This window comes from Lipophrys pholis (assembly GCF_963383615.2).
Source record: "Lipophrys pholis genome assembly, chromosome: 5".
Taxonomy (NCBI): domain Eukaryota; kingdom Metazoa; phylum Chordata; class Actinopteri; order Blenniiformes; family Blenniidae; genus Lipophrys; species Lipophrys pholis.
In genome coordinates, this window is record NC_137628.1 from 18385354 (window position 1) to 18454197 (window position 68844).

General features: G+C 40.1%; 9 protein-coding genes across 12 annotated transcripts in view; 4 read left to right on the top strand and 5 right to left on the bottom strand.

Moving 5' to 3' along the window:
* The window catches only part of erp27 (endoplasmic reticulum protein 27), a 6675-nt gene extending 5128 nt beyond the window's left edge, over positions 1-1547 (top strand). Inside the window, exons 6-7 of the mRNA XM_080463067.1 lie at positions 1-20; positions 1453-1547. The exon at positions 1-20 is cut by the window's left edge and continues 178 nt beyond it. Of these exons, the coding sequence (XP_080319193.1) occupies positions 1-20; positions 1453-1494 (62 nt within the window). The 3' untranslated portion in view covers positions 1495-1547. The remainder of the gene's footprint in view (positions 21-1452) is intronic.
* A 5211-nt stretch (positions 1548-6758) lies between these two features.
* bglapl (bone gamma-carboxyglutamate (gla) protein, like) lies at positions 6759-8632 on the top strand. The gene is made up of 4 exons (XM_080462779.1): positions 6759-6915; positions 7026-7487; positions 7594-7690; positions 7971-8632. The coding sequence occupies exons 1-4, from the start codon at positions 6855-6857 to the stop codon at positions 8071-8073; spliced, it is 723 nt and encodes a 240-aa protein (XP_080318905.1). The 5' UTR covers positions 6759-6854; the 3' UTR covers positions 8074-8632.
* Positions 8633-12602: 3970 nt separating this feature from the next.
* Positions 12603-23632, bottom strand: slc34a2a (solute carrier family 34 member 2a). Its single transcript, XM_080463462.1, has 13 exons — positions 23606-23632; positions 22620-22650; positions 22427-22537; positions 20362-20490; positions 19987-20130; positions 19776-19887; positions 17541-17733; positions 17034-17129; positions 16812-16932; positions 16404-16571; positions 16177-16293; positions 14745-14869; positions 12603-14376 (listed from the first exon to the last, which is right to left on the bottom strand). The coding sequence occupies exons 1-13, from the start codon at positions 23627-23629 to the stop codon at positions 13810-13812; spliced, it is 1938 nt and encodes a 645-aa protein (XP_080319588.1). The 5' UTR covers positions 23630-23632; the 3' UTR covers positions 12603-13809.
* A 4467-nt stretch (positions 23633-28099) lies between these two features.
* Positions 28100-31712, top strand: LOC308110420 (OCIA domain-containing protein 1-like). The gene is made up of 8 exons (XM_080464683.1): positions 28100-28307; positions 28473-28557; positions 28665-28718; positions 28844-28891; positions 30038-30167; positions 30332-30504; positions 30709-30870; positions 30968-31712. Exons 1-8 carry the CDS (start codon positions 28254-28256, stop codon positions 31003-31005), a joined length of 744 nt encoding a protein of 247 aa, XP_080320809.1. The 5' UTR covers positions 28100-28253; the 3' UTR covers positions 31006-31712.
* Positions 31294-33065, bottom strand: rhbdd2 (rhomboid domain containing 2). The gene has a single exon (XM_080464682.1). It carries the CDS (start codon positions 32852-32854, stop codon positions 31853-31855), a length of 1002 nt encoding a protein of 333 aa, XP_080320808.1. The 5' UTR covers positions 32855-33065; the 3' UTR covers positions 31294-31852.
* Positions 33066-34014: 949 nt separating this feature from the next.
* On the top strand, positions 34015-40584 carry chic2 (cysteine-rich hydrophobic domain 2). Its single transcript, XM_080462941.1, has 6 exons — positions 34015-34342; positions 36821-36875; positions 37239-37394; positions 37564-37620; positions 37710-37769; positions 38660-40584. Exons 1-6 carry the CDS (start codon positions 34209-34211, stop codon positions 38708-38710), a joined length of 513 nt encoding a protein of 170 aa, XP_080319067.1. The 5' UTR covers positions 34015-34208; the 3' UTR covers positions 38711-40584.
* Positions 40585-41042: 458 nt separating this feature from the next.
* Positions 41043-45404, bottom strand: LOC308109403 (uncharacterized protein). Its single transcript, XM_080462940.1, has 6 exons — positions 45272-45404; positions 44975-45120; positions 44780-44841; positions 44485-44598; positions 43778-43876; positions 41043-43591 (listed from the first exon to the last, which is right to left on the bottom strand). Exons 1-6 carry the CDS (start codon positions 45398-45400, stop codon positions 43422-43424), a joined length of 720 nt encoding a protein of 239 aa, XP_080319066.1. The 5' UTR covers positions 45401-45404; the 3' UTR covers positions 41043-43421.
* An 894-nt stretch (positions 45405-46298) lies between these two features.
* On the bottom strand, positions 46299-49694 carry LOC308110486 (uncharacterized protein). Its single transcript, XM_080464794.1, has 6 exons — positions 49435-49694; positions 48358-48503; positions 47835-47896; positions 47629-47742; positions 47324-47422; positions 46299-47202 (listed from the first exon to the last, which is right to left on the bottom strand). The coding sequence occupies exons 1-6, from the start codon at positions 49537-49539 to the stop codon at positions 47078-47080; spliced, it is 651 nt and encodes a 216-aa protein (XP_080320920.1). The 5' UTR covers positions 49540-49694; the 3' UTR covers positions 46299-47077.
* Positions 49695-51629: 1935 nt separating this feature from the next.
* On the bottom strand, positions 51630-60698 carry fip1l1b (FIP1 like 1b). 4 transcript variants are annotated; one of them, XM_080464112.1, is made up of 15 exons: positions 60407-60698; positions 60064-60118; positions 58796-58862; positions 58530-58642; positions 58053-58117; positions 57812-57919; positions 57177-57307; positions 56004-56122; positions 55127-55226; positions 54874-55039; positions 54700-54781; positions 53802-53857; positions 53416-53605; positions 53021-53167; positions 51630-52171 (listed from the first exon to the last, which is right to left on the bottom strand). In XM_080464112.1, exons 1-15 carry the CDS (start codon positions 60483-60485, stop codon positions 52033-52035), a joined length of 1617 nt encoding a protein of 538 aa, XP_080320238.1. In that variant the 5' UTR covers positions 60486-60698; the 3' UTR covers positions 51630-52032. The 4 variants fall into 4 exon arrangements, with proteins under 4 accessions (XP_080320238.1, XP_080320235.1, XP_080320237.1 ...); XM_080464109.1 differs by having other exon boundaries at positions 51634-52174; positions 57812-57922; positions 60407-60687; XM_080464111.1 differs by having other exon boundaries at positions 51637-52174; positions 60407-60687.
* Between the last annotated feature and the right edge of the window lie 8146 nt (positions 60699-68844).

Here is a 68844-nt window from a genome sequence, read left to right on the forward strand (position 1 = left end):
TCCTGCGAGGGGAGCTGAAGGTGAGAAAGTGAACTCTCACCACTGCAACAATACAGAAAGGGAAAATGTCTGCCTGGGACAGAACAGATATATGCAGTAAGGCTACGAGCAGCCCTCGTCACTGCGAAATATGTGAGCCACGCAATAGACCGGAAGCTCTGTGCACCAATTTGCTCTCTTACATTAAACAGAGGTGTCGCTGGATGTGACAGGGAGTCTGAGGCCCTTCAGCAAGAAAGAAAGATCACAATTAAAGCCTCCGCAACACTGAGACACCGAATAATGTGGTTCAAGATCACATATGATGAAGTAAAAATATGGCACCGAATAAAGCATTTAGGCAGAAATAGTGGCCCACATGCAAAATTCCATAATTAAACAGGGTCTAACAATTAAGAAAACAAACAAACAAAAGCAATTTTTTTTTTTTTTTTTTAAAGTAAGAAATTATGGAATTTAATACTAAACATTAGCTGAAGGGCAGATTATATCCAGGCCATTACAGGGCTGATACAAAGAGGAAGAAAACACACACACACACACACACGCACGCACGCACGCACGCACGCACGCACGCACGCGCGCGCGCACGCACACACACACACACACACACACACACACACACACACCCACACACACACACACACACACACACACACACACACACAATGCCAGACTTCAGGCACCTTGCTGATAAAAACACTGCACGACTGTCACAATAACTAAAATCACCATCAACTCAATCGGTTTAATGATTCGGTGCTGCAGTTTGTTTGGTTTTGTTTCTTTAGCTCCAGCTAAGTCACCGCTTGTGTTCAGGCTTTTAACAGAATTACTTGAATCATGAGCAACTTCTTTTCTGGCTTTCTGAAATAAGCATGCTTAGTTTTTAAATACGCTCTATAAATCCCTCCTGTGAGTGAAAAAAAAAAAAGGAATTACTGATTTATTTATTTCAATGGAAACTAACAAAAATAAACTTGAAATGACTGGAATAAAAGTAACAGACAATAATCGGTTTTAACATTAATATTTAAGTCAGATATCACTTTGAACTTTCTGGTGAAGGACAGTTTACATCAGTGGAGCAAAGGGCTTAAAAATGTAATCCTCATTAATAAAAGGTCAAATTGTGACCAAGCACATCTACCTCAAGGATTTATGAGAATTATGAAAGGATATTTTTTTTATTTAAATAACAGATTTAACGTCTATAATGATGCATGCATGTGATACTTTTACCTTGAAATAAGCACACCATAATTAGCATTATTATTTATTATTAATTGATGCAAATTCAGAATCTGCCTGAAATGACCATCATTTAAAATATACAGAATTTTCGGAAAAACAAAAATACTATTGGCTCACAGGCCAACGACTGACCTTGACAAGACGTGTTGAACTGTAAACTGACACTGGGCTACATTTTGATTGACTGCTCTTTTTCAGGAGGTGAAGCAGGCAGGACATGAGGCCAAAACTGAGCTGTAGGACCACAAAAGCCAGTGTAAATGAATTATTGAATGTTAAATAAAAACTAAATGTAAAAGAAATAGCAGACATGAGATTTTCTTTGCTCTGCTGTGAAAACACAAAGTGTCTTTCTCTGTAAGTTCACTCTTTCATCACAAAGAAAACGATGTAAAGTTCATATTTGCATTTGTGCATGTGTGTATATCCCATGCCCTGATGCATTTACCCGTGTATGTTATGTTTGTTGTCTGTGTGTCTGTTTACGCCTGTGTGAGCCTGTCTGCGGTTTGCGTCACAGACCACAGGTCGCTGGCCACAGGTCCGAGGGATCTGGCGGAGTTTGTGAGCCCGTCCACTAATGTTTTTGTTGGAACCACAACACACCAGCCTCAGCAAGACTGACAGAAAGCAGACAGGAAAGATGTGGAAGAGGATCGTCACGACGAAGTCCGTGATTCATTCTCAGCAAAAAAGTTCTCATAGAAAGACACGATGCAGACGAGCAGGGAAGTCCTCGGTGAAAAATGTTGGCTGTTCAAAGTAGCAAAAATCACACATCATTTGAAAAGTAGAACATCTATTTCAAATTGAACTGAAGGCATATCCTGCTCTGTAAATATGGGATAAAAGGGACAAAATTTTGCTATGAAGGCCCATAAAAGTTCTATAAAAGAACAACAGATGGCTGTAGACTTCAAGAGTAAAGCGAAAAAAAGATTTGCGCTCGTCCCAAAAATATTCTCCCAAGCAAGAGGGGAATTTCAAGGCCCAGACTGGGATCGGTATAATTAGTGGGGCTGCGCTGCCAAGTGAAAGCATCCGGCAGAGCTGGGAAAGCCTGGCAGGTGAAGGATTCGCACAGTCCAGACGGAAACATACAGTTTGTGTTGCCCGCCATCTGAGATTGTTTATGACAGCAATGGAGACAGTTGACAGATGAGACGGCGTGACCGAAAGAGTCTCTGGAGGTTGAGAGGTGATGGACGTGACAACATGTCCTAGTTTAATATCATTAAGAAGCGAATGATAGGTTATTCCCTCGAAATAGCTGTTTTCTCCATTTGTGTGATTTAATGAGGGATCGATTCAACATATTGAAGTAAAATGCAAGAAGTCATTTTTGAAAAAAAAGTTTCTCGATCAAAGTGGGATTTTGTTAAATAATCACACAAACTCACAGAATTACTTTCAGAAATGAGGTTTTATTTGTAGAAATGTTTGACAACACATGAAACTGATGAAACACTCCTAATTGGCGACAGTTCAGCTTCCATTACAGAAAGTGCTGGAGCTTGACGTCAGTCATCGGTCAAGAAAAGAAGCGTTGTCGGTCTCAGATGATGGAGTTATGTGCGCTGCCGGGCCTGACGGTGAGAAAATAAAGTGTTGGTGCTGTCTCTCATGAACATGTGACATGTGAGGTAACTCTCCTCCTCCATCTCCTGCTCCGACTCCACATAAAGCTCCTTGTCCTGCTCGTGTCACGGTCCCGTTGGTTCAAACTGAGCAGTGACTTGGCTCCTACAGTCCCTCGTAAATCTCCATCTAAAAGTGTCTCGAGCGAGTGAGCAATAGGTTATGTAATAAACCTAGTCTAGCCGAGTGTTATTTCCAGGTTTTCAAATTTCCTGTGAAGTAATGTTATTTGTTTGTTCATTTCATTGGGTTATTGTAATGTATTCGACAGAAACTGAACAGACCGGAGAGCAAAGGTTTCCAAAGTGGGGGAGGATTAACTCTCCACCCCCAACTCCCGTGTTATGTCTCCTTAAGTCCTCATTTTTGGTTGAATGACGGACGTTGTGATCTTTTATGAGCTATTTTTGTTGCCATTTGGAAGGCAATGAAAAGCTCAACACGTCTAGTGCTAGGTAGATGTTTTCCTTTGCAAAGGTCATGACTGTTAGACGTATTGTTTTTTGATTGACGCACGGCATCATTTCAATTCATCCCCATAATACATTCAGTGGGTTTGATCAAATGTTTTAGTAAAATCAAGTAACAGTTTTTCCCTCTACATTAGATTTATTGAGTTTGAGAAAAAAAAAAACAATACTATGAGACAATGCTGATGATTTTCCATGCAAAATCTGTTAAAATACTTAAATATGATGGAGTTGGGGTTTTTTTGAGAGTCTTCACTCAATCACATGATTTGATCTCAATTTTACGGTAACCTGTGATAGTGCTGATCGCATTAGTCATTGTGTAATTTATTGTTCTTACTGTTCTGTCTTGTCCTGAATTTATTTAATCAAATGACTTATTTTATTACTTAAATGAAATTGTCTCTATGTGGTTTGTTGGATTGAAAAAAAAACATCACATGGATCATAAAATGAAGATTAAAAGCGACAAAATCGTTTTTTTAACATGTAATTTATTCAAGCTTTGCTGATAAATTACAGTTTACCCGAATAATAATATTTCAAAAGCACTTTAAGTTCTTAAAAGTTTTTCAATCCTCAAAGGCAATTATAGCGATAACAAACTATATTTTCTCCCCTTGAATATTTATTATTAGAAACAAAGTACTGCAAAGTATAATATTATTCACCAGTCCATGTCTACTGAACTGTGTGTTCCTTGCAGGCATCCAAATGTGTTTCCTTTTCCAAATATTAGCATTGATAAAACACGTTGGAAATGTATTTTCAAACATCCATTTCTTTCATTTGAACTCAGAATTCCAACAAGAACTGTGAGGAAAACTTTCACTTTACCTTTTGTAACACGTGTAACATCGATTTTGGGACCATTACTTGAATTGTATTTAATGTACTATAAGGTGAGCTTGTGTTAGAGCTTCAACATGTAGACAGTAAACTGTTTTGTTGCAAAGAAATGATGGATTTGAATCATTCACATTGAATAAAAGAAAAAGAAAAAATCTGTAAAAATCCCATAGAAGTAATTGGCTCAAACATTTTGTGCATTGTTTTCATGATGTTGTTTTTTTAAGGAAATTGTCATATTAACTTAAGATTATAGCAAAATCTCAGTGATGACACATTAGTATAGCTGCAAGCAAAAACAAAAATAACATGATCGTCTAATATTTCAGCAAAGAATTAACTTCAATCGCTAAACAATTCTTGCCAAATGTATAACACCAAGACAAATTAAGAAAAGCACACAAGAGGAAACCATTTACAAACTAGTGATGAAGAAAAATAGATGCACTTTGAAGTTTGGACACAAGACAATCTAATTAAATGCAAGACAGAAAAAGTGGATTAAAGTTTAGCTTCTCTTGGAATTGTAGACCGTCTGTTCCAGCCGCTCTAATCATGAAAATTAAAAGTTGCCTCTCCAAATGTTTTTGTCCTACGCTTTAGAAGGACTGAATGACTTGTGCCAGAGAACATGAAGGACCTCAGGGAAAGTCATTTAAAAACAAGTTAAAAAAGGAGAAAAAAAAGGAAATATACTAGAAAAAGTTTCACTTCAATATCAACATGGGTGTAGCCAGTGTAGGAGCTGGTTAATGATTGCAGGATTGAATGTGACCTATGAGGTCATCCAACGGGCGAAAACAGACTTTTCCCTCATTGATATGAGCTTACTGTCTGAACCACATGCACTGCAATCTATCACATGAATTAGATACTTGTGAGTCCGACAGACGGAAGCTGACAGAGACCGGGACCAGCACTTTAAAAAAATGTGAGCATTACTCATTGTCAGCAATGAGTGATTTGAAGGGAAAAGATGCAGTAGTAAAAAAAGGAATTCATCCAAAGCAAAGTGCTGCAGACAGTGTCGCTTCTGGGTCTTTGGGGACATTGTGGCAATTGTTTTTCTCCAGCTGTGTCCCCCAGCACTGAAATGCATCCACAAAAATGGACACTGGACCAGACATTGAAATTACACGGCCCATTCTCCAAAACAAATCCCCGAAACCAGGAATAACACGAGAGGATAAAACACGAAGGACGCCAAGGTCACTGCGCAGCAATGCAGAATCTCTCCCTACATGAGCGATCCATGAGAGATGAAGTTGCTTCGGGGGCCCGCTGAGATATAAATATGTGAAGTGATACGTGTGCATAAATGTTTGGTTATCTAAGCAGTATTTAAGATCCAATATGGTTTTGGGTCAAAGTTGCAAAGTCCAAATATCTTCTTTTTTTTTGCTTTCCAAACAACCGCAGCAAGAGCAACACTTGAGCCATATCGCACAAACAGAAACCTGCATCCAAACCCGCATGCATAAAGCTTTGCGTTCAGCACAAGGGGCTTGCCTATATTTAGCTCTATATGCGCTGAAATACATGAAGCGGGGCTGTGTATCGGCCCACTGGTTGGCGTTGGTAAGCCGTGGCCGTGCACGGTCTCAGTCCGGGACACGGGCCCAAGATGGGTCTGCAAATAGCGACCGACTGCGGTTCAAGTGGGACTCTGCAACACTCTAATTAGGCTCTGTCGCATAATGAGGCTCACTGCTTTTCTTTGTCACTCGATTAGTAGCTTGTGGTCGGCTCAGGCTATAGTTTGGGGTTTGTGGGGGTGGGAGATCACATCTGGGGCAAAGAGTGTAGTAGCATAGCAGCGATGGCAAAACTGGCAGCTGAGATGTTAAAGAGAGAGCCCTGCTATGGGTCTCCCTGATTAAAATCTAATTATATTTTAAAAAGTACTTTATAGAAATCTTGCAACACCAGCAGTTCGGTCTGTCGGGGGTTGGTTGTATTATTTATACATCGGTGATGAAGGGTGAGGATTGAAAGGAATTTGAAGGGGATGTACAGGAGTGGTAAACAAGACAAGTAAAAAAAAAAAGATCGGTTTGACCTCAGAAAATGATTGGCAGAGAAATGATGGCATTACTATACTGTAACAAAAATCTGCTCAGTTTGGCCAAAAGCTGGATATGGAAACTATTTTAAGTGGTAGCTGCAGTAATTCAATTTGACAGTTGTCAACAGGTTCAATATATATTTTTTTTAAGTAGAAAATTATTGTGAATGCATATGTAGGAATGGGAATCCCCTGATATAACACACTAGTCACCATCTCATACTGTATTTGTATGCATTCCATACAAGACACTACATGTACAGTCAAAATGCCAGACATTTTTTTTTTTGCAGCTGTGTACGTCTGTGTGCGGGTGACTGGGTTTCTGGACTCGCTGCCAGGGGTTCCGTGGGTGTTTGTGGGAGCTTTCATGACAAGTGAAAGCGGAAACACTGACATTTGAGTCCCCAGCCAATCAGAACGTCCCTCATGATGTGGGTCTGGTCTGACATAAGAGGTGGACTACAGTATATATTGACCTCAAGTTGGATGGGAGATTCAGAACAGGCTGTTGAAGGAAAGACAGAAGTAAGCAGCAAAGAAATCCTACTCACCGAAAGCATCAACTACGAGGCATCATGAAGACTCTGGCGCTCCTCTCCATCTGTGCTCTTCTGTCAGTGTGCTGGTCCATGGGAGGTGAGGTCACACGGCTCTCATTCTTGCTCTGGTCCTCAATAATATTAACCACAATGTTTGAGGGAACTTCTGCAGTTTGTTCAATGAATGTTCTTGTCTGTGTTTATCAGCTGTGGAACCTGAGGTCATTGTGGACCCAGAAGCAGACGCTGCCCCTGCTGACCCGACAGACACTGCATACACTGCAGACCCTGCAGACCCTGCAGACCCTGCAGACCCCGCAGACCCCGCAGACCCCGCAGACCCCGCAGACCCCGCAGACCCTGCAGCCGATTCATCCGCCTCATCCTCTGCTTCATCCTCCTCTTCCTCCTCTGAGTCCGACTCAGCGTCATCGTCTGCATCCGACTCTTCCTCAGACTCCTCAGCATCCGATTCGAACTCAAGCTCGGACTCGTCGTCCTCCTCTGAATCCTCAGAGTCTTCCGAGTCTTCTGAATCCGCTTCCTCCGAGTCCTCTTCCTCTGAATCTGACTCTTCTGCCTCTGACTCTGCTGGTTCCGATTCTTCTTCTTCTTCTTCTTCTTCTTCTTCATCCTCCTCATCTTCATCAGAGTCAGCCAGTGAGGAGGGTATGTATTTGCAGCTTTTTCAAAAGACACTATTTGTAGATTGATCATGTCTGTATGAATCAAGAAAACCCCCAAATATCTGATGATATGATATTCTTTCTTTCAGCCACTCAAGTTGTTATGAAGAGAGACCTGGCTGCTGTTCTTCTGAGGAGAAGAAGAGCTGCCCCAGCTGACAGCCTCTCCCCTCTGCAGCTGGAAAGGTACTTTATTTAATTTAACTGTAAAAAAAAAAAAAAAAAAAAAAGACTCACTAACTCAAACATTATGCTCGATTTATTCACTATTGGTTTGGCTTTGTTCAGATTCAACTGCTACGATAAAGTCTACTATTCTATTCTGTAATTAATGACCATGATTGAGCCTCAGTTTAACAAAGTGTTTCTTGAAAAGTCAAGCATTTATTCTATTGTACATGCCAGTTAAACGCACCCCTTCAGATGTGATATGGCATTCCACCTTGTTTTTTTCTCTTCCATCAAGCCTGAGAGAGGTGTGTGAGCTGAACCACGCCTGCGATGAGATGGCCGAGACTCAAGGCATCGTTGCTGCATACATTGCCTACTATGGACCGGTTCCTTTCTAAGCTGAAGACTCCTCTTTTTATCCACATGTGGACTGTTTTCTCTTCTATTCTTTTGTTATAGAACAGTGCAGCTTCTCCCCTAAATCCAGACAAGGAGCAGAAATACAAAAAAGATGGGTTTGGCCCATGTTATGATGCTAGATGGAGAATTGTTTTTGGCACAAATCATTGCACATTCGACCACTCTTCAGTGGTCCAGCATGAAAAGGCCTCTTCCAGGCTTTGAGAGAGAGGCACATGGAAACGCAAGCCTGTGAAGTATGAAGTAGCCCGCATTGATTTAAATTATTCTTTGCGTCTGTCGTATAAAACGATGAATGGTGCTACAAGTGTAAAGGTATTGTATGTTAATGTACTGATGTTTTTATGATATGCTTTAGTCTTACTTTAGCTGGTAGATCTAGTGGTTAGTGGATGTAGTAAAGTGTTCTTAGAAGTACTGTAGTTTTAGTGACATTATATTGATAGAAGAAGTGTGCAGTGTGTGTGACACACACATGAATTGTAACAACAGTTTGCCTTATGGTTCGAAAATAATAAATTATTTTATTTTATCGAATTGCTGCCTTGTCCTTAATGAATGAATGTTTTTGTTGTTGTTTGTTTTTACTGGTGAACACAAACACTATTTTTACATTACAGTAATGAATATGCAGCAGCTTTTAGGCCACTTGTGGGCAGAAACAAGATCCTGATGGACAGATGATCAATACTCTAACATCCTGTCCATGCAGACTAGTGTCACTGTGCGGGAGCCTAATACAGACATCATAGAACACACTCATAGCTATGGACGGCGCACAGCCGCAGTCTGGTCAATTAGCTTTCGAACGGGCCGAACCATAAGTTCAACTCAGTTTTACAAAACAGGAGTGAATCTCTTAAAAAAAAAAACACTGTGCGTGTTTTGTCTTGGAATGTTGTTTCAAACTGTAATCCATAAAAAAAACCAGCAATCTTAAGGAAATGGGTAAATGTACACACACAACAATGAACCCCTTCAAATGAGGAAAACAGAAATAAAACATCTCACAGGACCAAAGAAAAGTCTGGGAGTAAGGAGAAATCTTTTCTCAATATGGAAGTTAATTAGAATTATTAAGATCAAAAAAAACAACAACTATGAATTTGAATACTGAATTTGACTATGAGGAACAGTACTTATAAATAAGCTCTGGTGCAATAACACTTGTAGTCTGTATATATAAAATTCTACCTGATTTTAAATTAAAAGCCTTTTACAAGCTCAAATACAGTTGTTTTTTTAAATGCCTATGGATCTCAACATCTATGAACCAGAATGTCTTATGTTGTTAAAACTGCACTCAACCATGAATTGCTACTTGTCCTGAGAGAAAACATGCATGAGTGAGTGGGTGGTGGGGCTCATGTGTTTCCATCCTGTGTGTGTTGGTTCACTCTGACTGCATCTCACACTCCAGAAACATACATTTGAGGTCAGTTGGCCACTATCACTCTCATGTGGATTTGTTGGGTTTCTCTCTGTAAAACCTAGAAATGACTGCGTTGTATTTGGTGCTATACAAATAATGTTGGATTGATTTGAATTGAAAATGCATGTTTGCCCCTGTGATGGACAAGTGACCTGGAGGATGTAATAAGCTTTGCTCTATAGTCAGCTCCGGCTCCCCCAGCTCTTGCCTCTGACTTTGAGATTTAAAAACAAGCATCCATCCATCCTCTATATACTACGTTATGCAATTCATTGGCATTGGCAGGGGCCGGCTCCCCCTGCCACTGAATTGGATAACGCAATATTTATAGAGCGTGGATAGATGCTTGTTTTTAAATCTCAATTCAGATTTCATGCACTTTCTGCCCTCAGAAGATATTTCAACAGATCAATGCTCCTCTTGCTGATGAAACTATTTCATACCATTTATTTGTTTCTCAGGATGCAACTCTTTTTTTTATGCCCACCTTGCTGACAAGTTTCCCACTCTGGTTAGCAGTTCAGAACAGAAATGCAATATGGGCTATTGGTTAAAAAATTCAGCAGTCTGGAAATATCTTCACATCAGTATTTGAAACAAGTTTCTGGGTTTTGCACTGAGATGCACTAAATAATAGAATACAGTCACATCCCTGAGGCTTTCCTCTCCTCTCTGTTTGGTGATACTGTGGTGGGTTTTTAGAGCTTTTAAAAAAAATATAAATACATTTTTTTTGTTTTGATTTTATTGCTTCTGTAGTTTCACTTGAGTAGTTTTCCTTATGGGCTCATCACCATTTCACTGCATGTAAACATGCATATGAATTAGTCATGCCGGTATATATTCAGTGGTCGATTTTTGATGAAGCTTATGTGCGTCCACAAAATGTAGACCACAAAAGTTAATGAACTCTGCATTTACACTTTGCTGCTTCCCATTACTACCAATAGGTGGCAGTGTTGGTCAGTCAGGTACGGAGGGTAAGTTGGGATTTGGTAAAGGTTTAAAGTTGCTGCCGTGTGTACAATATGTACCCACAGTGGCTGTAAGTATATAAGACAGAAAGTCAAATACAACGCTAATATACAGCCAGATATCAGTCAAGCTTTCAGAACAATATCCAAAAAATACTGAAAGATGTGCAGTAGTGACTACACAGAAAAAAAAATGCTGCTGCCAGGTGGATAACCATTGTGTTTAGTCTTTAACAAAGGAATTAATAGCTTTAACTCGATAGAAAGTAAATCACAGTTTATTAGTTAAATTTTATTCTGCTCTTTTTACTTCTCACTTTTCAATACTTAGAACACTGTCAAAAACGTTTAAATGTAAATGTCTGTCATCTTTGTATATTTAAAGGAATATTATGGATTTCTCCTCTCTAGGGAGATTATGATTACGGTAACGGGGTTTACATGAAAAATTCAGATTTCTGAAGGAAAATGAACCAGGAAGGAATTTCTTCCTCCCGTTGCTTCCTAAACACACTCCATGGTGAAGCTCAAGTTTAAAGGAAAAATGATCCTATTCACTTTGTTTAACCATGGACCTTTAACCAGGGAATCATAATACCTCATAGTGTAACATGAGAACAGATAAGATTAACTATGCATCAGCCAAAACATGATGAGCGCGCACGTGTGTGTGTGTGTGTGTGTGTGTGTGTGTGTGTGTGTGTGTGTGTGTGTGTGTGTGTGTGTGTGTGTGTGTGTGTGTGTGTGTGTGTGGGTGTGTGTGGGTGTGTGTGGGTGTGTGTGTGACACACCCTGTCACATGCTGAAAGCTCATGTAGCCTGTGGATGAAGGCAACGTGCTGCTGCTTTATCATTTACAGAGACGACCACCCACTCCTATGGTTGTAGTACCAGTTCCTGATAAAGATTTATACAGCGCTAGCTAAAGAAAACTACTGTAATAAGTTTGTGATTGGGCGTAAATGATGTGGCGACAATCAAAGGAACTTTTTATCACTCACATATAAAAATACTGGCCTAATTTCAGAATGATGTTACGATACCATCATTACCACAACCACAGTATTATCAGTAGTTGGCCCAAGGTTTAAACAGTTTGTAGAAACAGTAGCTACATGGGATTTAACCTTTGGGTAACTAAAAAAGGAAGAAAAGACTGAGTGGGTGTCAGGGATGGGTCTTTCTCTCTCTCTCTCTCTCTCTCTCTCTCTCTCTCTCTCTCTCTCTCTCTCTCTCTCTCTCTCTCTCTCTCTCTCTTCTCTTTCTGTCTTGTTTATTTTTACAAGATAGTGGGATTCTTATGCTTATTCACTTCTGTCAAAGGCGTGATTTGTAGAGAAGACACTGTTGTGTTAATAACTTTTAATGACCAATAACTGATAAAACCAGTAGAAAAGTACAAGAACTTGCCTGAGGGAGATGACGAACAGCAGACTATTAAAACCTATAACACACTGCTTGTTCATGAAAACCAATTGTATGATTGATATAGGTTCGCCCCTCCATAATGTTCTTAGTTTCTCAGCTGGCCCTCAGGAAAATATGTGTGTGTCACATTTCCTGTATCATGTCAGTTGACCATGTGGAAAGTGTCCCGTGGTTGTGGCATTGTGGGCAGTGACACAGTTGTGTACCCACGGTATTGACGTATTGATAATCCATCGCTTGTTCGCTGTTCGCTGCACATGGCCCGCTGACATGTGACAGTGCAGCAGTCAGTCAGTGTCACAGTGGAGGTTTCCATGGCACTGTCTCTGTGACTTGGGATACTTATTAAACACAAGTTTGACGCTCAGAAAACAACTGCCTAAAGATAGAAGACCCATTGACCCCAAAGACCTGGCAACATATCAGTTTGATAAAGTTAATGAGCTGATACAATACCAATTATGCATATATAGCGCTTGTTTATTACTTTTAAAACTTTGAACTCTTTTATATGATAATTGTTCACTCAAGCCTTGTTTCACTCTGAAAATCTAGATAACACTGATAAATGGGTAATAAATACAGTCAGGACACAGGGTCAGAGGGGCATTCCTATCGACGACTGTGATGGTTTTCCTAATAAGTCATTTTAAAAGACACTTTAGACAACCATGATAAATCACATCTTTTGTTTATTTACACAAGTATTTTAAAACACAATATACAAGTCAAAATTAAAATTTAATTGTACAAAAAAGCACTTGGTTGGATGGAGCATATTCTTTGAATACAATTAACTTTTTAATTACAAAATTATTGTACACCTTAAAACGATGTTTTGAAGATCTTAATGTGTCTTTTATACACAGAAAATGTTTTTTTTTTCTTTCTGTAAAATGGTGAAAAAAGATTTGATCATACATACACTCTACCTTTTAGGTTTTGTACAAATCTTCTAATGATTATATAAGTATTATTATTGCACACAGGCCCCAGGGTTTATTATCATAACTCTTTGGAAAAAATAAATACTATTAAGGTATAATACCATTGTGTTGACAAATATTAGTATATACCATCTGTGCATGTCCTTCTAATTGGTACAGGCCCAATTAATAAATATTCCCCAAAAGCATTTGATATAAAAACATATTATTTGTATTGTACAATATTAGGTTTAAAAAAAAACAAAAAAAAAACACACATTTAGCAACACAAATATTTAAGGGAGATATTTAAGAGAGTGTCCTCATTTGAAATTTATCTGCAATAAATCCATGAATCCCAATAAAAGAAGAAATTCTAATAGCGAATGATTCCAGTATCATCTGTTCTTTTCAGTCACAAGCCTCCACACGTATATGTGGACTGAGACGTCACATTCAACCATCCTTGAGTTGGCAAACCCACACACCCACTATGGCAATCCTCAAGAATTTATCAAGGGCGTATACTGCCTGCTTGTTTTCATAATAATATACTATCGTTGGTAATGGCGTGATAAATTTACAAATGTCTCCACATTCGAGATAAATAAAGGGATATCTTATCTTATCTTATCTTATCTTATAACATTTGGTAATACATTTATAATGGTTATATTCCGGCTTGAAGGCAGACTAGAGCTGCTGCTACTGGAAAAATAATGCAAGGATGTTAAAAAGTCGCCAACAACTTGACTGTTTGGTGTTTTGTTTTTTTTACTTCTTGAGTAAAGTTGTCCAAAATAAAATACAGAGATCCTACACTTTGCTCGTATTGCACAAAAAGTCAAATATTGTTTGGGGAAAAAAAAGGTTTGTTCTTGTGCCATGACACAATATGTTTCCATGCACCATACTAACATACAGTCATTCATAGACAGTCCTAACTATAAAACCTCAAAGTTGGCTCATGTTCAAAATCTTTAGCTCTATTTTGATCTCATCTTCTACTTCTTTCTCAGCACTCATTGCAGGGTTGTCATACACTGCTGGATATGCCTTCTGGTTCTCCTCCACACACTCTTGTGCTTTTTCGTCTTGGTCAGGAGATGCAATTTTGCAGCATTTGCAGCAACAACAGCATTTAGCAGTAATGACCCCAACCACTTTGTCCCAGGGAGCCAATGAGTGGGCCCAGAGCGGGAGAAAGTCCCAGGACCGGAGTGGTGCAGGCAGACACCCGGGTTTCCGCTTCTGCAGCACGTTGATCACAATGATGATGATTAACATAACAACCAGAGGAACCGCCACACCCACAAGTACCTGCCAACCGGCCAGCGACAAGGCGAACACAAGGAGCGGCAAAACGAAGAAACAGCAGATGATGTAGACGGCGGCAAACCAGCGGTAATTGGCAGTGATGTTGCCCAGACCTTTAGCCAGCCGGATGGGGACGCGGGTGAAGGGGATTGGATACCACAGGATGATGCCCGAGATGTTGAACAAGAAGTGCACAAGGGCAATCTGGACAGACAATTAACACCTATTAATGATCATTTACGCTTTTCCTGCCAATAGAAGAAGAAGACAAGTAAAAATAAACTACGAGTGATTATATACCCTCGAAGGAAAATCACCCTCATTTGATAATGTTAAATAAAGTCATTGTGTCTGTGGAACTAGCCACGTCTGCAAGCAGGTGTCCAGCTGAACAATGTCACACGAAGCCTGCCAACACTCTCACGATGGCTACACCAATATACATCTATTAACCAAGTATATTGGCTGCCATCATATTTCCATCCTTTCAGGGGCTGCTGGCATTATAACATTTCCAATTACTACAATCAGATATCATTCAGAAGTGGGCGTTTTTCGCTGGGAGGACTGACCTGCAGAGCGTTGGCCAGTGTCTCTCCAGGACTAGCCATGGCTGCGAGGATGGCCGTGGTGGTGGTTCCAATATTTGAACCCAGAGACAGTGGGTATGCTCTCTCTATGCTGATGACACCAATACCTGTTAAAACAAAAGAATCAGTAGCTTGAAAGGTGGATTTTCAGGAATACATGTTGTTTCCTGCAACACACTTATTACGTCCTACTCTGTCGGCTCCAGAGGGGCAGTTTGTGGTGTTCATCGTTGGTGATCATGAACAAAAAAATCTCGGAGAAGGTTTTAAAAGAAATTGCTAGATCTTTGGAACGCTCCATTTTATTCAGTGTTATACTACTCACATTTAAATATGAAGTGCTGTTTCAAATTATAGCAAGCCCATTCTGTACATGTGCAAAAATGTTTGATATTTGTTTGACAGCCACGGAAATACAGTTTTTCTTGTGCTCTGTAATAGAAAATAACACTGATTTACTGTTTTATTTGAAAACTGCTGAAACAATACAGTTTTATTCTCTTCTTGGCGATTTAAGATCAGATAAAGATAAACTACATACTGTGTTCAGTAGACTACCCCTTTGTTATGTAAATATTCTACCCCTTCAAAGTAAGTTTATCTCCCTTTTAAATGGTGCAGCATTTGGAAGCAGTATGTATTTGTGGGAAGAGTAGCACACTTGAGTATGTGTTTGATGCCCATCAAACATTTCCCAATCCTCTCTGCCAACGCCAAATAGCATTTCTTAGCTGAGGTTTGAGATCCTGACCTCAACCACATTGCACACTTGTGGCATCAGTTTGGTCGTGCTGTTCATTCCAACCGACCAACTTAACCGCGATGACAGACTTGCTACGAACAGTGGTTGAGGAATGGGATGCCATCATACAGCAGCATCAAACCATCAAGGTGCCAGGCTGTTGCGGCTGTTGCGGCTGTTGCGGCTGTTGCGGCTGTTGCGGCTGTTGCGGCTGTTGTATGGTTTTGCCCACATGTTATTGAGGCTTTTAATTGAATTAATGATTTCTTCAATTGCCAACATGTCTTGTTTTTTCAAACTTTAATCATCTATTCTACCGAACAACAGTCAACAGCCGACAAAATGTGTTCAACATTGACAGAGAAGAATGAGCCATTTCTTCATGGGTCCATCCTACATAGTCCGATTTGGTGCTCTTCACACAAATAGAGGTTCGTCAGACATGTGGAAATATTTAGAAGGGAGATCAACAGGCCTTCCACTTGTCTAAGATTTATTGCCACGAAGCATTTTGACAACAAAAAAGAAATATCTACCACGCATAACTTTCTATACTGTTGTGTGTAGTTCGTTTATAAAACTGAGCAATGTGGTTACATAGTTGAAGATACATGGATTGAAAATCCCAAGAAAAATAATCCATTAAATCAGAGGATGGAAAAATGAGCTCACCGACAAGTGGAGTGATAGCAGAGGTGAACACTGAACTGCTCTGCACAATGAACGTCATTCCAGCTCCAACTAAAATAGCGATGTAGCCGGTGACCCAGCCGAATGGAAATGGGAAATCTGCACGCACACAAACACAAACAGACGTAAACATTCATGTATCCATGTCGTGTAGTTCACAGATGCACCAAAATCAGTTGGTTAAGTGAACGTTTCTCAGCGCTGCTCACTTGTGTTCAAGATCTTCTTGATAACTGAAGCCACCTGGCCCTTCAGCATGGAGTTAAGAAGCTTGACGATGAGGATGAGGCAGGAGCACAGCACCAGAAGAGAAAGAGCCAGCAGGATCAAACCAATAGCCAGGTCGGGCAGATCCACATTAGCGAAGAGGTGATTACCTGAGGACACAAACATAAATTATAGGTTTCTGTGTATCATCCTGCAGAGACTATCTCGTGTTTCATGTGCCGCATTTGTGCATTCTAGGATTTAACTAGATCCAACAATGATGTGTTGCAGCAACATTAAATTTGAATGGATTCTCTTCAAGGATAGGTAAGGTCTCAGGTGAGATTAATTATATTATTTCAGTTCACAAGTGGTGAAAATACATTATAAACTCTGAGTGCTGGTCCTACATCTCTCAATGTTGTATGTCTCAGAAATGTTCTTCAGTGTGTAAGTGTAGTTGGCATCGACCCAGCAGTCGGAGGGAGAGGTGCAGTTCTCTGGTCCAGGAACAGTAACATTCATTAATGTCTGAAACACAGAGGCAATTTCACAAGAAAAATCAAATACTCGCTATGTGCTTTTTAATGATTTAAAGTATTTGATGTGCAGTTAATGTGTTTTGGCCTTACTGTGTTTGAAAAAGTTAAGCACCACCGTTTGATGAGACTCTTGTTCCTGGCTTCTGGGTCTCCGGTGGCAATCCCACTGATGACGGACTTGTCCAGCTGAGTAAGACCATATAGAAATGTACAAACATTGCAGAGATAACAACCTTATATAATGGCAGCTTATCTCCGTGATAAACCTAAGTGCAGGAAAACATCTTTCTTTTCCAGAAAATAGCTCCTGCTTCTTGCTGACTTCACGTGTCACGTTTGTGCTGCTACTGTGAAAACGATGTATTGCCTCCTAAAAAAAACACGGGTATCAACCAAACCAACAATTCTGTGTTGCAGCACAATGACAGCTTTTTTTTTTTTTAAATTGCTCCACTTTTATAATTGAAGTTGTTGCTTTCTAATGTTTAAAAACACGGTAGCATGAATTATTTGTATCATACTTCCTCAGATATAATCGTCATACAATTTTGAAAAAGTTATATTGAGGGTTTCTGCATCATCTTTATCTCATTTTACCTCTATGATTGATTCAGTGAGGACGTCAGTGATCACGTTTAGCAGGTCGGGGGCCTCTCCACTCTCGATTTGGAAGGAGTCTATGATGAGCTTGGTGACCTCATACAAATAACCAGTGGCGACCTCCAGAGGCAGCAGCACCAGCACAGAGAGCCAGTTGAAGAAGTCGTGCACCGTGGCTCCAGCAAAGGCCCTGTGAGTAATATTGGAGGATGAAAATAAATGCACGAAAGAAGAAAATCATATCACAGCTCTTCAGAATTGCTTATTGAGCAATAATCCATGTTTTGATTTCATATAAAGGTGGGGATCATACGCTGAACAAAGATATAAACGCGGCACTTTTTGCCTCCATTTTTCATTAGCTGAACTGAAAGATGTAAAACCTTTTCTACGTACTCAAAAGGTCTATTTCTCTCCATTATTGTTCAGAAATGTGTCTAAATCTGTGTTAGTGAGCACTTCTCCTTCGCCGAGATAATCGATCCACCTTACAGGTGTGGCATATCAAAATGCTGATTAGACACAATGCAAAAAAAAGTGTAGCCCAAATAAAGATAGAAACATTAAATTTGAGAAGAAAATTATTTAAAACTAGTGAAACTATCTGTCCATGCAGTAAGTACATTTCACTTGATAAGAAATCTTGAAATAAGATTTTTGAATCTCGATGTATGACTATACTGTAAAGTCATGGTCAAATGATAAGTAAATAACTTTTGAAACAAGCAAAAGGATCAAGTTTGTCTACAAATGTGATTTTAAATCTTGGAAAGTGCCAAGTAATTTGCAGCGCAGCAGGATTATTACATAGGTGTGTCTTAAGATGGCCACAATGAAAGTAAGGACACTCTAAAATGTGCAGTTTTACTGTATTGTGGGGGTCCTGGGGGGGTCAGAAAGCTGTCAGTTTCTGCTGTGACCACCATTTGCCTCACACAGCGCAGCACATCTCCTTCACATATAGTTGATCAGGTTATTAATTGTGGCAAGGCTGTGCCAAGTTGCTGGATATTGGCAGAAACGGGAACACGTTGTCTTATACGTCGATCCAGAGCACCCCGACCATGGCCAATGAGTGACGTGGCCAGATGCCCCCATGCAAGATTGGGTCATGCATCACCATGCTACAACAACAGGTGATGATTAAGCGGATAAATGGCACAACAATGGGCCTCAGGATCTCGTCATTCAAAATGCCGTCAATAAGATGCACCTGCTTTGAATGTCCATGACGTACGCCCGCTCATACCATAACCCCACCGCCACCATGGGCCACTCCATTCACAAAGTTGACATCAGCAAACCGCTCACCCACATCATGCAGTACGGAGTGTTTGCGTCTGTCCTGTACAGTAAAAACTAGGATTCATCCATGAAGAAAACACCTTTACAAAGTGCCAGACGTCGCTGAACGTGAGCGTTTGTCCACTCAAATCGGTTATGACGACGACGACGAGCATGCAGATGAGCTTCCCTGAGACAGAAATTATTTGGATACGCAAACCAATGGTTGCATCCACTGTCTGGGTGGCTGGTCTCAGACCACGGTGGACGTGAAGATGCTGGATGTGAAGGTCCTGGTGCTGGTGTCGACCAGTCAGATGTAATGCCAAACTCTCTGCAACACCTTTGGGGACGACTTATGGTAGAGAAATGAACATTCAGTTCATGGGCAACACCTCTCGTGGCTATTCCTGCCGTCAGCATACTAATTGCACGTTTTTTTTTATTGTGGCACACCTGTGTAATAATCCTGTAGTCTAATCAACGTCTTGATATGCCACACCTGTAATATAATAATATAGCTGGAAAATGAAGCAGAAAAGTTGATTCAAAATATTACAAAATATTACAAATATAGATCAAAATTAATAAAGTTGTGAATGTAAGTGGTCTTAGTAAATATTTCTACATTTCAGAGGAGAACTTATGTTTAACTCTTGACCTCGTTTGGTGTTATTGTTCACTTCATGTCAGAATTCATGTAGCATATATTGCGACAGATCATTTATTATTGTGCTACCAGTTATCTGGGTCCACCTTTTTAGTACAGACCAATGTACATTTTACGTGGCTACTAAAGCCATAAAGAACACTTAATAACTCTGCTTCTATAGCTATGGTTCTCGGCAAGATCAATCAACTTCTGACCGGCACATTCCGATAATTTCAAGGTGAATGCAAAACACAATATTTGTCCTTGAAGAGTTTATATTCAACAGACGTCATTACCTGCGGAAGGTGCTGCGCTCACCAGCCTGCGTCATGGCAACCAGTGTGTTGGTGACAGAGGTGCCGATATTGGTGCCCATGATGATTGGTACAGCCACCTGGACCGATAAAACTGTCCAAGCACACAAGTTTCCGTCAACATTTCTTCTTCTCCTCCACAGGCCCATCATCATCATCATCAAAGTAATGATTGTGTGGTGCAGAAACTTACGGTCAGAGGAGACCATGCTGACAACTATAGAGGAGGAAGTGGACGAGCTCTGCACCAGCAGTGTGACCAGGACACCGATAACCAGACCAGCCAGAGGGTTTGACAGAACTGAATTGTCCTGAAAGATGTCCCCTGCTGTTTTACCTGCACAAGGTAGAAGCGACATGTTATCTTGATTCCACACGTAATTATACTTTGGAGATGTAAATCATAACGTCGATGTCTTAAATGAAAGAGCTGCAGATATAACCACCAAGCATCCCAGTATTCACTCGCTGTCATGACTTGCTTAAGACTGAATGGCTGTGATGGAAAATGAAACATTCAACTGTCTGTCTTCACGTTTCACCAACATGCAGGCTTTAGAGTCCTCACCTCCAACCAGCTGGAAAGCTGAGCTGAGGATGTCGAGGGAACAAATGAATATGTAGAGAAATCCCAGCAGCAGAATCAGCTTCAGCACTGACACCAGCACTCTCTTCACCTTCCCACCGGTATTCAGAGCTAAAACAGAAGAGACAAAGGCATGAGATCGAGCACGAGCTAGTATATTGTTGAGAATGTACAAAAGAAATTTAAAATCAAAGATGAAAAAATGCAATTTGAGTGGTTTTTTTTATGATATTATTGCATCTTTTTGTTTTTGTCAGTGGCAATATTTTATGTTTAAACTTGTTTAAAATTATGTCTGACTTCTAAAATCATAATTCCAAAAAGGGTTGTAAGGTGTGTAAATATCGAAAGCAAGAAAAATGATTTATAATTCTTAAAGTCCTACATGTTGTTCAAAACTGAACACTAACAAATTTTGTAAGCAATACATTGAAATGTCGGTTGAATGTGATGGCACTACCACATCGGAAACTAGGACTCGGGCTATTAAAGGTTTAAAACTGTGACTTGTTTCTATGAAAATTAACAAGAAAAAAGGGGTCAGAACATATATAAAACATGCGTTTTAGGGCACAGATTATTTAATAATTTCAGAATTCATTCAATAATTCATAGTTCTGCATCAATAATTGGTTTTAACATTGTGGATCTTCAGAAAATCTGGACAAATCTTTGTCGTATTAAAGGACATCTTGATCCCACAAAAGGGACAAGGGCAGGTTTGAGATGAAATGTTAAAGCTTTTCAGCTGTTGTTATATAGAAAAGAGGCATAGTTTTGAAATGGATAAATGATTGGGCTCTGGAACACTTCCGGAAAAACTGAGAACACATTTAGTTATGAAATCCACAAATACAGAAAGTATATCATGCAAAGAAGCACCACATATACACTGTCTGCTTATCTGAATCATTAAAATGGTCCAAAGAAAACTGTCCTGCAGTCCAATGAATCAAGTCTGAATTTTGTAAAGAAACTACAAATTCTAATTAAAGCAATACCATGAACTAAAGAATATAGAAGAAAGTATGATATATATACTTTAATAATCCTAGAGGTAAATTCAGTAGAGGGATGGTCCAGCTTTTTATCAGTACATGCGGTATAAATGTATATTTGCATCTATTGCATGGGATGCTCAGCCATCAGGAAATAGAGAAGTAGAGAATATTCCTCATTCAAAACTCAAACAACTTGCCAACAATCGAGGACGCTACGCAAGGTTAAACGTCTCCCACTCAGTCCCAACATTTCTGCCAGATGTGTTGCTGTGATCCAAAATGAAATCACACATCCACCAAGTGTTTCAAACCCCCAACATTAAATACAAAATAATATCTGCTCATTGCATTTTTAATAACACACTTGAAACTTGATTAAATCAACTGCCTCTGGTTTATTGACTTTCAACTCCGCCACAAGACATATTGCTCATAGTAAATTTGAGTCTACATTTTCTCCAGACAAAAAGAACGTGCGTCTATCTCTGGTGTAACTGTTATATGGAATGACACCAGATTAATATTGTATCTGCTTTGTCTTTAATACCTCACAGTGTCAACACACCAATCTAATGAAGGCAATACTTCGAGACTGTATGTGTAATCAGAATAAGTGCATGTTGATGTGTGCGCACACACACACCCACGCACACACACACGCACACGCACACGCACACGCACACGCACACCCACACCCACACCCACACCCACACACACACACACACACACACACACACACACCCACACCCACACCCACACCACACACACACACACACACACACACACACACACACACACACACACACACACACACACACACACACACACACCCACGCACCCACGCACACACACACACACACACACACACACACACACACACACACACACACACACACACACACACACACACCACACCCACACCCACACCCACACCCACACTCACACCCACACACACACACACACACACACACACACACACACACACACACACACACACACACACACACACACACACACACACACACACACACATCAGTGATATTCACCTGACCAGGGGACCCCGTTGTCCTTGAGCTCTGGCATGTCCCAGGGGTCCGTTTCACCCTGTACATCCTCAATCAAAGCCATGGAGGAATGTGCAGTGTTCACTTTGACCACTACCAATGACAATAAATCAGTTAGTACAGCTTGTTAAATGTGTTGAAATACCTTTGTTTTTTTCTTTTCTATGTTTCTCACCCATGCCTTCATTGTTTTGGGAGTCCATTGCCTGAAATCACAAGAAATAAAGCATGTATACTGCATATATATATAAATAATTCCAAAAGTACAGCACACTTACTGTGGATTTTCTTTTTAGTTTCTAGTCATTATTTTAAAGTCATAGATAATTAACAAAAAATAAATAAATATACACTTTAAAGTCCAATATATGTAATGCACGCCGTAATTGGTATTTCTGGTTGTGTTTAATCAGTGTTGACCAATACACTGACTTTATATCTAAATACTGTACAAACTGAAGCACACCAGTTTGACTATCAGGTTCAGAGATATACGTATCACATATTGTCATGCACACACAGACACACTGTCCCTCACTTTGGAATTGTATTGATCTCACTGTCACATGTTGAAGCTGCAGAAAAATTCCATTCACATACAGTATGACAGAGAAAGAAAACAAAAACTACATCAATCAAAGAGTATTACTTGGAAAGTTGAAATACAGTTGTCTCACTTTTCTGTATTTTTATGTCCTCGTGTATTTTATTCGCTTACATTCTTGGGAACCTTGAGTAAATTTGCATGCAGTCATCAGTTAATATAAGGATTACGTTCTTCTTTGTGGAGTTAATCAAAGCACAGTTTTTTATAGTAACTTCCCAAAGCAGTATAAAAGTTTAACCGCATGTGTTTACATGACATTTTAATTTATCGTCAGGCCTCACCTGTTACACACTGCAGCCATTTCTGTTATCGTACAATAACATAAATTCTCAGTTATAGTACAACTGGTGTGACACTTGCGGTTGAGACATACACACACACACACATACACACACACACACATGCGCTGAATACTCTACATAGAGATCCTATAAACTGTCACTTTGGAAAAAAAAAATCAGAAAGTGCTCATAGACAGAAATAAATACTAATAGAAAGACTTACACTCCAGTTCAGAAATCATTCAGTCTGACAGAAGTGATGTTTGTCCTCACCTGTGGCAGTCGTAGCGAGTCCATCCTCTGTGTGCTGAGCTCGCCTGGGCTTCCACTTTAGTAATGCTGCCTTCATGCAGATAACAGGAGAAAGGTGAAAGGGGAGCCGTGGAGATCAGAGGAAAGTTTGTGTTGTGCAGCTTTGACATCAGGAACACTTCTGTGTCAGAGATAAGCTGAACACGCCTTTGAAACTTTGATTACCTGACGCTTCACTGTCTCTACCAGTTGTTTCGCAATCCAGGTGTATCTGATAATTCTGGAGGCAGTGGTGTCTGTTTCACCAGTGCCTTTGCACAAACTTTATTTCTCACCTGAAGGTTTCCAACCAATGACTCATTAATGGCCCAGTAGTTAGTTTTTTCAGAATTGATAACGTGTCCATATTTTTAAAGTATGACCCCCAATAGAGAAAACCCTGAGTAACCTGTGCCTGTTAAAAAAAATCTTCAGGTCTTCAATGCACTGCCCTCAGAAAGATGGTAGCTCCAGCAAGTGGACCCTGAGATTAACCACAGGAGACAAGTTGTGGAGAGAACCACTCTGCTGGCACAAATATATCCAGACCACACGAGGGTGGTGGGTGTGCAGGATGTGGACACAGTCATTCAGGTCCAGCTCGAATATGTGATTGTGACTCTGTCCTATTTTTGGACCCCTTTTTTTTCTGTGGCCATCTATTGAACTTCCGAAAACATCTAGCTATTTGTCGATACTTCGGAATATCAATGAAGTGAGTTACAGTCTTTGAATACACTTGATTATTGCTGACAGAAATGATGGCCTGGGCCACACACAGTAAATTTCCATGGAAGTTGTGACCTGATGACGTTAGGTGAGGATGGGGAGTAACCATCATCCACTTTGCCCGGCCCTATCTGCCAGTGACAGAGGGAGAGAGAGAGAGAGAGAGAGAGAGAGAGAGAGAGAGAGAGAGAGAGAGAGAGAGAGAGAGAGAGAGAGAGAGAGAGAGTGAGAGAGAGAGAGAGAGTCATCATCACTGTCCTGGTGCACCGGCACAAGCATTAATACGGTTCTGGACGTTTTGTTTGTTTCCATTCTAATGGACGCTCGGCTATAGAATCAGAGAGTATGAGTAGCTCATGATGTGATAATAATAGCTTACACTATGCCTCGAACATCATTTTTAAATTTAACAGACTTAGAATTGTACTCATTGATGGGGGTGTCATGTGTCAACAGAAACCCAAACATTACAACATTCAAAAACACATTATTGTTACTAACATAAAATAGTCTTAGTTTGTGTTTTTTCTACCAATTGGTTACTTAGTCCACACACACACACACACACACACACACACACACACACACACACACACACACACACACACACACACACACACACACACACACACACACACACACCTGTGCTCCCAGAATCGAACAGGGGATTTCTTCAATGTTAGGTGTTAGGTCAAACCACTACTACACCACTGTAGTAGTATCTTTTTCAATGGGGGAATCTCATGATTATCAAAGAAGCTCATTTGTAATTTGCACCCAATCATCTGACTTTGACACTTGAGAAACTTTGTCCACAATATGCTGCTCGTACCCATGTTATACGGTCGGTCCAAAAGTCTGGTGGATGGAACTGGTTCAACTGTGATTCACTCACAAGTCTCTGCCACTTTGCACTGACCTTTAGCCTGCAGAGGACTCGCTTCATCATGCAGACCAACACAGATCACACAAGCTTCGCTATCATAATATGACATAGCTGAGCAGATAGCGTGCCAGCAACGTATCAAATTTACTATTTGGGCTTGTTTGATTACTTAATTAGCCACGCCTCTTTCTATTGGTGCTTCAAAAATGATTAGAATATTACACACATGTTCAGGTTCAGTTGTAGGCTGATCTGATTACGAATGCATTTATTCAAATATTCTTTGTTTAACTTTGCTTGCATCCCATATTACTGTTGTGGCGATCAGGCTTGTCAATCGGTTTGCAAGAACGACAGCGACACCTAGACACCATGTACTGCTACTACATGAATATGTTGCGTTAATGTTGGTAGGCCATGCCATGGGAACAAAAAAACCCCTAATGATTTAGATATAGGGGGACATGGCATTGAAACGTGTTCTGGTTTAAATTATTACTATTAATCCAATTTTCATTTTGATGGGAGAACTTGTTCTAACTTAGATAAAGCAGATCAAATAGCATGAATCATATATTTTAATAAACAGATTTTTATTGACCTTGTAAGTTTCTGCTTTTTGATAAGACTTTATGCTCTTATTGATTTTGAAATACTTGGCTCATTCTACCAATTTATCTAAGACGCAACAACAGGAACAATATGAGGGTCTACGTCATAAGGTCATTGCAACCAACTCCCAAACAAATAGACAGACGTTTAAAAAGCTGTTAGACAACAGCAGCTTATCCAGAACGCTGTAGCCAAAGTGCTCACCAACACAAAGAGGGTGAATCAAATTATACCTGAGCTTTAATCTCAGAACTGGCTGCTTGTGTGTCGAATGATCCACTTCAAAATCTTACTTCTTGTATATGGAGCTTTAATTGGTCTTTGGTCTAAATACATTTCAGATTCACTTGGAGAATGTGAAACATCCAGACTCCTGTGGTCCTCAGGAAGAGGTTGACTAAGTGTCCAGAGTGTCAGAAGCAACACAAGGTGAAGCAGTTTTTTAGTTCCTACGCTTCTCCTCCCACCTGTGGAACAAACTTTCTTTTACTGAGTACTCCTGACACTCTCATTAATTTTAAGTCACACCTTAAAACATTATTTACTCAGGCTTTTCAATACAGAATAGATTGTACTTATTACTTTTATCTTGATAAAGTATTTATTTTTACTGTATTTATTCTCTTTTTCTTAATCTGATTACTTGTTTAATTATATTTCTTTTGTTTCCTCCTAAAGCACTGTGAATTGCCTTGTCTGAACGGTGCTGTATAAATAAATGTGTCTTGTCTTGTTTAAAATAGACCCTCAAAAATGTCCAAGCAACTCCAACATGTAAAGATGGAAATCATGGCAGAGCTGCTGTGTGGTACCACATTACTTTCTGTGTGGAGTTTGCATGTTCTCCCCATGTGCAGGTTTTCCTCCGGGTACTGCTGTTTCCCCCACAGTCGAAAAATAAAAATAAAATACATGCACCAGGGGTCCCTGAACGAGACACTTTGCCCCCACCAGCTCCCCCCGAGCACTGTGCTATGTGGCTGCCCACCGATGAGTCAATTCACTGAGAAATTTCCCCAAGGGAATTAATAAAGTATGATTTTTCTTATTATTATAATTAGTAGTAGTAGTAGTAGTAGTAGTAGTAGTAGTACAGAAATAAACTTTCTGTTTATGTTTCTGGCATATTCATGTGTTTGCTCCTATCGGAATTTATTTTTGTCTAATGTTTTGGGGGTTCTCATGCTGTGGAAACTCATTAAGTACCAGTTAAGAATCAGGGGAGTGTTTTCATGATGATAAAAAAAATGTCAATAAGTTCATCCATTATCAGCAGATGATTAATTTATAACATTGTGATCACCCATGTAAAAGCGCATGAAAGAACCGATGCTTCAGAGCCAGCACCATAAATGTCACTTCTACACATAAACTGCTGACAACAGAAGATACGCTCTTTTCTCTTTAGCCATGATAAACTTTATTATAGAGTAATTGGTTAAGATACAATATCATTCATGGAAATTCATAACTACTGCTGTACTGAGTGACCCAGAGTGAACTCACCTTCTTAAAGCACTAAAAACGTGGTAAATGTCCATATTGTCTTTCCTACTTACAAATCTCATTTGAACTTGGCACTCATGACTTCGAATACAACAATTCTTCACAACTTATTTTGCAGGTATTTGTTAATTGCTAGTCATCCTATGCATTTTAGTCGGGCCACTCTGTCTCTCTGTTTGTTAGTTTTTTCTTATTTCTACAGGTTTGATCTTGATAAAATTCCTGTTTGGACACTAATGTTGAACTATTTGAGAGTGATCTTGGCCTCAAGAGCGGTCTCAGTCCTTAGTATCTTGTTCTTGTCTCGGTTTTGGCATGCTCTGAACTTGGTCTTGACTGGGTGACTGCCCCTTAACATCCTGATCTTGTCTCAGTGTTGGGATGCTCTGGTTTTGGGTTTTACTCGTCTCTCCCCCTTCAAGTCTCAGTCTTGTCTCGATCATTTGATTCTCTGGTCTTGGTCTTGACTATAGCACTATTTGAGACTATTCAAACTAAAGTCATTTCGTTTCATGCCAGGGGAACAATGCAGGCCATGACCACTAGAGGGAGGTGATGGACTATTTTAGAGTTCTGCACTACAACTACTTTAAAAAAAAAGATAAAACAGACACATTTATGTATGTTTTGTTTTTTGTTTTGTTTTTTTAATAAATAACGAAATATTATTACAATTGTCCCTCTTTGTCCACTGTAAACTCCACTGAGATTTTTACAGTGGCGTAACGCAGATACAACAACCTGCCTCTCGAGCCGCTTTAACTTCCGGGTCGTGCCAGCCTTTACAGGAGCGATGACATTGTACCGATCACCCTGTCAGTTAGCCCACCAAGTGACACAGACTCCTTTATTATCGATGCTTTGAGGTGTCGGACAGATTTGGCATTGCTGTGGAAAATGTCATCCCCCAGCACGGGCTTCACGGAGGACCAGCAGTCCTCAGCAGCTCAGGTAAATACGCATTGAAAGACGCAGTACACCGCAGGCTAACGCGTTAGCGCAGGCTAGCATGGCGTTAACCCTTGATGAACTAAACTGTTTAGAAAGTGTGGTTGCTGTGCCTCCTGCTGCTATAAACACGTCCCTAGTTTAATGGCGAGGTGTATTAATCTGTAGGTGCCTCTCGGCGTGGGATACGTCCTCACGGAGGAGGAGAAGAGGGTCTTCAGGGAGTGCAACCAGGAGAGCTTCTTTTACAGGTGTAAGTGTCTGTCCTGGAGTGACAGAGTTAAATTGTGAATAGATGTTCAGACTCGAGTGGTTTCACTCTTTCATCTTTTTCTTTTCTTTTTTCTCTCCCTCCCACAGCTGTGCCCTTCTCGATGGCCAGCATGGCCATCACTCAAGCCCTTGTTGCCAGAGGTGATTGTAAACACAGTGCTCTCTCTCTCAAAATCTGAAACATGTCTCCTTTGGGTCAGGGTCAATGGAGTTTTAAAACTCTGATATGGAATTTAAAATTAACCCAAGATTCTTTTGATCCGTAGGAACCCTGTCTGCCTCTCCAAGGTTTGGATCTCTACCCAAAGTGGCCTGTAAGTTCACCAGCGTAATATCATTAAAATGACAGTGCAGATCTAATACTTGAAACATTACAGTCTTCTCTTCAATCTTGTTGGTTCACATTTAAGGAGTTGTTTGTTGAATTTTATGGCATTTGATTATTGTGTGTGCAACCACATGAGCATCGGTCTGTCTTAGGTTCTTCCAAGTGGGAAATAGAACCTGTGGTGGCCACAAATCTAAAGAGTCTCTGTAAATAGTACAAGATTTAACATTGTCAAACTGTGGTCCTGGAGATCCAGCGTCCTGCATGTTGTAGATGATTCAGCATACCTAAAAAAAAATATTGATGTCATCATCAAAAAAAAAGCCCATTAACAAGCCCCTCATTGCAAGCAGACATGTTGGAACTGGGAGGAATCTAAAACATGCAGGACTTCTTACCGGAGATACTGGAGTTCTACACGTGATCTTGAACAATGTTTTATCACATTGACAATACAAGATTACTTGTCATTCATTACTAAAATATCCAATAACAAAATAAATTGATATTAAGAAGGTAAACGTGTAAACTATAAATCACTTGAATTACACAAATGATTCAGAAATATAATTATTGACTATGAAATGTAGCTTGTGGCATTATTGCACATCATGAACATGCCCTATGATAAAGACTATTCAATTGGATGTATTGCGCTCATGGTCAAGATGAAAACTTGTTTATCAATACTATGGTTCATATTTATTGAGATTGTACTGTACATCCCATGCACTGGTCATTTTAATATTAGAATTCCCTTGAAAGCAGTTTATTCCATTGCTGTGATTCGACGCCATGTTTGACGTGAACTCATGAAGCTGGAAGTGCATGGAATGTCTTCATATTGTGTGATACAAGCTGCACGTTCCTAATTGATTTTGCCAGTTAACCTATGATTGTACAGTCGCGTAATAATGTTAATAATGGCACTTTGCTAAGTAATTCCCATTACCCTAGTTGAAAATAATTGAACTGAATCATAAAATGTGTATGCTTTCCCAGATGCTGAGGTATTAAAATATAAAAAATATATTTGACAATTGTTTATATTCTTGGATTCACTGTGCTTCTGTCACCTCTAGTAAATACTTCCTCACCATCGTTTGTAAGTAAAATACATCTGACCCAACAGTTGCTGCTTTCTTTGGCTACCTGGCTGGCAAACTGTCGTATACGAAGGCCTGTCAGGAGAAGTTCAAGAAGCTGGAGAACTCACCGCTGGGAGAGATTATACGACAGAGGACAGGACCTCCTGCACAATAGTGAGTAATCCCCACCCAGGAAAATGATGGCATATGAACATCTGTCTTTAACTTTATGCCCCTTTTAAAAAAAAAAAAAAAAAAAGTATATATTTTTTGTTTGTTAAAGGGGGTGTTCTCATTCATTCATCTGCCAGCAACAACATCTGATTGTTCTCTCTCAGTTCCAGAGGCGCCACGTCAGAGCTGAACGATTCAGAAAGCCAGTCATTTGACGGCATGTTTGGGTCGGCAGAAACGCCAAGCCACAAGTCCGCCCAGTCCAGAGATTATGGATTGGGCTCCAGTCAAGAGTCACCCGTGCAAATGGGCAAAGCAGACGACTTCAGTGCTCCAGGTAACTCACAGGAACCCTAAGCGTATGAACAAATGTTACAAACATTGGCATCAACTCAATGATCACTACACTGATCACTGTAGAAGTGATCTTTATTTAATGTATAAAAATGTTTCATTCTGATCAGTGCTCATTGAGGATATGAGTGACCGTTAGTGCCCAAACATTTCACCATGACCCTATTTTTGCCCCTGTCGCCTCCAGTCCAATCCTACATGGAAGATGAGGAGCCCAGGAGAAAGTCCATCCTCTATGAGGACCTCAGGCTGAAAAACCGAGAGAACTATGAGGTGACCCTCAGTCAGAAGGCCGACACAATGCTCCAAGTACCACCTGAGAAGGCGCCAGAGAGACCCAACAAAACAGGTGAGCTGCTGGAACACTTGTAGATTTGGGGTGAAGAAAGTGTATATTCATTGTCCTGAAAATCATTTGGGAAAATAATACATGCTGTCTTTTACAGTGAAGAAGAATATCTATGGAGATGCCTGGGAAGAATGAGTATGGCGCCAAAGTGAAGATGTGATATGTTGTTTGGCAACACTGCCACTGCTGAAAATGGGAATGTTTGAGTTTATTACTGTGTTTCATCAATAAATCAGATTGAAGAGTGAAATGTCTTTGCTTTGATGATAATTAATTTGCATTCAAAACACTAATTTAAAGTTCCAAAACAGGGAACAACAGTTCAGATATGTGCATTTGAATTTTGTCAGAGGTTGTGTGCGAATGAATAAATGTTTAATGTCAGTGCAGCTGTCTCAGATAGAGGACAAGTTCATCCTCTGTACCCGAGGTCATTTTATTTGATCCCCACCTGACTGGTGCTGTGGTGTCTTTGGGGGAAAACATTGAATCCCAACATTTTCTGTTTGAGGTTGAGCAGCTTATATCATCAATTATTGTATCTGTGTTTTTTAGTGACAATGTACCAGTGAGGACCAGAAACTTAATATTGTCATTCAAGAAAAGCTGGATGTTTGTTTCAGGGTCATTTGGATCAAAATTACACATAGCTCGAAGAATGTTTTTTGGGTTTTTTTCAGCATGTTATAATTGCTTGTACTGTTGCCTTTAAGTAGCCAAATACAGGTAATTATACGGAATATTTTTTAAACATTGTACTGCAACAATTAATGTGGTCCACTTTTTAACAATATTTTTTACGTATTTATTAGCAGATAGAAAATGTGAATAAAAATACCACCAACAACATATAATGTATTTGTACAGACACAATCCAACGTTCAGATCCTGAGACTGTGAGCAGGTTTTTTCAGTGTAAAACAATAGTCAATAATTCCTGCGGCCATAGTGGGAATATTAGCAATCCGTTAAATAACTACAACTATGCTTGGCCATGGCCATGGCAATGGCCGTGACCATGGTCATGGCCATGGATGTGGTTGCTGATGTGTCCAGAACTCAGGCCTGAAAAATGTCCATGATCATGCTCGGAGCTGTGTGATGAGACGTGTGCGTGAAGGTTCAGGGGTGGTGTGGGACTGGACATAGCACTGTTGGTCCAACCTTCATACATCATGGGTTTGGTAAGAACAGGGTTAACGCTGGACACTGGAGCATAAGCCTGGACAGGGTAAGATCCAGGCGTTGGATTGATTTGCGGAAGAAGAGTCTTCCTCCTCTCCTCTGTGTTGGCAGGGATAAAAACCACAACTCTAATGTGCCTCAACCACCTGAAAGGCATCATCTTCTCCAGAACTCCAGCTCGGGCCTCGGACAGGTCCAGGAAAGAGAACCAGCCTTTACCATACATCAACCCGACAAGGACGGCTACGACGTTGCAGGGCAGCACGCTGCGAGGGACAACAGCCGTGGTGATGATGAGGAACACCCAAGGAAGACCCATGGTGGGGAAACTGACTCCACACAGAAAACCTTTGGTCATCTTGGTGTGCATGGTGGTCAGGGCCACACAGGCCAGGGTGACAGGAACCAAGCCCTCGGTGTGAGCCCGGTAGGCGTCCTCCTGCAGGAGGTCCAGGAAGCTGTAGAACAGCCCGGTGGTGGAGGACAGCAGGAGGAACAAGAACATGAAGCGGACAGTGCCAACGCCTTTCTCCAGGGCGCTGCTGAGAAACACCAGAGCTGCAATGTTGAGGAGGAGCTGGTTGGAGGTCTGGTGGTAGAAGGGATACAGGAAGAGTATGTGGAGGTGCCCCTTTACAAACACAGACCCACCGACACTGAGGACGTCTGGGGGGAAGTTCAGACACTCTTGGATACCAAACAACAAGCACGAGAAGAAGACCACTGAGAGGACCCCGCTGCTAGGAACAGGAACATCTTTAACACTGAAGATCTTCTTGAGATGCTCCATTACTGTCATCTCGCCGAAAAACAAAAGGCAAACTGATGAAAACTCGAGACAAAGTTCATCAGGGTTTACTAAAGTCTAGTCTCCACTCAACTCAGAAATAAAGACGCTTCTGGACCTTTTCCGGGTAATATCCTCTCAAGGGAAGTGCAGTTCTCGGTGGATAATCAAACGATATTAATCCACACAAGAAGTCGATTTAGTTCGAACTCGGTGATTCAAAGAGTGTTTTCCTGGATGGAAACGGAAATGATTACCCAAACTTCAAAATAAAGTTTGCTGATAAACTGTGACCTATATTTTAGAAAGAAAAAATAGGTTCAAGCGCACGAATCCAAAAATACTCTGCATTTATAAGACATATATGAGAGTAAAATTAAAACAAGAGAAAGCCACAATGCCTAGTGTTGAATAAGAACGTAAATACAACTTATACTGACAGTCTACATTTTAATTTGAAGAAGAATTGCATAGCATCCGGTCACAGACAGCTTCTTAGTAGGTTGTTTTTATTCTGAATTAAGTTTGATTTGTTATGATTTTATAAGTTATAATATTTTTACAGATAAATACATAGATATTAGTTGAAAATATTATGTATTCAAATAGAATTTACCACTTTGACAAGGTAATATGACCAAAAATATCGGCATAGTTAAATATGTCTTAAATCATTATAATCAGAAAACACGTAAGCAGGACTTTTTAATGTCCATCACTGTTCTCTGTATGCAATAAACATTATTAATTTATTTATTCTGTGCATTAATAACATAGGCATTTCTATTAAAATCATTTACTTGCCTGTGAGCAGAGTAGATTAAAGGAGTTTAAAATAAAAAACGATTTTGTTTGTGAAGTTTGATTTTGTCAATAATAATCATAAATCAATGTGGTGACTTCAGATGCAAGCAAATAAATAAATAAATAAATAAATAAATAAATAAATAAATAAATAAATAAATAAATAAATAAATAAATAAATAAATAAATAGATAGATAGATAGATAGATAGATAGATAGATAGATAGATACATAGATACATAGATAAATAGATAAACTGTACTTTAAGTCAGGTACATTTTAAATGCCGTGCTCATATAAGTGACTTTGCTAAATAAACATTTTCTTTCTACATTTTATTGGAGAACGTGCTCACGTCTGTCCCCCTTCCGGTGTCGTCCGGTTACTGCGGCGGATGTTGATGTTTTGTTTCGGAATCGGAGCTGAGCGATGTGAACGGTTCCTCTCCGGGACCGCTGCAGGGTGTTTTCCGGACCTTCTCCGTGCTCACTCTCCCCCCGGGCCGAGGCCTCGCTGACCGCAGGGCGTCGTGTCTCTCCCGGCGGCCCTCCCGGGAGGCGCGATGATGGAGGACTTTGACGAGATCTACGAGGAGGAAGAGGAGGAAGAGGAGGACGAGGACAGGGCCGCGGAGGAGCAGCTCCTCAAGTACGCTCCGGACCCGGTGGTGGTGCGAGGGTCCGGCCACGTCACTGTGTAAGCAGCCGGGCGAGGCTCACCGGGGAAGTAGTGGGGTCCACATGAGGGTTTACCGGCACCGTGAGTCGGTGTTCGACGGGGGTCTCGGAGGTTAACCGCCGCTGCTGGTGACCTAGCGGAGCAGCTAGCTGCTAACTTAGCACCGAGCGAACTCTTGGAGTTAGCAGGAGTGGCTCCACACACTCTGCTTTCTTTTCTAACTGCACTGACACACACTTCTAATTCAACTATAAAACTAATAACACTTATTTAAGCTGCTGTCACGTCGGTACTGTGTGTATCGGCCCCACTTTTAGAGGGTTCTTCTATCGAGCATGGAAACTAAGGATGCCATGAAGAGACACATGATGGATCAAATGTTACATGTCAGATACTTTCAAAATATACACATTGAAAGCAAAAAAAGCATTTAAAAAAAAAAAAAAAAAACAGGCCAGTATATATGCACTAATTTGTGTTTATTTACTTTAGTCATTAAAAGAAAATAGGCTTATATTCCAATCTGCTCTGAAATTGAGGTAAACGGTACCTGGGGATGGGGTTTCTCTAATCATTTATTTAACATATCAGAAAGAAGTGTTTATTTTCATTAAGCAAGCAAGTTTATTCGTAAAGCCACAGTCGGCCAAAGTGCAGTACAAGAGAATAAATAATACGGAAAATTGCACAATTAGCACTTTATAAAATGGATGAGCCATATAGACAATACAAAGAAAACAAACGCAGTAGAAACTAATTAAGGATAAAAATACTGGTGATATTAAAGGCACTAAAAGATAGGGGAAACCATGTCCAAGGCCGAAGTAACCATCCTGTTTAATTGAATTGACCATCTTTAATGCCATTATATGTCACATAATGAAATGACACCTCTTTCACCTCACAGTGAGAAGGTCGTCTGTTCAAATACTGGCCGGACCTTTCTGTGTGAAGTTTGCATGTTCTCCCCCCTGCGTGTGTGGGTTTCATCCACGTACTTTAGTTTCCTCCCACAGTCCAAACAAAAAACACAAAACAGGCAAGTGAGGTTGATTGGTGATGAAGCAGTATAGAAAAAGCATCGATTTAGAGAATAAAAAAAAAATAATGGACAAATTGTACACTTAAGACAAATTATCAGGTCACATGAATCAGGATTTGCATGTGACAGAGATTAAAAACGCTAGTGTGCAGGTCAACGTTTATTTAATGATCTGATGGCTCAAGGATAAAAATTGTTTAAAAGTCTGAATGTGTGAGCCTTCATCAAGCTGTAGCGCCTGCCAGAAGGCATCAGTTGTAAGGTGATGACGAGCTGGGTGGGAGGGGTCTTTGAGGATAGCGAGCTGTTAATCATCTGTGTTAGTGTTCAACAAGGTGGATAACTTGAACCCTTTTAGTTAAATGTCAGTGGTTTATTATTGAATTAAAGGCTTGAATCCAATAATAAACAATTGATTGGCATACATGAGGTTCTGCCACAGACAGCATGGAACAATATTCTAATCATGTAAATAAATAATGATCTTGCACATTACATTTAACAGGGAAACCTTGGTTCAATTAGATACAAGACATGTTACAGGCTCCAATGAAACACTATCAACCCCAAAAATTATTTCGAACGTTCTGAAGTTCAGTGTGGTATAGTTAGTACATGATTTGTATTGTCTGCTTGACTCAACCTCTCCAAACACCACTTGTTTGTTTTAACCATCAGTCAACATCGTTAATGAAATGCATCACAGACAGACTCAGACCTTCCATTGTATTACTTTTTTCTCTTTAACATTGACGTGTAACAAAGACCAAAACGTTTTGGGTTTAATTGTGAGACTAGAATGAATGATAAGTTCAATTGGCATTAAATAAATGTCATTTCTTCTGATGTTGTAGCCATTTGATAACTTTTTTGCTACCACCTCGATTGTGGAATGGTTCACTTTAGCCGCAGACTCTCCTCCCATCTGATCACTTTCACTACAGGAAGCCATTTCTGCAAAGCAGCACCGTGTTTTGATGCTGCAATTCTTGGATATTGTGTTTAGTTTTTTTGAGGTAGACTGAGGCATCCAAAGTTAGCGTCACCCTCTGAGTTTCGGTGTAAACTGATCATCACTCTTGCTTACATTATAAACAGTGTTTGTTTTGTTTTTTTTATCTTCCTCACTGTCTCCATATTAAATTGTAGCACCAAGCTATTATTTAGAATTGAAAATACAGTAACGACAAGAAATCTTCCGGGTACTCCAGTTCAATTTATGACGCTTCTCCTGTTTTTTTTTTTTGCCGTCTTGTAATCCCTTAAATAATTCACTTGTATCAGATGCTTCTTCTTTTAATGATGCCACAACAGTCTGACTTCATTATCTGGCGTCTGACATAAACTACGACTCGCAAGCTCTGGCCTGATACAAGAACAACAACAATGTGCTTGTACTACTTATACTGTTGAGTAAACAATACACCCTGACGTCTCGTCTGTTCTCTCCACAGGTTTGGGCTTAGTAACAAATTTGAATCAGAATTTCCTTCAGCACTCACAGGAAAGGTAAGTGTTTGTCGGGGCAATAGAACATACACATTTCTCATTTGCTCAATGCGTTATAAATATAAACTTCTTTGAACAAGTATTTATTATACTTTTTAAAAATTCACATTGACAATATTTGGAGCAAAAATCTGTGCAAAAATGTTGATATAAACATAAAGAAGCACCTTCCTTCAAATAAGTTACATTCACAAGTGACATGGAAAAAGCTCCACGAAGAGGATAAAATTACTTTGACCTTTTTTTTTTTTTTCTAAGATGTTTTCACGCCAACATCTTTCCTCCCTATATAGCGTACACCGGGCTATTCAGGCATATGAATAACACTAAGCCAGCTATTTCCAACATGTGTACCTTGTTTAGGTGGCACCAGAGGAATTCAAAGCCAGTATCAACCGTGTAAACAGCTGCCTGAGGAAGACGCTGCCGGTCAACGTGCGGTGGCTCCTGTGTGGCTGCCTCTGCTGCTGTTGCACGCTGGGCTTCAGTTTGTGGCCTGTTATCTGCCTCAGCAAGAGGGTGAGAGTCCCATCTGCGCCGCGCTTCACTCATGTCCACCAGATCGCCACCAGTTAATCCAAGATGAGCGTCCCATGCGCCACACTGCAGCAGACCACTGACCATGTGTAGTTAAGGTTAACTATAAATAGGATAGGTTAAATGACCTGATGTGACTTTGGTTTTCCAGACAAGAAGATCGATAGAGAAGCTTTTGGAGTGGGAGAACACCAGACTATACCACAAGGTGAGCTGTGACACGATACGTATCGATTGTGGACTTGTGTTCACGTGTGACGTGAAACTCACCGGAGCACTTTTGCATCCTGTTTTCAGTTGTGTTTGCATTGGAGGCTAAGTAAAAGGAAGTGTGAAACCAACAACATGATGGAATATGTAAGTATAAGCTGGTTGCAGTGAATGCTGCAGAACACTGTGAGATAATCGCTGTCTTTTGTTGCCACCGGCACAATTCTAATTATAAAGTTGTTTTTTTTGTTATAATCCAGCTGTAATATCTGCACACAGGTATGGTACTGTACAGTTTCTCCAGATTAAATGTAAATCCCCCGACAAATTGTGTGATAGTAGCAGTTTTATAAGCTTATATAATTTCATAAACTTGGTACGACAGTAAGTTCTGCTACTTACTTCACTTGTATTATCCGATCCAACATCTCCGTACACCACTGGTGGCTTTAGTGTGTAAATAAACAAAGCTACAGAGGACAAGCTTGTTATGGAAGCAGAAAGGAAACGTCTATATCTGTTTGAGAATCTGTAAATTAATTGTTTTGGTTGTGAGCAGGACTGCATATTATTATCTCTCAAGTTTATTTTCCTTCTGTGATCGATTGAGCTTAAAGACTGTGGAACAGTTTCAGAATTTCTGAAGTGCCAGATGGGAACAGAATGCCGGGGAGCTTTTGTTGATCTTAGGTAGTGCGACTCCGTGGTACCGTTTCAGACGCGGTAACATTTTCTGATCCTCATTAAAATTACGTTCGACAATAATCCGAACTGCTAAGGCCTGGCGGGGATTTGGTTTCCACCCACCAGCCAGCGAAGAAGCTCTGGGTGAGCTGTGACATTAATAGACTTGATCATGATACTGCAGATATTCTTTGAACATGATACGACCGCGAGCGAGGCCTGCACATCACTCTTAACACTGTGGCCTTGTATGACCTGAAAGGTGATCGCAACTTTGACTACTAAGTAACTCCTGTAATGCTGTAACAGTAAACACTCACTCACAATATTTTCTTGTTTCTTGTTACCTGCAGGTAATCCTAATAGAATTCCTACCTAAGATCCCCATCTTCAGACCGGACTAGGCTGACTGCAGCTGAAGTCAACTCTGTCACAACGGCTGTAAAGCTCCTGAATAACTCCCCCTGCTAAAATACTCCAGTATTTGTGTTTACACTGATCCTCCCATTTTCCTCTTCGGCCTCTTCCCTCCTCGCATACCTTCTCTACAGCCTTGTTTACAAATCCAGCCGCCCGACACTTGTTCTTGGAGCGAGTCCCGCTTCGAGCGCCGACCTATTGGGCAACCTGGCACATGGTCCTGCTGCCTGGCACCAGGCAGTGGGATGTCAGGACAGAACCAGCAGTGAGACGTGCTAATGGACATTTGAACTAAAGCTGGATGATGGACTCTTAAATGGAGTTCTCTGAGCCACAACTGGAATATCTGTCACTTTTTCTTTTTTCTTCCCCAACCTAAGCACATGGCACAGTTAGAACGTCATAAAACACCTTTCATACGTCACACCGCCAACATCACCTGCAAAAAAAAAAAAAACTACACCCCAGTGCTTTTGTAACAGGTGGTTTGGTACTGGAGGTCCTCATGAGAGGCTGCGGAAGCAGCAGAACTTACTCGGAACTCCAAAGGAGCCTTCATCCCAATCCAGAGTGGTATTACAGGGACGCACCGGGCCAGAGGCCGGAACAGACGAACGTTACAGCCTTGCCCTTCACTCCCCAGACGTCCTCCTTTCATTCACGGCTCCGCACTTCTCTGTGCATCACGCTGACCCAGTGACAATCACACACTCTGACTCTACTGTCCCTAGTATGAATGGGTGGTGTCCAGGTGACGGGCGGTTTGTCTGCCTCCCAACGTCTTCAGTCACTGTGGAACAGTAAGTTGGGATAGGGCCCACCCAAGATGAAAAGAAAGAAAAGAAATGTTTTTGTATTCCTTTTTTGTTTCTTTTCTTTTTTTTAAGTATCAAATTTTGTTTACTTTCATGTTGAGACAGTTGATGCTATAAAAAGTGTGTGTGTGTGTGTGTGTGTGTGTGTGTGTGTGTGTGTGTGTGTGTGTGTGTGTGTGTGTGTGTGTGTGTGTGTGTGTGTGTGTGTGTGTGTGTGTGTGTGTGTGTGTGTGTGTGTGTGTGTGTGTGTGTGTGTGTGTGTGTGTGTGTGTGTGTGTGTGTGTGTGTGTGTGTGTGTGTGTGTGTGTGTGTGTGTGTCTCAGAGACTTGCAAAAAAAACCAGACAAATCAGATTTGGCAGGGTCTGTGTTTGAAGTATTCTTTAGCCATAACCGCTCTTTATTTGTTTCTGTAATTTATCAAAATGTGTGCATACGTAAAATCGCCCTCACCATTTTTTTTTTTTTTTTTTTTGCAAAGAAATGCCATGGTTTTTTTCTTCCTTCTCTGGTCATGTGTCGACACTAAAGCACACAATCGCTTTGTCAATCGCCTTTATGTGGCCTCTTTGATCTGCTGACCTGCTCGTCGTGCATGTGTTGGAGTTCTGTATGTGGACACGCGTTTGGAAAGTTCCCATATTAACGTGCAGGGTTGGTCCAGGCGAGCCGGGTCCTCCCTGCTCCCTTTTATACGATGTCAGGGTTCTTCATCATGACGCAGGATTACTGAGGTTAGCTCCGAGTACAACCAGGCTCGTTCCAAGTCAGGAATGTCAACGTAAAATTGCACTAATCAACCAGCAGACACTTCCTTCGACGATTTGAAGGCGTGCAGTGGTCAAGTAGCAAAATTAATCCAGTTGCTTACCATTTTCTTTTTCCCCCCTCAGCCTTTGAGCACACAGAACGACCTGTGAATTAACTCTTTATTTGGCATGCGACTGTCTGGTAAATCTCGTATTGCTTCCAGTTTATTCCAAAAATGATCATCCTGTTAATGACACTCAGATATTACATGAATAAATTTAGTCTAGCTTGTGTACATTTTCTTGAATAATTCCATATATTGGCAAAATTGAAGGTGACACTTCTTTGCAAATGAGACACAACTGTTGGACGTTTGTTTGCAATAGCTGATGCGGCAGGTGCGTTGTGGAATCTTATAGAAATTAATTGATAAATTCATCTAATTTAAATAACTAAAAGCTTTTAATTGTGAAATGGTATATATAATATTATATAGTAAGAAAGTAACACCGCTGCATGCGTGTCCTATAAAGGGTTAATTATTAGTAATCTTATGAAAACAAAGTCTGACTAATATAATCCTTATCTGCCAAAGAACCAGACACTGAATTTAGTTATCTAACAAACAATCCTGCTTCATGATAAAGGTGACTTTTTTTTATTTTATTTACATTTTTTATTAACACAAAGCACATCTCATTTAATTCAATGGGGGTTTTTTTGTGTGTTTTTTGTTTAGTTTATTTTTTTTTAACCAGCAAATACAAGGTGTATAATTAAAAGGAGGACATATATATACAGTTAGCTTTTCCAACTCTGCACACCTTTATATAAAAGAAAAAGACATCCAGATCCAGAGACTGTGAGACGTATATCAAGAATTAGAACCAAGCCACTTAGTTTGAGGTCACACTCAGGGGATTATATTAGATACAGGACTAAATGTAGCATTGTAAAATCTCACTGTCAGGTATCTTTCAGAGTCACACCAGGGTGTCAAGTACAGTGTACAGATCACACATTACTTGAATAGTTGCAAAATAATGCATTTGTAGTCTGTTATTATTAAATGCAAAAACAAACAAAAAAAAAAAGGTAAAAACCCCTGAGGAAAGGATGTGTAACTCCTCTGTGGTGGTCCAGCTGAGGTAGTGAAGGAGGGACGTGCACGACGGAACCGCCACAACAGACTTAGTCTTGGTTTGAATGTCGAGAAGACTCAAGGACTCACCGTATTACCGCTAGTTTACTTATTGGTTCGTCCGTCACTTTTCTATATTTTTGCGTGTGGTCCGTTCTGTATAAATCTAAACATAAGGCTGTATGCATATATTTGTGTGTGTGTGTGCGCGTGCGCAGATGCAAGTGTTCTTCATAGTTCTGACTGTGATCAAATCCTGCACAGAAAACGAGTCCTTTTTTTATATTATCTTGAGAGACGGTCAATGCTCTAAAAAGTGTGTGTGTGTGTGTGGTTGTGTGTGTGTACATACATGCAAGAGAGCGATAGATATATGTATGTGACTTATGAGCAGATGTATGTACAGTAATAACCAATAAAACAGACTATGGGCATCATCCTCTATAGCTCAGTGTGCCTGTCTTTATTTTGGGTTTTGTTTTTTAATTCAGTATATCAAATCATGGAAGTCCCATTGTACACAAGTGCAAATACCATAATATTGTAGTCTTTGGGATTTTAAGCGCCACAATACAAACAAATCTGTTGGTATCTGAACGGCCCTTTAGAGCTGGACTGCTTCTGAGTAAATGCAATCTGACTACAACTGGAGGAAAATGACACGCTTGCTCACAAGGCAGCAGTGCACAAGGTGACACAGATTATAAAATCATTTCTAAACTAAACAATATTGTAATTAAACATGGCAGGTTCGCCTTCAATCATCATCAGTCTTGATATTCCAGATGACCTCATTATACTATTTTCCAAACCTTTCAACAAGTCCTCAAAAGGACGCCCAGTTTTTCCTCGCACTGAGAACATAACAAATAAAGGCTTTTGTCAAAATTCTTCAGGTAAACATCCTAAACTTTTTCCAAAATAGCAGGATTGACACCATTCAATGAAGTTCATATGCTTTTATCAAACTAGTTATAGATTCACAGATGCAAGTATTTCCAGTGCTTTCTAGTCATTTGACCTGAGAGGACTTTTCAAAAAAAAAATAAAACTTATACTTATAGGCTTTTTCTCTGTTTTACCTTTTCACAACTGGCCAATGGGGGGAATTAAAAGTATTTTGTCGGTCAGAAGTCTTTCATTGCTACCTTCTTTGTGCCAACGGCAACGTGTCTGATGAGTGTGACTGATGTTAAACTGAGGATGAACATTCCTGACAAAACATATATAACAACGCTGCAACAAAACTATAACGAGGAGTAAAGAAAGTGGACTTCTAAAGTATGATTTCATGAGTTGTGACAATGTCAACCCTATGTATCTGTATTTTTAGTGTTTCTTTTCACCGATTATCTATTCCTGTTAAAGGGATTTCTTTTACAAATTCAAGCAGGATAAAGTTGTCTGGAAGTCAATCCTACTGACACTGAAAGCTTGCAGTGATCTACCAATGTGATTGTACCCTGACCAAAAACAAACACACATAAAATGTCATAAAGACATTTTATTTTTATTTTTTTTCAGCTAGCCTTAGTGCAATTCCATACAGCAAACTCTTAATATAGAAGAAAACGCTTTCACCTCTCTGGATGGAAAAAAAAAAAAAAAAAGCATAGAGTAGATTTGTTTCACCACGTAATCAATTTCATTTGTCTAAGTTCTAAAAAAAAATTTAAATTTCTGTTAGTAATTGTGACAATAAGATTATCCCCTAAGTGACATATTTTCTGAAATATTACAGATTCCTGTTGTTTGTTTAGCTTTTGGCAGCGTCAAGCCACTAGGAGGCAACAACATTCTTTCAGACATCATGTTTGGAATCACACTTGACAAGACTTTCTGTCTGTTTCTTGGTATATATTTAATTCTGAATCATTTCGATTTTACACAAGCTAAGATTTTACGAAGCTTCACCTTCTTTATTATAGCAGAAGTGTTCCTACAGATGAGCGGTTTTTATCATCGACGCATGTCCTTCGTGTCCACGGTGTTAATTCTGCTGAAACTGACTTACAGCACTGGTGACCATTTTCATCAGGATCTGCACTCCATTTTCACTTTTTAAAATCCTTTCCAGTCGATTGATGTCTTCTGAATTCACAGTTCCTGTCCTATAAATGGCCGATGTTTCTTGAGACAAAGATGGATCCGGACAAAAACCTGTGAGACAGACAAGTTTGTTCAATGTATTATGTATTAATGTATTCAATGCACACTAATATTGTGCAACTCGTGCATTTTTAAATAGTTTTGTTCTGTTTATTATATATGGCTGCTGAAGTGAGGAGCAGCTTTTTGTGGAGATACACCGTGGGAGAAACACTTTGGATCGCTGACAGTACAAACCTTTTAGTGGGTCCATGACTGTAGGTGATGGCAAGTCCAGACACTCGACCTGCTTCTTGAAATCTTCAAGCTCGGCGGCGCTCACCGAACTTCTCCTGCCTGAGCGACACAGCGAGAGTGAGCAAAAGGACCTCTGCTCTCAAAATACCAACATTAAACACACTACTAATGCAGGAACACGCCGGTGTGTTTGCGTTACGGTTCGCTAATAATGAGGATTTGTGAAGATCTCTGCCACACATAAACATATTCGCTTTCTGATTTTGGAAACGTTTCATTCTGACCTGTAAATGATAAGATACTTGATGTATATGGAGATGGAAATTTCTCTCTGGTGGAAATTATGTTGCCTGATTGTCATTTGAAATATGACAAGATATCCAAACTATTGACCCTCAAGTAAAAAAAACAACAACTTTAAAACTAATATAGTGTTCAAATAAGATTTTGTCTTAAAAGAGTAAAGACAAACAAACATGAAACATACTGTATCTAGATATACAACTTCAGTGTGTCAGTACTGTTATGAGAAATGAAAAATGACCCGATCTTACTGCCTATACCAGAATAGACTGGATTTCAAGGATATATATGTTTAAAATGGATTTGTTCTGCATTTGGCAGTGACAGAGTTAGGCTCAAAGAAGCACAATGGGATGGTTTTCTCACACTTAATTGCAGCATACTGAATGTTTTTTTTGCCTTACTCAGGAGCTGGAGGCCTTTATATACGCTGGTTCCAAACGTGTTGTTTGAGTAGAAAACAAGGCAGTCAGGACATCGGGTGCTCAGCTGGATGGCTGTTGCCTTGTACGGTTGCACTGGACACACACACACACCCACACACACACCCACACACACACACACACACACACACACACACACACGCACAGAGCAAATGTATTCATATCAGGAACAAATGTCATTGCAGTGCTGACCACAAAGTCCAGATCTGTTTGCAGTTGCATTTGCGCGAGCACGCTTGGTGTCATTGACACTCACCCATAGTGAGAGTGTTGTTGCTTAAGGTCATGTTCAATTGTAACGTGAAGCACAAGCCCATCCTTTGATAAGACAAATTCAATCCTGGTTATTTTCTTTCCTTATGTAGACAACACTTCATCATCAATTCTAAAAAAAAATTCAAAATTGTTGTCTGGATTGAAGAGACAACTTTAAATTCAAAGCTTATATTACATTTTGTGATTCTGGAAATTGCTGAGTTTGTCACTTTCCTCAGCGGCAGTGACGTTCCACCAGGTGCTCTCCACGAGCATCTTCGTGAGTGCCTTGGTTCCCGGCATGTCCGTGCTCTCTGCTATGTATATCCATTTTCCCAGCAGCTGAAACACACAGTTCAGTAATACACCAGGGCGAACAGCAACAAGAGTGGACTCTATGGTTATTTTTTTCATGTAAAATATAAAAGATACTGAGAGTACAGAAGGTAAAGTTATAATCTTAAAAAAATTAAATAAAATAAAAAATCCTGACCCGATCCCTTGATTGGATGTCCAGTGGTTGGATGAGAGTCTCACAGCTGCTTACAGGAGCTGAATGTCCCAGAGACAGCAGGCTGAACGCGGCCACAGCTACACAAACAACCTCCATCACGGCTTTCATGGTGTGAGTCCTTCCAGGCTTTGAAGTGATGCTTTAAAGTCCCAAGGCTCAGCCCACATGGGGTGACCGACTGCCCAGTTGTTTACTTATGTTTTGTAATCTCGATCAAAAGCAACAAAAACAGCTTTTTAAAACTATTATTATTATTATTATTATTATTATTATTATTATTATTATTGCTATTGTTGTTGTTGTTGTTGCTGTTGTTAAGTTATTCAAAAACCTGATCAACCTTGTTTCTCACACGCAGTATGCTCTGCATTCAGAACTGAATAAATGTTGAAATAGTCAAATATGCATGTTTAACGGATTGTTATCAGCGTGAGTGATTAAATAAGAGTTCCAAAGAGAGTTAAACCAATAATACACATGTTTTTGCAAGAAGCAATGTTCTTTTTCTCTTTGTCCTGAATATTTGCAAACTGTGTTTGTTTTTTTGTTTTTTTCAGTTGTCAGAGAAAAAAACATTTAAGGCAAGAAAATAGTTCATCAATTTAGAAAACGTTTTTAGAAAAAGCACACAAAAGCGTTCCCAACTATCAGGACCCGAGAAAGACTACAATACGTGTAGTGAAATAAACAGAAAGTGATTTTGTTCTTGCCTCACAGCGAGAAGGTTGTGGGTTTAAATGCCGGCTGGGCCTTTCTGTGTGGAGTTTGCCTGTGCTAGGGTTTCCTCCTGTAATCCAAAAGCATGCATGTGAGGTGAAATGGTGACCCCTAAACGGCCCCAACATGTGAATGAGTGTTTGTGCTTGTTTGTCCCTCTTTTCAGCTGTGGTGGACCGGCAACCTGTCCTGAGTGTGCCCTGCTCCTCCGTCCATATTGAGCTGGGATTGGCTCCATAGACCCTGCCCGGAATAAAGTGATTTTGTTGAACAGAGTTGTAAATCGTTACATTGGGGAAACTGATTTATTTGTGGAGTCTTTGCGTGCGTCGTCAATTCTTCAGCGTGGAACCTTCCAGCAAAACTTAATATTTAATAACTATTACATGTATTTGTTTGTTCCATTCATATGAAGCTGCATTTTAGATAGATAGATAGATAGATAAATAGATAGATAGATAGATAGATAGATAGATAGATAGATAGATAGATAGATAGATAGATAGATAGATAGATAGATAGATAGATAGATAGATAGATAGATAGATAGATAGATAGATAGATAGATAGATAGATGGATAGATAGATAGATAGATAGATAGATAGATAGATAGATAGATAGATAGATAGATAGATAGATAGATAGATAGATAGATAGATAGATAGATAGATAGATAGATAGATAGATAGATAGATAGATAGATAGATAGATGCAACTTATTCTCACTCTGGCTTCAGTCTGACTCGACTCTTTTATTGCAGACCATATCAAACCTTAACTGCATGTTTGTGTGTGGAGGCAGTTATGAGTACACAGGTTTGTAGAACTGAATTTAATGGAAATGAATTAAATAATAATAAAAAAAAACAGACAAATCAAAGGTGTAACAGTCACAACCATTGCAGAGTACGAAACAAGACTTATTAGATGTTTCAAGCTAAAAAAAAACAAAAAAAACATATTGACTTATCCTCCAAAACCTTAAAAAAACTATTCCTGATCCAACACATTTTGTGAAAATAAAGATGGCTAATGCTACGAACACAGCCATCCTGATCTTATTTCATCTACCATCCGAACAGATCAAAAACAGAATCCAGAAGTCTGGCAACACGGTGCCCCATCTTGTTCGCCAACAAGGAGTTGAGGGCGTTGATCCCATCAGAGTGTGGGATGTCACCTGGGCACATGTCTGTACGCATAAGGACAAAACAAAAAGAAAGAAAGCAAAATAAAAGACACCAAGTGAGCTGAGCAGGAGTTTTTAGAGCAGATAAACATGTGGGAATGAGAAGACGTGTGGAAATACTCACCCGTGTTTGGGTCTGTCATGATGGGCGAAGGCATCCGAAGACATTCAGCTTGTTTTTTCAACAACTCCAGAGCGACGGGCGAAACAGTCCGACTCCTGCCTGGAGAGAAGATTCAGAGAAAATATGAAAAACACACAAATAAATACAAATAGTGATAAAAGAGAACTTTTTTTTTTTTCCTTTTAACTTTTAGATTAACATCCTAAGAGAACGTCACATTAAATACTTGAAAACATCCAAAACTAAGAGAATTTCTTGTAATTTCACAAAGAATCTCTGCTTGCTATAGACTGAGTGTTTCTTACTAAACAGAAGAAGACTGGCAAAACTGTCTTTTCCAGCAATAATTTCCTCGTAGGCGACCAAACAGTCTGAGCACTCAGTTTGGAGGTAGACTTCCTTGAGGAAGAACGGTTCCTCTGTACAAAACACAAAGGAAATTCACAGGAAATTGGTTATGTTTGGCAATAAATAGACCATCTTTGGCTCTTTTTTTTTGTTTTCCACTCACCAATTATCATTGTGTTGTTTTCAAAGGTCACGTTGTAGGATATACTCGAACACGATCCGTATCTGTCAACGAGAAAGTGAAGGCTGCAGCAGATTCTTTTCTTTCTTTCATATTTCAGCTATTTTTCACCAGACGATTCTAGTTTGTTATCAATGTCTGTTTACTCGATTACTGGCGACATGATTGGTGACTTTTTCATCAAACAGCTTGATCTAGTAACTTCACCCAACATTTGATTGAAGCGTTCATGCAGGTAATCCTGAATGCGAGCCACTTTAAAAAATCCCAACTGCATCTTTAGAAGCCATACTTTCTCTAACATGGTCCTGATGAAAAATCAAGGTTGTTTAGAAATAAAGACACGATCACTATAAACAATGGAGGACTTTCTTTGATTAACTGAGGTCCTGCGATCCTCAGCAAAGGGCAGCAGCAACAGTCTCTGCTCAGCCGATGGAGGACATGATTGCATCTTTCTTAGAGGCTTTGCGTTTTCCTGAGAGCACTCTGACTTGGTCCCTACTTGATCTTCTGAGTCTGGAGGATGTTAAGGATGCTGCTCTGGCCGGTCGGGGTGAGGTCCAGAACGACGCTGTTGAGCAGGCGGCCCAGTGATCGGCTCCCTGGGATGTCGGAGCTTGCTGCGATGTAGATCCACCGGCCCAAAATCTAGAGAACAGAAACAGTTTGCAACAATGTAAAGAAACAACATGTATTGATCTGTGATGGCACCGGTATAAAGGAACAGAAATAACTCAACTCTTTATGAGTTCAACTCAGTTGATGACTCTGTATAAGTTGTGATGATATTTATCGTTAATCAGTCTGTATAGCTGCCATAAGTTCAGCCTCTGTAAGGATTGAATATTGACATAAATCCTCAAGATTAACTCAAGTCTCCAAAGTTACCGCAAATGAAGTTAGGTACTACCTTAAATCTGTAACGTTATTATTATTATTATTATTAGTTAATCAACTATTTTTAAGTAGATTTTTAAAAATAACTATGTACATTGTAAACACAATTACTAACTTTAAAATTATAGTCACTTAACTGTCCATACAGTTTATTAATGTTAATGAAGTTATACACAACATCTCAAAATCTACTCATGTTTGCCTCTGACTTGACTCAGCCTGCTCTACTTGAATGAAGTACGAGCCAGTATACGTAGGTATATTAGAGCATTAGTAAGACTATGAACTGGTGCAGTTTTGAGTTCCAAGTCTGGGATTGTGGTCAAATTATGAAGAAAAGAAAAGCACTGCTCAATTGGTAAACTGTTCTGAAGAAATTCAATAAATTGCGAAGGTACACTTTATGTCAGTGTCCACTTGTACGAAAGTCAGATGTTTATTATTTGGAATGATATAGCTGCATCTCAACCAGACCACCCTTGGGTTTCAGGTCAATTATTTTTATGTTCATTCTATTCACAGCATTTTAATTCAGACTGATGACAGCAAAGGGTTACTTCACCTCCCTTCGAATCTACTAAATCTCCTTATATCAACACAGAATATCAATCACTTTCTCGGGTTGAACGGTCAAAACAAAAAAAGTTGCCGGTGATGAAAAGCAAGGCAGCGGAGGACTTACTTCTTCTGTGCTGACGGCTATTGGCTGGAACAAACTCTCACAGCTGCTGAGAGGAGCCGAGTGTCCCAGAGAGAGAAGACTCAGCAACACAACAACACACCTCATCCTCGAGATGTCTCTTTTCTCCGTTACTCAAAAAGGTTTCTATGCTTTCCTCCTCTCCGGTCTGCGTTTGGTCTTCGCATCACCACCCTGCTGCCTGGAAGCAGCATATATATGCATTCATGACACTGTGGGCTGATGTAAGAAAAGTACACAGCCCAGCGGGAGACTTTGACCTGCGGAGGAATGTTGATCCGCTCACAGTCAGCAGGCGATCATGTAGAGGCCGACACACTCACACAGCAGTTAATATGTTTTCCTTAATCTCTCTGATAATCCCGCTCGATCAGTAATAGACACTAAACCCAAACGGGGAATAATCTGTCATTTCCATGTTTCAGTCTTCATTTAGAACCAACAACTCTTGTGTTTCTTATTCATCTGTAGCTGTGCGCAACTTGTAATGCACTGCTGTGTACATTTTTATCTCTCATTCATAAATGTTCAGAAAAAGAAAAGTCCCCCAGTTCATTATACATCAGTGAATGCACACACTTAAACTATAAGCAGGGTGCAACCTCCTCAGTATGCCTCAAAACGGTCCATATGTCACCACTTCAGCTATTAATTTAATTATTATCGAGGGATAAAATGCATCTCCTCTGTATCAAGATTCACGCTACTCCACAATAGCATGTTAAATAATACCAATAAATATTATAAATATAATAATATATCAATACCATTAAAAAACAAATTCATGTTATTTAAAAAAAGAAACGTAATGAAAGCAAAGCTGTAACCTCTCACACACTGACTGTTTTATAACTGAAATCTCTCACTCATGCTGTGCTGGTTAGAAACCTTTATTTTTAACCCTTTCATTCCTATCCTGTCATTGTTTGACCAGATTGAGCGCGAATCGGATTCACCAGTGTCACACACGAGATTCTGTGTTACACGAGATTCTCAGTGCCATCAAAAACACACACCGATATTGATTAAGGTATCGAAAGACGTTCTCATGGAATAAGAGATAGAAACATTAACTTGTTTTATATTTTTCTGAAATTCTACAGATATAAAGTCAAAAATAGGATCTTGTCAATATGGTAGTTGAAGTGAAAGCTAATAGTAATCCTGCAAACTGAAGTATTTCTCATGGATTTTATATAATTTAGAAAGAATTCAAATTAATTTGGTATAATGAAGTTTGTTGGTTTTTACAAAACTGTCATGTATTTATTGCTCTCATGTCCCCTTGTCCAGCCTTGTTTTTCTTAGTTTTTTTAAAAGACGAATGTGCCAGGACACTCAATGGGTGAGAATGTCAACACAGTTGTAAAAACATGGCAGAAGAGCCTTTGTTACAAGACCTGTACAAGAAGTTTGTTTTCATCTCCACCACATTGGGTTGAAAATCATTTAAGTATCAAAATATTGCTTGAAAAGTATCCCTTAAAATATGTGGACTTAATAGCAGTATATAAGGTTGCAAACCACAAACGGGACATTTGATCTCTCATTGGCTTTTATGACTGTTGATGAGGCACAGCTGTGTAGTGGTTTGATTCTCTAGATTCAGTTTCCTGGTTCGAGTCCAGGTTGGGACCGGGTGCCTGAGTATGTTAGTGTAGATTTTGCAGTTTCCTCCCAAAGCCTAAGCGGTGATTAGTAATGACCTGGAGGTTTGCTCTGTGCAGGCCTGCCAGATCAAGCGATCAGTGAGTTTTACCTCATTTTAGGGGCTTTGTACTCAAAAAGCTGCTCCAGCTTGTTGTGTGACTGTGCAAACTGGTACACTGAACGCTTCTTGTAGGACTCAAAAACGGAGACACCCAAAACAACAATATAATCTGAAAAATGCTGGGGGAAAAAAGAAACCTCTAAAATCAGGTAGAAAAACAGTCGAAATCCCAAATTACAATTGAAACTTCGTAATATTTTGTACGCGCTTCAAAACTACTGTTTCTGGCACTTTAGAATCTGTCAGCCTCATTTTAAACTAGTTAAATCACAAAAATGGCTCTTTTGGTCCTAAAGTTTGTGGACCCCTGATTGAAAGTGTCAATAATAGTTTGTATCTACTGTATTGAACTCTGCAGATTAATACATGGAGAAAATTACTGATTTATGACACAAAAACGAGAAAAAAGTCTTATCAAAAGTGTGTTTTTAATTGAACTGAACTGACACTTTCTATAGATGTCTTCGTCAACAAAGGGACAACAAACAAAAGAAGAAAGAGCAAACTACTCTGACATGTGACTTAATGGTCTGAGGGCTGGGGGGGGCGGGGGGGGTCCGTGGTTAAAGACAGACGGAAAGATGGATGAGGAAGACGACCATGCTTCACTTTCACCTCCTTCTCTACGGAGTGATGGTGAGGATGAGCGACGGCGGGCTGGAGGAAAACGGAGAGTGACGAGGCGCATCGATCACTGGGTGACGTGCTGGTTTTGTTGGTCTCCGGCTCGTTTCCTCTCGTTCCGGTCAGCGCGGTGACAGACGGACACACGGACGGAGGACAGACGGGTGGGTGGGTGGGGGTCGTCACTACTCCATGGGCTCCTGGTTCTCAGGGTCTCCGCCGATCTCGCTGGCCTCTTTGCCCTCCTTGCTCCTCTTGCTCTTCTTGTGTTTATGCCTCCGGTGGCTGTCGCCCTCCTCGCTGTCGTGCCTCCGCCTGCTACTGCTGCTAATGGGAGGAGAAGGTTGAGAGTGAGAAAAGGGCAGAGGAGGTGACGGGAGGGGAAATTCAGGGAAGGTGAGAAAGAGGAGACGGATGAAGAGAGACGGAAAGATCGATACGGAATAAAAGAACAGAAATGAGGAGAAACAAACGGAGGAGGAGTGGAGGCGGGACGGTGGTGAATTAGAAGAGGGGGAGTGAAGAGAGAAGACCGAGAGAAACAATGTGCACTACAACAGTTTGGGAAACAGTCACACAAAGACAGCTCGCACTTCCACTCCGCATGATCAAATTTACTGACAACAGCAGATTAAAGTCTGAAAATATCACAGAAATCCTTCAGTGCGTCTGAGAAGACATCATCTGGAGCCGCAAAGGAGAAACGATAGGTGACGTGGCAGCATCAGATCAATGTCTAATGAATCAGGTACTTTGGTAGATTTAGGCTCAGAGAAGGTCTCTGCAGTGTCCCAACGTCAAAAGTGGAAAAGTTTTAATATATGTAAAAGAATATATATAAAAGAATTCTCTCGGATTGAGAAGTTTTATAATAAATGCCATGTCATGAGTTAATCTCTGAGAATCAAGAGTCCATTGACACCAGCTTGAAAGTTTCTCTCTCAGCAGCTCTGAGGCTTCCAGACCCCCAGAGACCAACAGGAGGAGAGGAAGAGCTTCAGAAAAGGAGAAAAAGAACTTAAATATTTCCCTTTCTGGGTTTTTAATCACCGATTCTTATTGTTTTTACGATTATTATCATCCAACACTGTGAACAAGCTGATACATCTTGGATTTCAGAAACATGATGGATCCTGCAAAGCGATCCATAAACAGCCTTCAAAACATAAGTACCTGCGGGAGGACTTGTGGCGGCCCTCCTCCTTCTCTCGGTGCCGCCTCTCTCGGTGCCGCTCCTCTTTCTCTCTGCTCGACCGGTCACGGTGGCGTTCTACGTAGCCGCGCTCCTGATACTCACGGTAGCGATAGCGCTCCTCATCACTACGGCAGCACGGGGAACAAAAACATTTAGCGATCATCATGTTTACCCACTTAGCAAACGGCTCTTTTGTGTTACTGCACTAGTTTCAGAGAATATACGAACAAGTACTGTGTTTTACAGGACTAATTTAAGATATCAGAGCTTTTCAAGAGATAATGGAGGAGCATAACATATTAACATTTTCACCCACCCCCTCCATTTTTCTAAACAAAGAGCCACAACTCTAACAAATAATGAGAACTCTCACCTGGTGTAACCCATCCCTGTAGGACTGTGCTCCCTCTCTCTCTCCCGCTCGTGTGTCCTCTCTCTGGGACGCTCTCTTTCCTTGTCCCTCTTGTCGTCTCGACGGGGATAGTACTCCCAGGGTTTGGTGTTGTCCATCATCGGCGGCCACGGAGGAGGCACACTTCCAGCCATAGGTGGAGGATAAGCACCTGCAAAAGACAAGAACACGCTACGATGTCAGACTTAGAATTTGCATGTTGTAAATTTTAAAAGTAACATTTTGATTCTAGTGACGTGTTGTTTAACACGTCAGATTCTTGCCCTCGTGCACCACGTTACACCTCTCACAGTGAAACTCATTTGTAGTTTAACGGACGTTTGAAAACGAGACATGTGGCTTTGTACCTTGGGGAAAAGGGTACGGAGGAGCAGGGCGTCCATCATAACCTCCAGGGTGACCGCTGTGGAAGCAAAGGGAAGACAGCTTATTGGAGACAAAGTACTTCCATCATCGCAGTGACCACAATGAGGGCGGAGAAGACGTGCTGATGTCGCAGCTGCAAGAGTTCTCTCTACAATTAGATCAGAGTCTTAAAATATATCAACTCACATGATGATTGAAACAGTTTTATCATTCATTACCGTTTACACATGAGGTGAAGAGGGACATGGACGTATTAAGCAACTCGGTTCTAGTCGGAGCATGGGTCGCCTTCAAATGAGTTTTAGTGGTAACTACACAAGGTCAAAAGATAATATTTACCCAGTGATTGAATCAATAAAGGGATTTGTGTTTGCAATAAAGGTTCATAGTTGAACTAATCCGTCTAGCCCGAATCAAATCTTTGGATTCATTAGAGAGAGAGTTACACTTAAAGGTTTTGTATTTGATATTTGTCAACAAACTGAAGGTCAATCTGAAAGAAACACGTGCTCTGATGTGACTTTGAGGCTGTTGCAGTGTTGGGAGTGAGTTACTGCACCGACTGGACTTTAGGTCAGTCAGGGTTTGGCCATGCTCGGACGTCATGACACAATCACGGCACGTGTACATGCAGAAACACAATTTCAAGCATAAACGTGCTTTTGGAGGAGCTGAATCAAACTAGAGGAGCGCCAGCTAAAGAAGTACTGCTGCATCATATTTGAAATTGTATTTGGTTGTTTTCATCATAATATTCTAAAGACGTTGCTTCGTCACTTGTATTTCCTGGAGTAATGATTGAATATCAACAACTGTTTTCTCCTAACTGAGTTTCCGTCAGGTGGTGTGTTTGTTTGAGTGTGTATGCAGCCAAGTTACCCGTCCAGGGTGGGAATGATAGACGGAGGAGGCCCGCTGGGTGGAGGAGGAAAACCAGGAGGCGGGACAGTGATGGGCAACCCTACGAGGGAGAAGAAAGAGCAGATCCATCAAAGGAATTGACGGCAGAACAGACTCAAGTGGACACAGAGTGAGAGCGGAAGGTGAACTTACTGAGCGGATTGGGTGGAGGGATGAGTGGGGGCGCGGTGCTGATGTTTGGCGGCGGGGGGAGAAACGGCGGCGGCGGTATGTTTGGAGGAATTGGTCCAGGTGGGAAGAAGGGGGGTATTTTAGCGGGAGTTGGTTCAGACTCTGAGGTTGAGTGTTCAGAGATCACCTGCACAGCGACAGAAAGACGAGATGAAGAAGAGCAAGTGTGGATGTTTCCATTGCTCAGAGAGAATTCACACTCCCTCCCGCATACCTGGATGTTGTTGCCCTCAAGATTGTGCCTGCGCCGCCCTTCGACCCTGCTGATGGGGGCCAGCTGTCCACCAATCACATCTATGGTGCCACTCGGCTTCCTGTAAATAGAAAAAAGAAGAAAAAAAACAACAAACTGATGAAGATGTTGAGCGACATCCAAAATAAGTGACACGTTCCGGTAGATTCATCCTTCAACAAACACACATGAACTACGAATCAAAGACTGACAACATGTAATAATCCCAAACTACCTTTCCAGTAATATCAATCCGATATCAGCATCATTTTTCCATCATATAAAACACACTACATTCACAAAGAAGTTCAATTAAAATATCACTGGTTAGCCAGATTTTGAAGACAAAGTGAATCTGTCACCTCACCGTCACTATTTATACGACGCTATTCCATAACTGCTTCTCTATTCGTGGAAGATAATCTTTTGATTTCCAATAAATGAATATTGAGACACTGAACACGCCGCCGTGTGTGAAACAACGTGAAAAGCAGCAAGAATCTTTTGTCATAAATTCAGTTTATTAATAAAACCGATCAGACTTCCGCCTTCTTAAAACACAAAATAAAAACAAACTATGCCTCTGACGAAATTACAAAACAAATTGCGTCAAAATAAAAGACATATTTACAAAGACCTAATGCAAGACGGTTTAGAAAAGATAGTGGAACAAAAGTTTTACAATGCATTTGTTTTTTCAAGGACTAAAACAAAAGCAAAATCCAATGAAACCACTCCAATATCCCACTGGCATTAATACTGAATTAAACATGTATGAAGTTTCAGTTCCCTTTCTGCAGCCCTCCTTTGTCCGGACACAGTATTGGTTTATCTAGTCGATATAAAGCAGTAGTGTTACCTGGAGATCTGATTGACGGCAGACTTGTACAGGCTGACGGGGGATGTGAAGTCTGGTTTGGAGATGTGAATGGGCAAAATAGATAAGTCCTTTTCGTTCCCCGTCCGGCCCTGCTGAACCTGGAAAACAGTCAAAACAAGCTCAGGACCACGGCAGACGTCTGTCCCAGTGGCAGGTTTCAAACAGTTTTTAAGAGCATCTAGAGAACACAGCGAAAAGTTCATTTACAACACATACACTGAGAGATTTCAAGTATTTTTTCTGTTTGAATATCATTACTTTAGTAATAAGTCATGAAAATCACCAACAGATCATCTAGTTTCTAAGTTGAAAGGAGATTTAACATGTTTGCAGTGTGACAGTTAACTTTTTCCCAACTGAGCAATAAAGGCCAGAAGTAGGCCTTTTTATTTCTGATAAATACATTTGTGTTTTCCGATCTGAACTATTGCAATACTTTTAGTACAGGGATTTCTTTTTTAAGTGCATTGATGGGCCTATACTAATATGGAATGCTGCACAATTTCATATTATTATAATTCCAAAATTCTTCACAAAATGTACAGTTTGGGCTCCAGTGGCTGTTGGTCGCTTTTAGGATTGATCGTTACTAGAGGATTCTGTGGCATTTAACCTCGTACTTTCCTGAATGTTCGTACTCTCAGGTCCTCTGAAGCCATACTTCTCAACTTACCTTCAATAAAACATTAAAAAAAAAAGTTTGGCGTTATGCTCTTGTGGGTTGGAACAAACTGCCAGCTCACATAAAAGAAACATTTTCTTTAGACCGTTTTATGAAACGGCTGAAGATGTCTTTTGATGACTTTTCCTTTAATGAGCCTTCTGGTTTTAATGTTACCTTCTGCTCGAGTTCCATTGCCTGTATCTGAATGTTTGCTTTTTAAATTACTTTTTATAATATTTTTTTTGTTTTTATTACCATCTTCTGTTTTTCTTTTGATGATTACGGGCTTGTGTTTTACCGTTAGCTTTTTAAATTACTTTTTTATTCATTTCTTAATCTCGTAGCTTCTTTTGAGACTGAGTTTTCTCATTCTATATGGAGTCCTTTAGGATGTACTTTTTTGTACGAGAGGTGCTATGTATACTTGTATTAAATACTGATAAGTACAATAATGTACAAAATTATAAGATCAAAAAAAGAAATCTTACAGTGATTTTACTCGTCACCGAGCCAACCGTCGAGACCTCCAGGCCCATCCGCAGCCTCTTCTGTTTTTCACAGTAAGCCTTCCACGTGTCCTCGTTGAAGCCGTAGTTGAAGTAGTCAGAGAGATCCGCCCCTACAGACAAACACAAGGACGCCTTTTGTGAAATATCAGGGGGGGTCAGAGGTTACTGATTCTGTTCGATCACGGAAGAATATTTCAATTTATGTTCAAAGAAATCCCAACAGAGACTTATAGACCCAGAAGAACCAGGCATTCGCTTGGGGTCTTTGACAGTTATATTGGGTTTTTTTTTGTATTTCATTGCCTTCAGAGAGTGAAAGCTGAAGATAGTGGAGACCACGTCTGATCGAGTCAGGCTGTTTTGACAGTGAATGGAAGACCAATACAATATTCATTCCCTTTTTTTTTTTTTTGATAGAGTAGGTCAAAGTATTGGCACAAGGTATAAAAGCTGTCACAAAATATTAGATTACCACAACTGTTAATTGTAATGTAACTATGTAAAGCACAGCAAAAATTTGGAAAATGAAAAACCTGAAAGAAAACGAAAAAAGCAGAGCAGCAAACTTTTAAAAGTTGTGTTTTGGGATCAGGCACATAAGAAGAAACACACACCTGGTTTCCTCCAGGGTTTCTCTTCAAAAGACTCCATGTCCACCTCCAGCACTGGAACGCCATTAATGTTTCCAGGAGCATCGAGGTCGACTCCCTTCAGCTTCGCAGCTACTGAGACAATTGACAATCATGTTCGTGGAGAGTTTCACAATACAAAATTGCAGCCGACATGTTTGTGTATATCCTTTTAAAAACGCAATGAGGGAATAAAACAGAACAAGTAAAATCATTACAGACACACCTTGTCCATAAGGTCTGGAGCCTGTGGATTTTATGTTGAGGTTGACGGGTGGAGCTCCATAAGATCTGAGAAAATAAATAACATAACAAGTTCAGTTATCAGACTCGCAACTAACTTGGAGCATTTTAAGAAACAAGTTTTGTTCAACATCCTATTAATTCAGAAAAGCTTAACAGTTATTAGTGATTTTTCCCCTTAATTTTACAAAGACTTCACAAAGTAGTTTCTTCATACTAAGTTGCAAGGAATATATTGATGAGGCAAAGGCTTTTTTTATCAACTAAGAATTAAATTAACAATTAAATGTGTTATGGGTGACACAAACATGCTAAAAATGTCACTTAACAAAATACGATAAGGAGACTCAAGTCAACAAAGAGCATTGTTGCATGTTAATTTGGTCCAACGTTCCAAATTGTCCGTATAAACACAAAGCAAATGGAACCATAATGCGAGAACAAATTGACGGAGACCTACGTGTATTGAGGTGCTCCAGTTTTGATGTCACCGATGGTGACGCGGACATCGTCGTCATCGTCATCGCTGTCAGAGTCGCTGTCCCCATCCTCCCCTGCAGCTTCACCTGTTGGCTGGAAAACCAGAAAACACAATAAGACACGCAGCTGTCAGAATCCCCAGGAATAGAAGTCTGACAGAAAGCAACAGAGAAGCACGTAGGCACACAAACAAAAACAACGTTGGCGAAAAAGCTCATGTCAAAAGACATTAGGACTGTGTCCTACCTCTGCAGCCACTCCGTTCCCTGTCGCGTGTGCAGCTGCATCGTCTGTTGAAGCATCGGCAGGTGCACTGCAGAGGGGAGACAACAACATTTATGCTATGTGCAATTACAAGCCAATTAAAAAGAAAAACCACTCAACTTTTATTGGAAACAGTTTCAAAACTATGGAAATACAATGTGATCAAAAATTAAACAACTGTGTTTAAATATTTAGAACCTTCCAGAGGACAGTGTAGTTGTATTCACCTATTTTTAAACAACTTAGAATTTCACTCGACACGTAACATTTTTAATGTTATGATTTACTTAAAATGTAGTGTGTGATGGTGTCTGGGGTCACAAATACCAAGTCAAACTGTGTTCATACCACACTTGTCATGCAGAATGAAGCACTATTGTAGTGTTTCAGTCTGCATGACAAATGTGATACGCTTCACAGACACTGGAAATAATACAGACAATAGCTAAATAAAAACACAACAATAGCTGATAAACTTTAGCGTAATGGAAAATTATGTTTCCAAAGAAGGAAAATGAAATAATAAAAATATTTGCATATATTACAGTGAACCTACATATTTGTGCAGATAAACATTTATCTGCGCATTATCAACTATGACTATATCAGAGGATGAATGTATCCATAACATTTGCATTCATATTTTGACATTTTGGAGGGAAAATGATAGGTCATCGGGTCACATAAACATTTTTAAAATGCAATGTCAAAAGACGAGCAGCACAGTGGTTAGTGTTCGCGCTTCACAGCAGGTCTTTCTGCGTGGAGTTTACGAGCTCTACCAATAGAAAAACATGCATTTGAGAGATCAGCTCTCGCGCCCTGCTCCTCTGAACAAGAAAAAGCAGAATAGAGGATGGATGGATGGAAAACACAATGACTGATTCATATCATGTATAATATTATCATAAGACTCTCTTTAGAAAACAAATGATCAATAAAACTATTAATGTTTAGGTACAGCAAGACAACAAAATAAAAAAAATGACCAAAAGTAGAATATAAAACCAGAGGCGGAGTCTATTTTTAGAGATATTTATGTATATGGGTTCTGTTGAAACTCTAACAGTATTGAATTTACAATTTAACAATTTAATTTTGTGTTCATCAGGTTATTGCTACCTACACGACTTATGAAGAGCTATTCATAATCAGAACAAATCTTTCAGGGGTGTAAACAGATAGATGTGTTTGTTCCATATTTAATGTTAAATCTAAGGTGTTCAGCTGAGGATGGATGTGTTGTTTACCTGACTGCAGCGTTCAGTTTGGCTTCTTCGTCTTCTTCCTTACTCTCAGATTCATCTGAAACAATAAGGAGTACGCTATTTCAAACTTATTCAGCATTATGGACCATCAATAAATACTTGACGAGGTGAATCCAGGAGACAACATTAAAAACGTCAGTGTTGGTGTCATGCGGCTGAAGGCCGACAGGAACCAAGAGGCGCAGCTAGCTTAGCTGCGAGCTAACGCTACCCTCCTCTAACAGCAGGCGGTAGAAACTAAACGTTATTAGTTCACTAGCAATGAGCTGATATGCAGGCTCACGTCTCCACCAATTCATGAGACGGTGGCTGAGGGATGTTTTACCTCCATACAGCCATTCTTCCTCCTCGTCTCCGGCGCTAGCATCACCGGTGGTGGTTTTCTCCGCTTCCTCCGCAGACATGTTGACTCAAACAGGCAGAGCTTCACCACCTCAAAGCCCAACAGCGAGCTTCAGCACAGCTTACAGACACAAATCCAGCAGTAGGGAGACTTCCTTTGGCGGAGAAACGGAGTAGAGAACATAAATTATAACTTCATAGATTCATTTCAGACCTAAGCGAGTCAATTTGACCCAGGAAGAGGCCGGTCGTACCGCTGCCGTCAAAGTGTAGGTGCTGCGAGCAGCGCGCCCCCTGGTGGACCGGATGACTTCTCTCTGACCAAGTAAAACAGGCCGAGTCAGAACGACTGTCATTTAGGGCTTTATTTACAATTTGTTTAAATGTTAAGTAAATATAGATAAACAACTGTTTTACTCCCTGCTTTGTTTTTGTGTTACAGCTCCTGTTTTCAATTAAACTTTATTCCGTTTTATTCATATAGTGCTAAATACAACCATCAGTCATCTCAAGGCACTTATACAGCAGAAAAGACCAACAATTTCACATGAGTAAGCATGGGCAACAGTGGAAAGGAAAAACTTATTTTTGACAGGAAGAAACCTTTGCAGAGCCAATCACAGAGGTGGGGTCTTTCTGATGTTCTCATTGGGGTTAAAGGGATAACAGATATCATAACCCAAAACAACACCAAAGTGACACAATCTACCTCATGAAAGGGCAAAAAACACTCAAGCACATAAAGACTTAAAAACAAAATGACAAAGATTCACATAATCTTTACAAAGAGACACATAAAAAGGTAAATTTAAAAACAAAACATCAACAATCTCAATTACATGCAAGATGACAACAAAAACTACCACAAAAGTGACATAACATGACTCCAATGTGAAACAAACTCACATAATGTGACACCATAGTATAACAAAAGATGCAAAATGGCCAGAAATAACTATAAACATAAAAAAACATAGAAAAGACAGCACAGAGATAAAAATTATCCAAATGTATAATAAAAATCCCTCCTCAAACACTCACAAGAATATGCAAAGCGAGCTCAAAATGACACAAAAAAAGGTGAACACAAAGAGTGCATAGAGAACATAACTGACCATAGGGTGATGGGAAATGACCACTAAGTACCTACAAAAGAAAAGGTGCTCATGGTTACAGAGCCGATCTAACCTATACTATAATGGCATGGTACACTTTGGACAGGTGACTTCACAGCCAAAATCAACATAGAAATGCCAAATGACCTAAAAAAAAAAAGTTATGATTATGATTAAAGCACTTTGAAAATAGACTTGACCAGAAAATAAAACAAAACTGCCACAAACCATTGCAAATCAAAACCATGGCGCACAATCTTCCCAATGACCAAAAATGGACAGAAAGACACACTGAAAAAAACCACGTGTGTCTCCAATCTACATCTTGTAGGAGAGGGAACACTGATCACAACTGTATCGATACTGAAACCAAAAGGAAAGGTTGTTTGGAGGGTTGAGGCTCCCATCAATCATATTGACACAAAACAAATGGATCCACCTCATTTTCGATCACATCCTGCTCGACGGGTGAATCACCAGGAGCCCCGTGATTCCCGAGAAGTGACTGTGTTAACGTCTTTAAAGCCATCCTTTCGCTTGAAATTCTGACTAAATTTGACTGCAAATAGCCCTCAGGCAAACAAAGTCTAATCGCAGGTAAGTTACTCTCAACACAAAAGAACACAGAGAGTGTTCAACGGTTTGCTGACATGCAAATATTAGGCAGGGTGGCTGATTCAGCACGACAGACAATCAGCTGATTGGGAATGAATGTCCAGTTTTGTTTTTCTCCTTGAGCACCATTATGAAGACTACAGCTGCTCTGAGCGGCAGTGAGTTCACAGTGACAGCCTGTTTTCATTTTTGTGGTTTCATTAAGCTGCTTATGCATCCTCCCTCCTTCCATATCGCTTTGGCGGAGTTGAACACGTTCAGCGTGCCCTCGCAAACCATAACTCTACGACAAAGATAGAGGAGCGCTTTTATTAATGAAGAAGTTGCAGAGTTAGGCTACAGGGCTGTCAAGAAGCATCCACAATTAGCTGCAGACAACAATAACACCGACTCTCTGGACTTTATTTTGTATGATATGAGCTGTAACTCGCCTCATGACAATGATGGGAAGTAACAGTAAATATGGATAAATGCTGTTGTTAATTTCAGTTATTACTACTCAATTTCACATTTCTACTCATCTACAGTTATCTGCCTTCTTTTGACACTTCAGTTTATTTGTATGCCGCACATTGAATACATTACCATATAGCACTGCAATGTATTCAAACCAGTACAAAAGATTATATAGTAATTGTACTTATACAGTATCTGTTGCAGTTGCAACAATACATCGCTGACCTCCTGATAAGTCTAAACTGTTCTGTGACTACGTAAAATATCTCATTCTCGGGTCCATTATAAATGTATTTTGCATTCTCCGGCAACATTTCTGTATTTTCCACCACTTATGTGCTCTGTGTAGATACAAAGCTGCGCATTACTGGGAACAATTGACAAAGATTACACACAAAGTGATGGATGGGAGGCACATAATACATTGACAATGTGTGCGTGTGTGTGGTTTCAAAATGGTAGTTTAAGAGCCAGAACAACAAATGCATGATCAGCTTTAGTTCCAAATCCAGATTTAGGAGCTGTGAAAAGAGCTTTTTTCCACTGACCTTAATGTGCACCTTTGCATGTGTCAGCTTAGCGGATCTCGGAGCTTGGACTCTGTCCTTTCAATGCCCGAAAAGCGATCCACAACTTTTTAAATTGTTTTCTGTGAAAAACAGTTTTGACATGCCTCATCACTTTTTAGACTTTCTCCGACATTTCTGTATCATATCTCTCACATTTCTTTTTCCGATTCCTGCTGGTTAAAGACAACATCTCCAGCATCACTTGGAGCCAAGCTGTTATTTTCAAAAAGCCCATTCATCTCTCTGAGAGCTCCACTCCATCTTTTTAAAAAGTCGTTGACAATCAAACAGCTGCTGCAGGCTCATCACCAACTCCACTGGCTCTCCTGATTGCTGTTGTGGTTGTGTTTGCAGGAGAAGTTGCCTTGTTAATGCAAAGAGGATTGTTAATGCATTTATGGCCTTTGACCAGTTGAGTGGGGCCACTTTAGCTTCGTCACTGCACGACGTGGGAATCAGTGGATTCTCTCGCTCGCTCTTCCCTACACCAATTTGGCTGTCATCACTCCTTCACTGGTGATCGCAGCGAGGTGTGGACAGCATTCACACGTCCTCTGGTTTATCTGTTGCCGAGATGAAATGAATTTGGAAACAGTCGTGGTACATGCTCAACCCTCACAGGGACAAACCATGCACGCACAAGAGAGAGGGAGGTAATATTACAGAGATGGGTACATTGATTTTTATTTTTTTTTATAACCCATTTTATGTGAGATCCACGCAGGGGTTCATATCACAACCTCCTGCCGTATCAAATCATACATGTGAGTTTCTGTGCATTGCTTTGTCAGTTCACAGTAACACTCACACACCAGCAGCGTGTGAGAGCGGGAGGGATGCTAATGGTGTTTCAGTTAAATTGATCATGGAAATTACATTTATTTCATTCACTGTCTCCCCCTCAACTCATCTCTCTTCCAGTCTGTGTAAATTCTCCTTCTGATTGTAATCCCTTCTTCCTTTCCCCGCCTGGTTACTTTCTTGTTTGGTGCAGTTTTGCTGCATTTCTACGTTTCTTCCTTGTCCCATAAACGAAGTTTGAACATCAATTCAATATTTATACTTTGGCTTTAAGAGGGGAACTTTTATTCATTCATTCATCCAGGTGTCATTACTCTATCTTTACACTATCTTATGCACAGCAAATTATTACATCTTCATCCGCCCCTGCAGCCACTCGGTGTGAAAGGCAATTTCAAAAAACTAAAACATAAATGATTTCACAGGTTATGAGAAGAGCAAATCTATTTTAACCACATCATTTCAATTGTAGATGCTCTGTAATTACAGTATGAAATCAAAATAGTTTTCATTATTCCAACATGTCCTTGTGATAGAAGTGCTTGTTCATACTTTGGACACCTGGATAACATTGTTATAGTCCTCACAATGATCCAAGTCACCCAAAATGAAAAGAGATTTGAATTTCTCCCTAAAACACTTATTTAAGCAATTTACTATCTATATCATGTCTAATCAAATATTCTCTTTCTATTGTTTTAAATCGCCATTCTGTGTTTTCTTCTGCTGAGAAACACTTTGTAACTCTGTTTGAAAATGCATCTGTTCATAATTAACTTGATATCATCAAGATGGATTTCAGTTTCCGGAGTTCTTTAGATGTCCTGCAGGCTGTGATCTGCTCTGATGTACCATCCTGTTTCTCTTCAATTGTTTCTCCATGACTATTCCTCATGCCTCCCACCTCCTCCTCCTCCTCCTCCCTCACATTTTAAAATGCATTTCTTTTGCACCATTTGTCTTTATTTACCCTCTCTCATTGGTCTGTCCTTCACCCACTGTCACCCCCCTCGGTGTGTGTGTGTGTGTGCATGTGTGTGTGTGTGTGTGTGTGTGTGTGTGTGTGTGTGTGTGTGTGTGTGTGTGTGTGTGTGTGTGTGTGTGTGTGTGTGTGTGTGTGTACGTGTGTATGTGTGTGTGTGTGTGTGTGTGTGTGTGTGTGTGTATCTTGTTGGCTCCACGCCCCCGCCTCCCTGGGTCCATCCCTCTCTCCTTACGGTGGATTAGGGCGGCTTACCGCCGAGTCGATGCTAATCAGGTTTATCCAGACAGAGGGCGATCATTGGGCTATCAGTAATTACACACACTGATATGAGCTTCCTCAGATATGTGCCCGGGCACATTTTCAATCCACGTCATCTCTTTGGATCAAACATATGCTTGTTTCAACTGTATGATGCCATGACAGCTTAGCATGTCAGTTTCTACGCCATTGTTTTTGCAAAACAAAGATCCATCTGTTGTGAAAATAAACACATTAATGTCAGACACGGGCCTCCGAACAGGAGACGCTTGAAGCAAATGTGATTACAGATACTGACATTTTGCTAATAGTGTGTAATTGAGATTTTACATTTGAAATAATTGATTTTACAGTGATTCATTTTGCACCAGAACCTCAGCGCCAAAGCAATTCACACACTGTGCAATAGGGCTGCAGTGGGCATTTTTTTTTAAATGGGATAACTCCTTTTTAATCTTTCTTGTCACAAACAAAATATATGGAAAGGGTTCCTCGCTGTCTATGAGCATCTTTGTAGAAAAAAGCCGGAGCCGGTCTGAATCAAACAAACCAATCAGAGTTAGCCTCCATGCGCCCAGCCAATCTCAGCGTCTCAGCGGACGAGTGAGCGATCTGGTTTCTATGTGTCCTGGTTTCCGCTCTTCCTCCCTGTCAGGCAGCACACCGCCACTCTTGACTTCACACTCTCTTACATCGGAGTGAGACAAAAAGGGTCTTACAGATGTGAGTTTAGAAAAACACAGTTAATGTTCCGCTTCAAGTCCAGAAAAAGACACACGTCTGTTTGACGCTTAAATGATTGTAGGTGACTTCATGAATGTGTATGTTCAACGTGCCTGCTGCAAGAGTTTTACATTTAATGTATGAGTTGATTTAAAGCCTAAGGCTTGAGTTCTATTCATTATCTCCTGGGTTTACTTGCACAAATGCAGAAATCTTGTTTTTCTGTAGCCGGCAAACTCCATGTTAAAAACTAAAAAAGTGGTTGTTTCAGTCCAACTCAGATGCGGTTGCTTTGTTATGAAGTACATCTAAGAAAGGTCATTTCTGGCAGAGACACAAACTCCATCATGCTGACTGTCCTTCTCAGAGCTCTCTGAAACGTTCCAGTTTCCCCACGTGGAAGTTTTGACGCTGGAAGTGTTGTGACGAATATTATCACTCTGAAGGTAGAACTTGCAAACCACTTTCTTCCGGCTTCATTTCTGAAAATCAGAGATATGTGGAATCTTCTCATTTAGTGAACCAAAACTATAGTTAATGTCAACATTTAAATGGTAGATTGCTTTCAGCAGGCATGTGGCACACTTGTGCTTAAAAAGCAGCCCCCCCCCCCCCCATTGTCAAACAGCTGCAGCATAGAAATAATAAATAATAATTTGCATTTAATGCTTTATTTCACTTGGCTCTGTCAGGATTTAAAGATTTGTGGTTTTACCAGGATACAAACAGCTCATTTGTGGGTGAAGATTCCTGGTTTGAATCAATCCAAGCTTTCATCAGCCTCCAAACACCAACATTCAGTTGTAGTAGAAGCCAACATTTTTTCCTGGCAGCCGGGCTACAACAGAACACCTAGAAGGATTTCTCGACCTCACTCGTTAACACTTAGTTATTCTGAATGGTACATTTTGAGCAAGAAAGCTGAAGTAAAAAGCTCAATTTTGCAATTATGAAACGGCTTATTTTTCTCGGATTCACAAAGGTTACTTGATGACTTGTTCAGACTCTATAAAGGTGCTCTGACCCAAAAAAACAGTGGTGTTTACTCATTCCCATCTCTCTCAGTAGCATTGAACTCTGGGTTTAGGCAAATGACAGCCGTATCAATTCTGAACCACACTGAACATTGTTAGCAGCAAACACTGCAAGATTATTATTTTTTCTTTAAATTTATTCTAAATATCACCTCTTATGTTATTGCCCTTAAAATAAGGGTTTAAATTGGTTTTAGTATTTGATTTGGATGGTTATGTCAGAAGGCAAAGCTGCATGTGACATAGTGATTAAAATTACTTTGCAAAATTTTTAAATGAAATAAACTTCAAGGGAAAGTATGTGGAGATGCAAAAACATGTAAACAAATATATGCGACGGCTTGACTGTGTTTTTTCGCTTAATTATATACTAAAACGTTGCTTTCTAATGCATTCGCTCAGAGCAACGTCATACAATATACCTTTGCTAATTCCTCCAAATCACTGATATGTATGACATGTGACTGTCTTTATATACACGGTAGTAGTTGTTTGTTGTCGTCTGATATTGTTGATGAATTGATGAACCATCTGTGTGTTGATGGTTTTTAGATGTAAACATATTTGGGATGAATGTCTTGCTTGTGTTTCTTCTTTTCAACGTGCAAATGTAATCCTGAGAACCTTGGTGTTTTCATTGGACATTTCTGCCCTGAGGCAACAAACTGATCAAATCTGTCTGGGGGGGGTCTGTGCTACATTATCAGGAACTGTAATGCTCCCAATACATTGCATGACACATGTTTTACCTCTTGAAACACAAGACAGGGTTAATTAGGGTTAGCAATTAGCAATTATTGACATATGGGACTGATTTCGTCCTCTGAGCGGTCTATTATTGATGATTGTTTTTTGTGAGTGAAAGAAATAATTTGAAGTGGTTTTTGCTAAACACATTTTCCCATGTTATTATTTTTGTTTTAACTGTATTTATACAGCTTTACTATTTTACTTTATCTGTATCGTTACTCTGTGTAGTTTATGCAGATTTTATCAATGAAGCCTTTCTATTTTAATCTTGAATAAGAGACTGAAGGATGGAATTTATTTGAATTATAATAATTATTACTATTTTTTAAATAGTGTAGTTATGAGAGACTTTTTCTGCTCTTTTAAATAAAAAAAATTTCAGTTTGTGACCTGGCTCGCAGTTCATTCTATTCACCGGGTCATAGTAGATATGAAACACCACAATTGAACAATGGATGGACACTTAACAACCACACAGCCAGGTTAGAAAAAAAAACAAAACATTATTGCACTGACTGTATTAAAGAAGCACATAGACAAATGGACACAGATATCAGGTTTATAATGCTCAGTCAGCAGGCAGAGACAAGTATTGGATTGCATCTCCCAAAAAGGGGTAATGCTGAGCTTTTAGCCCATCTTCAAAAGGAGAAATAACGACGTACTCTACACGCTGAACTGTGTGTGTGTGTGTGTGTGTGTGTGTGTGTGTGTGTGTGTGTGTGTGTGTGTGTGTGTGTGTGTGTGTGTGTGTGTGTGTGTGTGTGTGTGTGCGAGTGGCTTTCTTGCTGCCCGTCTTGGGGGATTTTGCACCAGTGGGAAAAGAAGCTGCATGTACGTGCTTGCCTGAGGGTGTGAAGATTGCTCCATTTGTTGGTGATTTAGTTAGTGTGCGTGTGCCTATGCGTGTGCGTCACTAAAATGGGGAAAGGAAGGAGGGAGAAGGGGAAAAGGAGAAGGTGAAAGAGAGCGAGAAAGAGAGAAGGGAAGGGTGGGGGGGTGGGGGGGCCAAGGAATGTTTTTCATTACGTAATCTAATCTAAGTGCCTATTTTTCTTGTATAAAACCTCTGCTGCCCTCAGTGAGACCGCTGTCCTCATCTGTCTAAAAGCACT

Coding starts and splice junctions, on each gene's coding strand:
- bglapl (XM_080462779.1), top strand. CDS start 6,855: ATGAAGACTCTGGCGCTCCTCTCCATCTGTGCTCTTCTGTCAGTGTGC. Junction 6,916..7,025: donor AGTGTGCTGGTCCATGGGAG/GTGAGGTCACAC, acceptor TGTGTTTATCAG/CTGTGGAACCTGAGGTCATT. Junction 7,488..7,593: donor AGAGTCAGCCAGTGAGGAGG/GTATGTATTTGC, acceptor TCTTTCTTTCAG/CCACTCAAGTTGTTATGAAG.
- slc34a2a (XM_080463462.1), bottom strand. CDS start 23,629: ATGGACTCGCTACGACTGCCACAG. Junction 22,651..23,605: donor ACTCGCTACGACTGCCACAG/GTGAGGACAAAC, acceptor TTGTGATTTCAG/GCAATGGACTCCCAAAACAA. Junction 16,572..16,811: donor GACATACAACATTGAGAGAT/GTAGGACCAGCA, acceptor TTGTGTCCTCAG/GTAATCACCTCTTCGCTAAT.
- LOC308110420 (XM_080464683.1), top strand. CDS start 28,254: ATGTCATCCCCCAGCACGGGCTTCACGGAGGACCAGCAGTCCTCAGCA. Junction 28,308..28,472: donor AGCAGTCCTCAGCAGCTCAG/GTAAATACGCAT, acceptor ATTAATCTGTAG/GTGCCTCTCGGCGTGGGATA. Junction 28,719..28,843: donor TCAAGCCCTTGTTGCCAGAG/GTGATTGTAAAC, acceptor TTTGATCCGTAG/GAACCCTGTCTGCCTCTCCA.
- rhbdd2 (XM_080464682.1), bottom strand. CDS start 32,854: ATGACAGTAATGGAGCATCTCAAGAAGATCTTCAGTGTTAAAGATGTT.
- chic2 (XM_080462941.1), top strand. CDS start 34,209: ATGATGGAGGACTTTGACGAGATCTACGAGGAGGAAGAGGAGGAAGAG. Junction 36,876..37,238: donor CTTCAGCACTCACAGGAAAG/GTAAGTGTTTGT, acceptor TACCTTGTTTAG/GTGGCACCAGAGGAATTCAA. Junction 37,395..37,563: donor TTATCTGCCTCAGCAAGAGG/GTGAGAGTCCCA, acceptor TTGGTTTTCCAG/ACAAGAAGATCGATAGAGAA.
- LOC308109403 (XM_080462940.1), bottom strand. CDS start 45,400: ATGAAAGCCGTGATGGAGGTTGTTTGTGTAGCTGTGGCCGCGTTCAGC. Junction 44,842..44,974: donor AATTTCCAGAATCACAAAAT/GTAATATAAGCT, acceptor GTCTTATCAAAG/GATGGGCTTGTGCTTCACGT. Junction 43,592..43,777: donor AGTCATGGACCCACTAAAAG/GTTTGTACTGTC, acceptor TCTGTCTCACAG/GTTTTTGTCCGGATCCATCT.
- LOC308110486 (XM_080464794.1), bottom strand. CDS start 49,539: ATGAGGTGTGTTGTTGTGTTGCTGAGTCTTCTCTCTCTGGGACACTCG. Junction 47,897..48,357: donor CTCCAGACTCAGAAGATCAA/GTAGGGACCAAG, acceptor TCTCGTTGACAG/ATACGGATCGTGTTCGAGTA. Junction 47,743..47,834: donor AAACAACACAATGATAATTG/GTGAGTGGAAAA, acceptor TGTTTTGTACAG/AGGAACCGTTCTTCCTCAAG.
- fip1l1b (XM_080464109.1), bottom strand. CDS start 60,485: ATGTCTGCGGAGGAAGCGGAGAAAACCACCACCGGTGATGCTAGCGCC. Junction 55,040..55,126: donor TTGAGGGCAACAACATCCAG/GTATGCGGGAGG, acceptor GTCGCTGTGCAG/GTGATCTCTGAACACTCAAC. Junction 53,606..53,801: donor TCCGTACCCTTTTCCCCAAG/GTACAAAGCCAC, acceptor TGTCTTTTGCAG/GTGCTTATCCTCCACCTATG.